Source organism: Mytilus edulis, chromosome 7 (genome assembly GCF_963676685.1).
Source record: "Mytilus edulis chromosome 7, xbMytEdul2.2, whole genome shotgun sequence".
In the NCBI taxonomy this organism is placed as follows: Eukaryota; Metazoa; Mollusca; class Bivalvia; order Mytilida; family Mytilidae; genus Mytilus; species Mytilus edulis.
The window spans coordinates 48,019,401-48,091,489 of NC_092350.1; the positions used below are offsets into that span (position 1 = coordinate 48,019,401).

A 72,089-nucleotide genomic window follows, 5' to 3' on the forward strand; every position below is an offset into this window, starting at 1 on the left:
ATTTTCCCCACACATTATTGTAGAAACTGATTTCTACAAAGTACATTCTTACTGTGCTTGTAAGAAATATTGTTTTAGGGTAAACAATAGAAATTAAGGTCAATCCCTTTAATGGATATGTTTTGCTTAAGTCATTGTGTTAGTTATCGGAATATATCACTAGATATCATCCTTCCTTTCTTCAATCTGACTCCAATTCGTTCAATTTGTGTTTCTACAGGACTTTTTTTAAATTGGTATCAAACTTAAGAATACAAACTTTTAACTATGTCTACATAGTGTCAGCACAATTACATACTTTTATTATGTATTTTTATGGCTTGCATGAAAAACCAACCAAATCGCATTTTATGTGATATTATATAAGAAATAGATCACATCTTAACACACCATTTGATTCAAACTTTCTTTCACAGCAATAAATTGGGAATGTGTCCATAAATAACTTAATGCCCCTTCCACTATGTCTGGGGCAAAAAACACTTTAACCATTGATTTTTGCAACTAATCAATTCAATTAAAATTGTATCAAAATTGAAACTGCTCCAGCGAAACTTATGTCTATCATGGTATTATATCTTCAGTTATCTTGGGGTCTTCTGATTTACTGAGTTTTATGTGTTTGTTTTTGTTGGATATAAATGCCTCATTTAACCACCTCACCATGCAAGTCTGTTTTTGTCATATACAGAAGCCAGATTACCTTGAAGAAAACCACCATCAGCGGGAAAATGGTCAATTCAGATCAGAGTCAAGCCCAACTTGCCACTTACAGGGTTCAAACCCACAAACCAAAGAGTTGAAAGGTTGACTTTAGCAACTAACAATGTTTAAAAAAGCTCTTGATAAAATTTAATTGTTTTTTCAATAAAATATGCTAATGATACTGGCAGGTTTGATGCAAAGTCAATATATATTATTATTCGAGAATGAAAACAATTCATATAAATATAAATAAATATAAATTTATACATATGCAGATGATTTAAAAAATTGTATCAAAATGGTTGAAATTGGATTTCAACTTATTGTATAATTGAAATAAATAATTATTTTTTGTAATTAGACACTCAAGATTATGGTAGTACTTCAGCACAACATCAAATAAAATAACTCAAATAAACAATACAATTGCAGAAGAGATATTCTATGCTGAATAATTTGCATAATATAACTGTTAAAACAACACAAAATCATTCATATAAAACAAACAAAACAAAACACACCTCTTTTAAGAGCTTGATACCATGCTAACTATAGAAAAATATGGTTTGTAAATGTATGTGTCATGTGATTTCAAACTCAAGGTTACAATATCAGTAGACAGATACAAAAAATAAAAGATAAACATACAAAAATAGTGGAGAACATGTTAGTTTGAGAAGTAGTTAGATGTTAGATTAGTAAGTTATGTGTTTATGCAAGATCCGTAATCCAACCCTTCAACTGTCAGATATGTCCTAGTCATAGATATAGGAAGATGTGGTATGAGTGACAATGAGACAACTCTCCATCCAAGTAACAATTTATAAAAGTAAACCATTATAGGTCAAGGTACAGTCTTCAACACAGAGCCTTAGCTCACACCAAACAGCAAGCTATAAAGGGTCCCAAAAATAACTAGTATGAACTACATAAACAGACGACAACTACTGTGCATCAGATTCCTGACTTAGAACAGTGCAAATATTTGCAGAATGCATTTACTTAAAATAATTTTTATGATAAAATTAAATTAGAGATAGATGATTTAAATTTTCATTACCTAAGGTTTTACATCCCACAAGCAAGACTGGCCTTATAAGAAGATTTTGATTGTGCCGCTCAAGATGTAATTGAAAGAAGATAGAGATGGAAAAGGGGGGAGGGGCAAATTTACAAATTGCAGTTTAATCTAAAATAAAATACTTTCTTGCCCAACTACAATTATATTTGGAACAGCCCTTAGGAAAATTCCTTCTAAATTGATTATTTATTTGGCTAAGCAGGCTTTCTTTTAGCGTGTACCTGAAAAAGATGTGTGATGCTTACAGAAATCTGTCACATAAATGAAAATAAGCAGTTCATAAATTTCATGCTTTAACAGCATTTTTCTGGATTCACCTACATCAGAAACACTCAAAACATAAATATTTGACAGGGATGTAAAAATAAGTTGCCAAATTAGAAGATTTATGACCCAAGAGACCTTAAAAGGATAGCCAAATTCATCTGAGATATACTTTGACTTAGGGATGTCTAATAAACAAATGTATGTTGTAAAACTAACTGATTCTGACAAGCAATACATTAAATAAACAAAATACAAAAAATCATTAAACACCACATTAGAAATGCTTTTAATATACAAATGCTTAAAATCAATAAAACTGCTTAAAACTACAATGATCATATATTAACTGACATTGGTTCTTCATATACATGTATTTTGTTCGATGATCAATATTTTTTTAAAAACATTTGACAATACCTTGAACATTATATATTCATCCCTTATTCTACACAAATTATAATCAAATCATCTTTCTTACTAAACATACTAACAAAATGCATGGTTCAAGCTATGTATACAAATACCTATATCATGTATGTTTACCTACCTAAATTCACTAACTACACAGTACTTTCTATGTTTATTTATTGAACTTTATCAGAAATCATGTAATAATGTTGCATTTACATACTTTTAAAAGAAATAAATAATTTATGGAAACAATTTCTAAATAGGCCGTTCGTCTTATTCAGATTCAGGAATTTTTCAGGAAATATATGTGTTATGAAATACAACCTGTCTTTGCAAAAATGTATAACAATTTGAAAATTTTGTGAATTTACCCACAGTCATGCAAGATAGAAAGAATCAATTACAAAAATCAACAATTAAATTTTACCCTATATAACACTAAAAATATATAAATACAATAATACATGTACGTTTAAATATGTTAAGTCAATGGATTTCATCCTTTTAACCAAAAGGAAATTGTCCCAAGAAATATTTTATATCTTTCTACATCATTATATATATTAAACATTCTTCAAAAACCATATATATGTCATTATATATATTAAACATTCTTCAAAAACCATGGATATGTTTTTCAGCATTACAGACATATATATATTTTTCAAAAGACTAGATTAATTTAAAAGAGACTTTAAAATACATGAACATACATATTTTGTTAATATCGTTTTGAAGTATTTTTTGTATCTCATATTCTTCATGACACACATTCAAAGTAACAAGTACATAAAACACAAGTGCAACACTCCTGTCCAAATCTTTTTCTACTATATTTAGTGTAAAATCAAATACATTTGACACATTAAAGCCCATTTTATTGAGTGTGTAGCTGAAGGTAATATCTTGAGTTAGCTTGCTTGCTAGCGAAACCGTAAAGTCATTATTAGGTTAGGAAAACTACCCTCCTTTAAGAATAGACTAGTGCAACAGAAAACCAATCTATCTGTCTGTAGGACTAGGCTACTTCGAAAGGAGGGTAGTATACCTTACATAATAATGACTTCACGATTCAGCTACCAAGCAAGCTAGCAAAAGATATTACCTTTAGCTACACACTTAATGAAATCGGCTGTAAAGCATTCAAAATCGAAATTTTGTGTAATAGAAGCTTGAGATCTTAATAAATGCATTTATTATATGAATATGTTTTTTGTAATAATAATATTCTGCACAAACTATTAACCTTGCATACATTGATCAGTTCATATTCATCATAATTTGATATATAGATAAAATTCATGCACACAAGTCAAGGGCATTGTCCCATCTTAAAACATCTGTTGAAATAACACAAATAAAATATTGCTCATGCACAGTACTTATACTATCAATCATTAATAACCATTTGATGCTTTTACAGTAATATTTTGTAAATAAATAACCCATGCCAATATGGCAAGGCTCTTGCATTAAATGTCCAATAGTCAGATACGTGATAATATCTAATTCTTCTACAACAACCATTGACATGAGCAGTATTTTCAGCTATTTATAAAATTATTTCTTTATCTTATAGTCATGACAAACCTAAAGGCAAACAAAAACATTTATTGTCTTTGACATCTGGAATATCAATCAGCGGAACCCAGTATCTCCCATACTTTTGCTGTTAGTTGCATGCTCAACAAAAAAGGGAGATTTGTTTTTTTTATTTTCCTCTATATACTATCTTTTGATTGTTAGAAGCTATTATTCAAGTTTGGTAAAAATCCTGGAAGGTTTATGAATCTAATACAAAAAATTAAGTCCATTGATTAGTAAAATATATGGAAAAACAGGTTATAATTTTTTACATTTCCTTTTTAGATACTAGTTTCTAATCATAAACAAGCTTCTGTCCAAAAATGCTGACGACAAAATGTAGGATTTCTTCGTCTCACTTTGACGACAAAAGATATGCAGGCTCGACAAAAATACATTTTTGACTTCTAATTTATACTGTTATAAAACATGAAGTAGAACAAGAAAAAAATTTAATTTTACAAATCAACTTTTTTCCTGTTTTACGTCTTATGGCAAACTAAATGGATGCTATGGACAAGAATGTGATAATGTGATATGAATATGAACCCTGCTCTAAACTAGACCAACACAGTCATACTGAGACCAATTTATTAAGTGCTAGTCCAAGAAGCAATAGTCCATAGGATGACATATATATCACCCTACAAAGACGTAGTATTTTGACTCATTGAATGATTACCATTCTTTGCCTTGTTTGCTCTTACTTCTAAATACAGTAAACATTTTGGGTCTTTTGAAAGTGAGTTTCAAGAACATTCTACATGGAATGGACCTGATGAATGAAAACAAAGCTCAATTATGTCTCTATTCATTCCAATATTTGTTTACCCAACTTTTGATTTTATCAATGCTTAGATAAATTTCAACAAATATTATATTTATAACTTTGAAGAAATAATAATAAATATAAATTTGTCAAAACAATGTACACTGATTGTCTAATGAGTTACAAGTAAATGTGAATGATAACTGCATAAAAAATTAAAATTTAGTACACAAATAATTAAATCCAAAATACCTCTGTAAATTAAAGAACCTTAGTGAGCGCGCTCACACACCCCACGTCCCCATGTTGTCATTGGAGAAATTAAATAAGTGTAAGAAAAGAAAATTATATAAGAAAAAAAAATTGAATCATAATTTCCTGTCAATATGCACATCTACATAGTGTGTCCTTATTATCTACAAAGTTTCATGAAATTCTGTTGTGTGCGATGACAAACTGTTGCAAAAGTACATTGAAGCAAATAAGTTCAAAGGAGCGTAACTCCTAGAACAAAAATTGAATCGTAATTTCCTGTCAATATACACATCTACATAGTATGTCCTTATTATCTACAAAGTTTCATGAAATTCTGTTGTATGGTTTCAGAGAAGTTGCGATGACAAACTGTTGCAGTAGTACATTAAAGCAAATAAGATCAAAGGGGCTTAAGTCCGGGAAAAAATATTTGAATCGTAATTTCCTGTCGATATGCACATCTACGTAGAATGTCCTTATTATCTACAGTGTTTCATGAAATTCTGTTGTGTGGTTTCAGAGGAGTTGCGATGATAAGAAACAGGACTGATGGACAGACGGACTGATGAACGGACGGACTGACGGATGGACAGACGGTTCAAAAACATTATACCCTTCTCAACTTCGTTGCATGGGGTATAATTAGGCTTATGTTGTGGATATTGTATTAGCAAAACACAAAGCGCTATAAAACATCTAGCATGTTAAATATATGATGATTAGTGAAAAAATATATAATATAGTACATGACTTGACTGGAATTCAACTAGAACTGGCCTCGCAGATAAATTTTTTATACTTCGTCATACTTTAAGTGTAACTATCTACGGCAACTGGATCTTTTAAAATGTAAAATAGATTATTTTGCATCTTTCTATACCTTGGTTAAAAGGAAGAAATTGTATCATCTTTAACAATGGAACTATTTGTTTTTTACTTCCTGTATTTTATAGACAGATAAAAGTGCCACATATCAGTTGCATTACAGATAATATTTATATAAAATAATATACATAAACCCTCCTTATTTTTCAATATGAAAAAGAAAGTTTTAATTTAACTCATCATGCTCATTGGTTTGATGCCAAAATTTCTTGTAGAAATTATTTTATAAAAATAGTGACCTAAGTCTGATATATAATATCTATACAGATGTGACTAGGCAGCTTTCATTGAATTGTGAGGGTCAAACAGTCTTCCTTGAATTGTCTTGATTTTTTTAAAAATATCACAGGAAAGCCCTTTCATATTCACAATATAAAAACTTATTGTAGAAATATAACTTTGCATTCACTTAAAGAACATGTATACGTCAATAACTATCGTGTGTGATATGAGAATCACCTATGACTATGAATGAATAGAAAATAATAATTTGGCATTAATGTAATACAATCATAGATACTAAAATGTGATGAACTTTAGTTATCCCTCCTTACTGTTTCAAACAGTACTGATGTATGATTAAAATAAATATATATATATATCCCACATTACATTCTTAAACTTTGTTTACAATGTTATTATTTATCAAATGATGATTTTCCACTCCATTTTTTCAACTTCACTTTCACATTTGATTTCTACTCCACAAATATAATAGAATTATTAATATAAAGTGTTATAAACTATAATAATCCCTCCTTTTCCAACTGTTTCAAAAGGTAATAATCTTGTTTGAGTTAAATAAACATCCCACATTACACACTAAAACTTTCATCCACATAGTTTTAATTTAATCTTCATTTCAAACATTCAATTTTCCCCTTTCTTTTCTTAACAGAAAGCGAAATATTACCACTTCATTTTTGGAAGTTAATTTCTCCTCCATAAATAGACATTATTAATATAACAGTGAATCCGAAAACCAATCCAACGTTCTGTAGAATAAAGATCTGCAATGAACCTATATTCTTTTTATTTTCTTCTGACTCTGCTGCACTATTCATTTCTGGCATCTGGAACAGAATAAATAAATTTGTCAGGTTGTTAATTCACAGATTTGGCATTATTGATATCTAGCAAAAAAAAAATTGTTTTGCTGAATTCTGTACAAAGGGCTGTTCTGTCTCTGCAAAAAAAAATCAGTGAAGTGCAACTAATCAAAAACACAAGCTGTAACTCATTATAGTAGATTAACAAACTAAAAACCAGATGATCCACAGGGCGCTGCTTTATACAACCGCAGAGTTAGAACCCTGAACATTGGGGCAAGTATGGACACAACATTCAAGCTTGATACAGCTCTGAATTTGGATTGTGATTAAATAGTTGACACAAGACAGGTTTCTGACACATAATGAATGTGGTCTAAGAACTTAAACTTAAAAACTTTAAATTTTAAATTGGACATTACCTATTATGGTCCAATATCCAAAATCTAAATACATGGTTAGATTCAGCATATCAAAGAACCCAAAGAATCCAATTTTTGATGAAATCAAATAAAGTTCAATTTTCGACCCTTTAGACCTCAATGTGGACCAATCTGATAACCGGGCCCAAACATCAAAAATCTAAATACATGGTTAGATTAAACATATATCAAAAAAACCCATATATACAATTTTTGTTGAAATCAAACAAAGTTTAATTTTGAACTGCAATTTTGACCAACTTGAAAACTGGGCCTATAATCAACAATCTAAATACAGGTTTAGATTCAGCATATCAAAGAACCCCAAGGATTCAATTTTTGTTGATATCAAACAAAGTTTAATTTTGGACCACGATTTGGACCAACATGAAAACTGGGTCCATAATAAAAATTATAAGTACTTTTTTAGATTCAGCATATCAAAGAACCCCAAGGATTCAATTTTTGTTGAAATCAAACAAAGTTTAATTTTTGATCACGATTTGGACCAACTTGAAAACTGGGCCAATAATAAAAAATCTAAGTACATGCTTAGATTCAGCATATCAAAGAACCCCAAGGATTCAATTTTTGTTGAAATCAAACAAAGTTTAATTTTGGACCACGATTTGGACCAACATGAAAACTGAGCCGATAATAAAAAATCTAAGTACATGTTTAGATTCAGCATATCAAAGAACCCCAAGGATTCAATTTTTGTTGATATCAAACAAAGTTTAATTTTGGACCACGATTTGGACCAACATGAAAACTGGGCCAATAATAAAAATTATAAGTACATGTTTAGATTCAGCATATCAAAGAACCCCAAGGATTCAATTTTTGTTGAAATCAAAAACAAAGTTTAATTTTGGACCACGATTTGGACCAACTTGAAAACTGGGCCAATAATAAAAAAAATCTAAGTACATGTATAGATTCAGCATATCAAAGAACCCCAAGAATTCATTTTTTGTTAAAATCAAACTTATTTTAATTTTGGACCCTTTGGACCTTAATGTAGACCAATTTGAAAATGGGACCAAAAATTAAGAATCTACATACACAGTTAGATTCAGCATATCAAAGAACCCCAAATATTTTTTTTTTTTATGAATTCAAACAATGTTTAATTTTATTCCTAAACTGTTGAGACCAAAACTCCCAAAATCAAACCCAACCTTCTTTTTATGGTCATAGACCTTGTGTTTAAATTTCATAGATTTCTATTTACTTCTACTTAGAAATGGTGCGAAACCCAAGAAAAATGCTTATTTTGGCCCCTTTTAGGCCCCAAATTCCTAAACTGTTGGGACCTCAACTCCCAAAATCAATCCCAACCTTCCTTTTGTGTTCATAAACCTTGTGTTTAAATTTCATTGATTTCTATTTACTTATTCTAAAGTTATTGTGCGAAAACCAAGAATAATGCTTATTTGTGCCCTTTTTTGGTCAATAATTCCTTAACTGTTGGGACCAAAACTTCCAAAATCAATCCCAACCTTCCTTTTGTGGTCATAAACCTTGTGTCAAAATTTCATAGATTTCTATTTACTTAAACTAAAGTTATAGTGCGAAAACTAAGAAAATACTTATTTTGGCCTATTTTGGCTCCTAATTCCCAAACTAGTGCGAAAACCAAAAGTCTTCGGACGCCATCGACGACGGACGACGAAGACGCCAACGTGATACCAATATACGACCAAAAATATTTCAATTTTTGCGGTCTTATAATTAGATCCATATATGAAGGTGATTAGAAAGAAAGACTGTATAACTGTTCGTTGCTTAATGACAGAATGACTGAATGACAGATAAGGGTAAAACTATATGGCCCCGACCATTTTGTGGCCAGGAAATAAAAAGCTAAAGTGGAAATCACACACAGAGTGACGCCTTTTATCCAACTGGAATCTACAATTAATAATGAACTGAGTACAACTAGTAATCAGAATGAAAATCTTGCTCTTGGTCATTTGATCTGGTGGAGAGTTGTCTCATTATCAATCATAACTACATCTTTTTATTTTTATATCTTCATTGGAAGTTCTCAACCTTTGACATACTTCTGAGATAAGATTGCCTTTTCGGATTTCCTGGAATAGACCTTTAATTATAGATTTAATTTAATCAATTCACTTTTAATTTTTTATTTTTTTACATAAAATTTTATTGACAGACTACAGTGTAGATAATAATGTAAAGTTAGAATTATCTCCCCTTAAATTCTTCTCAAACGAGAATGTGTCCATAGTACACAGATGCCTCACTGGCAATATCATTTTCTATGTTCATTGGACTATGCAATTGAGAGATAAAAACTCAAATTTGGCATTAAAATTAGGAAGATCATATCATAGGGAACAGATGTACTTAATTTCAAATTGATTGGACTTCAACGAATGGATGCACAGACCAGAAAACATAATGCCCATCTACTATCGTTGGTAGGACTTAAAAACCTAACATACCATGTCAACCAATGATATATACAGGAACATTCCAGCTGCTATTGCAAACACCCAGTCATGTGCTGTTGTATTCTCTCCCAGTAATATACCAACAATGAGACCAAAATAACACATACAGGCTGATAGGAAATTATACATCAGAGCCTTCTTCACAGTCATTCCTGAATTCAACAGGATTGCAAAATCACCTGAAAGTTAAAAAAAAAATAACACATTGAAGATGTTCAAATGTCTCACTTAGACACAATACACAAAATCACATACTAGATGAGCGTCTTATTTGAGCTAAACAATATTAGATTCATACAAATAAATAAGAAAATCAATTAATTCAAGATATTGTAAATGTGAACATCTTTATTAAAATTCCACCAGTCAAAATCCTAGAGTTGTGTTTGTGTTTATCTTAAGTTAGAATGGATGATATCCAACATCTTATGATACATTTAATGTAGTTATTATCTTAAGTTTGAATGGATGATATCCAACACTTATGATACATTTAATGTAGTTATTATCTTAATTTTGAATGGATGATATCCAACATCTTATGATACATTTAATGTAGTTATTATCTTAAGTTTGAATGGATGATATCCAACATCTTATGATACATTTAATGTATTTATTATCTTAAGTTTGAATGGATGATATCCAACATCTTATGATACATTTAATGTAGTTATTATCTTAAGTTTGAATGGATGATATCCAACATCTTATGATACATTTAATGTAGTTATTATCTTAAGTTTGAATGGATGATATCCAACATCTTATGATACATTTAATGTAGTTATTATCTTAAGTTTGAATGGATGATATCCAACATCTTATGATACATTTAATGTAGTTATTATCTTAAGTTTGAATGGAAGATATCCAACACTTATGATACATTTAATGTAGTTATTATCTTAATTTTGAATGGATGATATCCAACATATTATGATACATTTAATGTAGTTATTATCTTAAGTTTGAATGGATGATATCCAACATCTTATGATACATTTAATGTAGTTATTATCTTAAGTTTGAATGGATGATATCCCACATCTTATGATACATTTAATGTAGTTATTATCTTAAGTTTGAATGGATGATATCCCACATCGTATGATACATTTAATGTAGTTATTATCTTAAGTTTGAATGGATGATATCCAACATCTTATGATACATTTAATGTAGTTATTATCTTAAGTTTGAATGGATGATATCCAACATCTTATGATACATTTAATGTAGTTATTATCTTAAGTTTGAATGGATGATATCCAACATCTTATGATACATTTAATGTAGTTATTATCTTAAGTTTGAATGGATGATATCCAACATCTTATGATACATTTAATGTAGTTATTATCTTAAGTTTGAATGGATGATATCCAACACTTATGATACATTTAATGTAGTTATTATCTTAATTTTGAATGGATGATATCCAACATATTATGATACATTTAATGTAGTTATTATCTTAAGTTTGAATGGATGATATCCAACATCTTATGATACATTTAATGTAGTTATTATCTTAAGTTTGAATGGATGATATCCCACATCTTATGATACATTTAATGTAGTTATTATCTTAAGTTTGAATGGATGATATCCCACATCTTATGATACATTTAATGTAGTTATTATCTTAAGTTTGAATGGATGATATCCCACATCTTATGATACATTTAATGTAGTTATTATCTTAAGTTTGAATGGATGATATCCCACATCTTATGATACATTTAATGTAGTTATTATCTTAAGTTTGAATGGATGATATCCAACATCTTATGATACATTTAATGTAGTTATTATCTTAAGTTTGAATGGATGATATCCCACATCTTATGATACATTTAATGTAGTTATTATCTTAAGTTTGAATGGATGATATCCAACATCTTATGATACATTTAATGTAGTTATTATCTTAAGTTTGAATGGATGATATCCCACATCTTATGATACATTTAATGTAGTTATTATCTTAAGTTTGAATGGATGATATCCCACATCTTATGATACATTTAATGTAGTTATTATCTTAAGTTTGAATGGATGATATCCCACATCTTATTATACATTTAATGTCTACAAGTTACAGTTATTATCTTAAGTTAGAATGGATGATATCCAACATCTTCTGATACATTTAATGTAGTTATTATCTTAAGTTTGAATGGATGATATCCCACATCTTATGATACATTTAATGTAGTTATTATCTTAAGTTTGAATGGATGATATCCCACATCTTATTATACATTTAATGTCTACAAGTTACAGTTATTATCTTAAGTTAGAATGGATGATATCCAACATCTTCTGATACATTTAATGTAGTTATTATCTTAAGTTTGAATGGATGATATCCCACATCTTATGATACATTTAATGTAGTTATTATCTTAAGTTTGAATGGATGATATCCCACATCTTCTGATACATTTAATGTAGTTATTATCTTAAGTTTGAATGGATGATATCCCACATCTTATTATACATTTAATGTCTACAAGTTACAGTTATTATCTTAAGTTAGAATGGATGATATCCAACATCTTCTGATACATTTAATGTAGTTATTATCTTAAGTTTGAATGGATGATATCCCACATCTTATGATACATTTAATGTAGTTATTATCTTAAGTTTGAATGGATGATATCCCACATCTTATGATACATTTAATGTAGTTATTATCTTAAGTTTGAATGGATGATATCCCACATCTTATGATACATTTAATGTAGTTATTATCTTAAGTTTGAATGGATGATATCCCACATCTTATGATACATTTAATGTAGTTATTATCTTAAGTTTGAATGGATGATATCCCACATCTTATGATACATTTAATGTAGTTATTATCTTAAGTTTGAATGGATGATATCCCACATCTTATTATACATTTAATGTCTACAAGTTACAGTTATTATCTTAAGTTAGAATGGATGATATCCAACATCTTCTGATACATTTAATGTAGTTATTATCTTAAGTTTGGATGGATGATATCCCACATCTTATTATACATTTAATGTCTACAAGTTACAGTTATTATCTTAAGTTAGAATGGATGATATCCAACATCTTCTGATACATTTAATGTAGTTATTATCTTAAGTTTGAATGGATGATATCCCACATCTTATGATACATTTAATGTAGTTATTATCTTAAGTTTGAATGGATGATATCCCACATCTTATTATACATTTAATGTCTACAAGTTACAGTTATTATCTTAAGTTAGAATGGATGATATCCAACATCTTCTGATACATTTAATGTAGTTATTATCTTAAGTTTGAATGGATGATATCCCACATCTTATGATACATTTAATGTAGTTATTATCTTAAGTTTGAATGGATGATATCCCACATCTTATGATACATTTAATGTAGTTATTATCTTAAGTTTGAATGGATGATATCCCACATCTTATGATACATTTAATGTAGTTATTATCTTAAGTTTGAATGGATGATATCCCACATCTTATGATACATTTAATGTAGTTATTATCTTAAGTTTGAATGGATGATATCCCACATCTTATTATACATTTAATGTCTACAAGTTACAGTTATTATCTTAAGTTAGAATGGATGATATCCAACATCTTCTGATACATTTAATGTAGTTATTATCTTAAGTTTGAATGGATGATATCCCACATCTTATTATACATTTAATGTCTACAAGTTACAGTTATTATCTTAAGTTAGAATGGATGATATCCAACATCTTCTGATACATTTAATGTAGTTATTATCTTAAGTTTGAATGGATGATATCCCACATCTTATTATACATTTAATGTCTACAAGTTACAGTTATTATCTTAAGTTAGAATGGATGATATCCAACATCTTCTGATACATTTAATGTAGTTATTATCTTAAGTTTGAATGGATGATATCCAACATCTTATGATACATTTAATGTAGTTATTATCTTAAGTTTGAATGGATGATATCCCACATCGTATGATACATTTAATGTAGTTATTATCTTAAGTTTGAATGGATGATATCCAACATCTTCTGATACATTTAATGTAGTTATTATCTTAAGTTTGAATGGATGATATCCCACATCTTATGATACATTTAATGTAGTTATTATCTTAAGTTTGAATGGATGATATCCAACACTTATGATACATTTAATGTAGTTATTATCTTAATTTTGAATGGATGATATCCAACATATTATGATACATTTAATGTAGTTATTATCTTAAGTTTGAATGGATGATATCCAACATCTTATGATACATTTAATGTAGTTATTATCTTAAGTTTGAATGGATGATATCCCACATCTTATGATACATTTAATGTAGTTATTATCTTAAGTTTGAATGGATGATATCCCACATCTTATGATACATTTAATGTAGTTATTATCTTAAGTTTGAATGGATGATATCCCACATCTTATGATACATTTAATGTAGTTATTATCTTAAGTTTGAATGGATGATATCCCACATCTTATGATACATTTAATGTAGTTATTATCTTAAGTTTGAATGGATGATATCCAACATCTTATGATACATTTAATGTAGTTATTATCTTAAGTTTGAATGGATGATATCCCACATCTTATGATACATTTAATGTAGTTATTATCTTAAGTTTGAATGGATGATATCCAACATCTTATGATACATTTAATGTAGTTATTATCTTAAGTTTGAATGGATGATATCCCACATCTTATGATACATTTAATGTAGTTATTATCTTAAGTTTGAATGGATGATATCCCACATCTTATGATACATTTAATGTAGTTATTATCTTAAGTTTGAATGGATGATATCCCACATCTTATTATACATTTAATGTCTACAAGTTACAGTTATTATCTTAAGTTAGAATGGATGATATCCAACATCTTCTGATACATTTAATGTAGTTATTATCTTAAGTTTGAATGGATGATATCCCACATCTTATGATACATTTAATGTAGTTATTATCTTAAGTTTGAATGGATGATATCCCACATCTTATTATACATTTAATGTCTACAAGTTACAGTTATTATCTTAAGTTAGAATGGATGATATCCAACATCTTCTGATACATTTAATGTAGTTATTATCTTAAGTTTGAATGGATGATATCCCACATCTTATTATACATTTAATGTCTACAAGTTACAGTTATTATCTTAAGTTAGAATGGATGATATCCAACATCTTCTGATACATTTAATGTAGTTATTATCTTAAGTTTGAATGGATGATATCCCACATCTTATGATACATTTAATGTAGTTATTATCTTAAGTTTGAATGGATGATATCCCACATCTTATGATACATTTAATGTAGTTATTATCTTAAGTTTGAATGGATGATATCCCACATCTTATGATACATTTAATGTAGTTATTATCTTAAGTTTGAATGGATGATATCCCACATCTTATGATACATTTAATGTAGTTATTATCTTAAGTTTGAATGGATGATATCCCACATCTTATGATACATTTAATGTAGTTATTATCTTAAGTTTGAATGGATGATATCCCACATCTTATTATACATTTAATGTCTACAAGTTACAGTTATTATCTTAAGTTAGAATGGATGATATCCAACATCTTCTGATACATTTAATGTAGTTATTATCTTAAGTTTGAATGGATGATATCCCACATCTTATTATACATTTAATGTCTACAAGTTACAGTTATTATCTTAAGTTAGAATGGATGATATCCAACATCTTCTGATACATTTAATGTAGTTATTATCTTAAGTTTGAATGGATGATATCCCACATCTTATGATACATTTAATGTAGTTATTATCTTAAGTTTGAATGGATGATATCCCACATCTTATTATACATTTAATGTCTACAAGTTACAGTTATTATCTTAAGTTAGAATGGATGATATCCAACATCTTCTGATACATTTAATGTAGTTATTATCTTAAGTTTGAATGGATGATATCCCACATCTTATGATACATTTAATGTAGTTATTATCTTAAGTTTGAATGGATGATATCCCACATCTTATGATACATTTAATGTAGTTATTATCTTAAGTTTGAATGGATGATATCCCACATCTTATGATACATTTAATGTAGTTATTATCTTAAGTTTGAATGGATGATATCCCACATCTTATGATACATTTAATGTAGTTATTATCTTAAGTTTGAATGGATGATATCCCACATCTTATTATACATTTAATGTCTACAAGTTACAGTTATTATCTTAAGTTAGAATGGATGATATCCAACATCTTCTGATACATTTAATGTAGTTATTATCTTAAGTTTGAATGGATGATATCCCACATCTTATTATACATTTAATGTCTACAAGTTACAGTTATTATCTTAAGTTAGAATGGATGATATCCAACATCTTCTGATACATTTAATGTAGTTATTATCTTAAGTTTGAATGGATGATATCCCACATCTTATTATACATTTAATGTCTATATTCTGCATCACATACGCAACTATATTTACTATAAAGTTTATTGGATTGAATTTTCAGACATTCATATTTTCCGGAAATAATCTGGACTTATCCGTATTTCCACTACCGTTTACTTTCTCTTCCTCACCTGTCTATTGCAAATGGATGCCACGACAAATCTGCTCCTGTGGATATTGTGACAAATCACCGTCAAGTACGTTTCAAATCGATTATAAACTGTTAAATATATATACCGTTAATTCCGTTAACTTGAATTCCACGTTTATTCGACAAATACGAACTGTAATTGTTTATTTCTATGAATTGACCTGAGAATTCTACTTTCGTTTTTGACTTGATATTATTACTGCATTGAACACTCATATATTTCTTTCGTACATATTGTAAATATTGTATTTTTATTTCTTTCAGTTTACCAAACAATACACACTCTGTAAAAACTCCTGTACCTATTCTGGTGGAATTATAATCTACAATCTTCACACACAAGTTGTTATTCTTTATAATTTGCCGAGATTGCGATACAGTCCCATGGTTATACTAGCTGAGTCAGGCTCAGCATAGTAAATTGACGACAACCTGTCTTTACATATCCAGACAAGGAACGACAACGTAGCAACGTACATACGTACATACCTTTACACTGACAGTGGACTACATATCTTGTGTGAACTCGACAGCAACCCAACAACGTTGAGTCAACATGGATCCCAGTCATGTAGAACAACAAGAAGAGATTCAGCCCCAAGAAGGAGATGTCCCTGAACTATTAGAAAATCCGTCTAATACATCACAGTCAGATGAAACTCCCGAGGCTAGGCGAGTACGTGACCTCACGGAAAAAGGACAAGGGGCTTTCACTGAAAAACGTGACAAGTTCTGTCAGGAACTAGAGGCTCTCTGGGCAGACATTGAATCCCAGTTATTGGAAGTAACAACGCCTCCTAACGATCTCCAGCAACTCCTAACAGTCCAGGACAAACTTGTTAAAGCCTGTAATAATTATCGTAGGCTCACAGATGAATACCTAGACTTTCTGAAAAGGACCCGAACATTGGAGAGTCAAAAAGAAATTGATGCATGTAAACTCTCTTTGGATTTACATCTGTCCAAAGTGGAGCTAGTTATGGAAAAACTACACGAGCATCGCCTCGCTCTAACAAAGGCCAAATCCACTAAAACAAAGACCTCAAGGGGTAAGAAAACCTCGCACAGCGGTAGCTCTAACGTGTCAGACATGTCAAGCCTGGCACGGAGAAAGCGAGCCAAGGCAGAGGCTGCAAAGTCTAAGATAGCATTTGTCGAAAAACATGCCCTTATCCTACAACAGGAAGCAATGTTAGAAGAACAAGCCCTGTTCAGACAAAATGAAATGGAACAGGAAGCAGCACGCAAAAAAGCTGAAATGGAACAGGAAGCAGCACACAAAAAGGCTGAAATGGAACAGGAAGCCAGTCGTAAACAGGCAGAAATGGAGCAAGAAGTCGCTCAACGTAAACATGAGGCCGCACAGAGAACAGTTCAGCTAGAACAGGAGGCTGCTCACAGAAAAGTGCAATTAGAACAAGAGGCCGCTCACAGAAAAACTCAATTAGAACAAGAAGCTATGCGCAGGAAGGCTCAAATGCAACAAGAAGCCGCACGAGTAAGCCGAGAAAAGGCCGAGCTTAAAGCCAAATTTAACCTGCTTGAAGCACAAAGAGAAGCTGCAGCCGCAGAAGCCGAGGCTCGTATCCTGGAATACGATGATAGCCAAGCGTATAGCGATCTCCCTGACGAAAAGGAAGACCCGCTCCAGCGTGTGCAAGATTTCGTTAATAAACTTCCTGTATCAACTGTTGTTAAGGAAGTAACAGGACCTCAAAAGAAAAAACAAATTCCTGTTAAGATCGAGCTGAGTCACGAAGCACCAGCGTTCGTGCCATCCGTGGTATCGAACTTGCTGTCACGGACATCTGCCGTCTTGCCTTCCGATAATAAGTCACCGGAAGTTACCTTTATCCCAGATCTGGGATTAGTAACCGGCATACAAAAACTAGGTCTTTCAGATGAGAGCCCTACTGAACACCAAAAACAGGGTGTTAAAGAAGCGATCCCTGTCTTACGCACAAAACAAGACGTTATAGAAGAGATCCCTGTTTCGCACAAAAAACAAGACGTAATAGAAGAGATCCCTGTTGCACACCAGCAACAAATCAACCTTACATCAGAGATAACTAGATTCCTCTTACGCAAGGACCTGCTTTTCTCCCGATTAACAAGCTTTAACGATCGGGCAGAATCCTTTCATACTTGGAAAGCAAGCTTCAAGAACGTGACTGATGAGTTACAAGTCTCTGACTCAGAACAGATCGATTTACTGATCAAGTGGCTCGGTCCAGAGTCTGCTAAACACGCCATTAGCATAAGAGCGTCGAACGCCAATAATCCTTCAATAGGTATACAGAGACTATGGAAGAGGCTTGACGAGCGGTATGGTGCTCCAGAAATGTTGGAAGCCTCTCTCATGAGTAAACTTGCCAAATTCCCTACATTGACGAATAAGGACAACGCACGTCTCTACGAACTGTCTGACATTCTATCAGAAATAGAATATCACAAGGAAAATCCCAAGCTGGGATGTTTGCTAGCATACTTTGACTCTTCGTCCGGGATAAATCCAATTGTTGAAAAATTACCGTACGGACTCCAAGAAAAGTGGACAACGAGGGCTACAAGATACAAGTCTAAATATGAAGTTGCCTTTCCACCTTTCACAGAATTCTCTGCCTTCATCAGGGAAATAAGCAAAACAAAGAACGATCCTGGGTTCATCTTTGGGTCAAAAGTCACACCAAATACAAAAGGTGCTGCGCCAAGGTCTACGTCTTACCCTAAGACTAAAGTTGGTGCTCATAAAACAGCAGTTGAGCAGCAATCTGGTGAAGCCAGCAAACAAGGTCTTTGTATTCTGCACAATACAAAGCATTCCTTAAATGAATGTCGAGCGTTCCGAGCCAAGTCAATAGAGGAGCGCAAAGGTCTTTTAAAAGAAAACAATGTATGTTACAAGTGTTGTGATTCTACCACACACAGGAGCCGGGAATGCAATGCACGCATAAATTGTAAAGAATGTGGAAGTAAACAACACACTACCGCACTTCACATCACTAGACCACAGCAACCTGCAAGTTCTCAATCTAGCCCGTCTAAGCAAGCCTACGGCGGGGAGCCTTTAGAATCGGCTGAAACTAAGGCAACCTCAGTTAACTCTACCTGTACTGAGATCTGCAAAGATACATATAGCGGGAAATCTTGTGCTAAAATACTGCCTGTGAATGTTTATCACAAAGATAACCAGGACAAAGTTATTCGCATGTACGCCATCATTGATGACCAAAGCAACCGGTCACTAGCATCGCCCGAATTCTTTAATCTTTTCGACGTCAAAGATAAACCGGAGAACTATACTTTATCAACATGCTCCGGCAAAGTAGTCACCTCCGGGAAAAGAGGAAGAGGTTTCATCATGGAATCAATCAACTGTAATGACAAGTTTGACCTTCCTGTACTGATTGAATGTGATCATATTCCAAATAATAGGGACGAAATACCTACTCCTGAAGTAACAATGCATCACCCTCATTTAAAAGAACTTAGGGGTAGCATTCCACCTATAGAGAAAAATTGGCAAATTCTTCTCTTAATTGGCAGAGACCTTATAGAGGCACACCATGTCCTCGACCAGCGCATAGGACCACCCAGAACTCCATATGCACAACAATTGAAACTTGGTTGGGTAGTGATAGGAGAAACCTGCATTAACAAGCAGCATGTTCCTCTTGAGTTAAATGTTAAAATAACCAACATTTTACCTACAGGACAACCTTCAACCTTTCAACCATGCACAAGCAAGTTTGACATCCGGGAAAACTACACAGACCCTGTAACGAAAGATTTACAATCGCCACTCTTTGAAAAAACAAGGGACGATGATAAGCCTGGACAGTCATATGAGGACAAAATGTTCATGAAACAGATGGACAACGAATTTGTCAGAGACTCGAAAGGAAGTTGGGTAGCACCGTTACCGTTCCGAGTGCCAAGACAGCCATTGCCAAGCAACAGACCCCAGGCTCTTCACCGTGCTAACATGTTAGACGCCAGTCTGAATAGAAACCCAGTGAAGCGGGAACATTTTCTTACTTTTATGAGTAAAATCTTAGATAATAATCATGCAGAGCTCGCTCCACCATTGCACGAACATGAGGAGTGCTGGTATTTGCCATTGTTTGGTGTTTACCATCCGAAGAAACCCGATCAGATAAGAGGTGTGTTTGATTCTTCCGCCAAATGTAACGGAGTTTCACTTAACAGCGTCCTGCTCACAGGTCCAGACTTGACCAATGATCTCTTGGGAGTATTGCTGCGTTTCAGGAAAGAAATGGTCGCAGTTACTGCAGACGTTCAACATATGTTTCACTGCTTTGTTGTCAGAAAAGACCACCGTAATTATCTGAGATTTTTATGGCATAAAGACAATGACCTACAGAAGAACTTTGTCGAATACCGCATGAGAGTTCATGTTTTCGGAAATAGTCCGTCACCTGCCGTTGCTACGCTTGGACTCAGAAAAGCAGCTCAAGCATCAGAACAAGAGTTTGGCAGTCACGTGACTAGCTTTGTTACAAGAGACTTCTATGTCGACGACGGTCTAACGTCATGTCCTACTAAAGAGGAAGCTGTTAAGCTCATGAAGGATACACAGCAAGCATTAGCAAAATATGGAAACTTACGCCTTCACAAGTTTGCCTCTAATTGTGCGGAAGTTATGTCTGCATTTCATGCCAGTGATTTGGCTTCAAATCTTAAAGATCTAGACTTAGAATGCGACAGCAAACCCCTACAACGTAGTCTTGGTCTCAGCTGGGACGTAAACACTGATAACGTCTTATTTCAATTATCATCAGAAAACAAACCGATCACTCGGAGAGGAATTTTATCAACGATAAACAGTCTCTACGATCCTCTGGGATTTTTGGCTCCGGTGATTATACAAGGGAAACTCCTATTAAGGAAAATAGTATCAGAAACAGTCGATTGGGACCAACCTCTCACTGATGAGACAGCAGATGAGTGGAAATCTTGGAGAGATACTCTAATTGCTATCGAAACATTGCGCATTCCACGTACCTACGTGCCGTATCTTAGCAAAACCACCACAAAAGAGTTACATGTCTTCTCTGATGCATCAGAAAAAGCCATAGCAGCTGTTGCATATCTACGCACAACCGATAGTAGTGGTGAACCAAACATAGGTTTCATTCTTGGGAAAGCTAAAGTTGCACCAACAAGTGGTCATACTATTCCACGCCTTGAACTATCTGCTGCAGTATTAGCAGTCGAGATAACACAGACCATCATGGATAATTTAGATTTACATATAGACACCGTAAAATTCTACACAGACAGTAAAGTAGTCCTAGGCTACATCAGTAACGAGACAAGAAGGTTCTTTATCTATGTCGCCAATCGAGTAGAGAAAATAAGAAAATTTAGCTCTCCAAGTCAATGGAATTATGTATCAACTAACCGTAATCCCGCAGACTCGGGAACAAGGTCCGTACCAGCCCATGCAATTCACGGCAGCGAATGGTTACTGGGACCAAAACAACTTCTTTCCTCAGAACAGAAAAATTCTGAAGACATATACCAGCTAATAGAACCAGAAGAAGATGGAGAAATCCGTGCAACTGTTAATGTTGCAAAAACATTTTCCACACCTGAGCATAAGGGTATCGGAACTGATAGATTCAATCGATTCTCAAACTGGACATCACTTGTGCGAGCGATAGCCTTTTTGGAACGTTTCTCCCGTTTACACGGGTCAAAACAGACAGCACCAGTGACTTCTCTGGAAGGCTTTTCGAATGCCGAAAATTTCATCTTAATATCTGCTCAATATGAAGTTTACGGAGATGAAATAGATTGCATTAAACGTCAGGAACAAATTCATAAGCGGAGTCCGATAGCTAACCTTAATCCGTTTTTGGACGAACGAGGACTTTTACGAGTAGGAGGCCGTATCGCCAAATCTGACTTAAACCTCCGTGAAAAGAAACCATTGATCGTCCCTGGACGCCATCATATAGCGACATTATTAGTTCGACACTACCACAACAAGATAAAACATCAAGGTCGCCATTTCACAGATGGAGCGATTCGATCCGCAGGATTTTGGATCGTAGGAGCAAAACGCTTGATCTCATCTATTATTCACAAATGTGTGACATGCCGCAAACTCAGAGGAAAAACCGAGTATCAAATTATGTCTGATTTGCCAGAGGACCGTCTTGAACCTTCACCTCCGTTTACTAACGTTGGAATAGACACTTTTGGACCCTGGACAATTGTTTCACGTAAAACACGTGGTGGATACGCCAACTCAAAGCGTTGGGCAATTTTATTCACATGCTTAGTGACAAGAGCTATTCACATCGAATTAATCGAGGAAATGAGTTCTTCAGCCTTCATAAACGCTGTCAGGAGATTCACCGCTATAAGAGGCCAAGTTAAGATTTTCCGATCTGACCGTGGAACGAACTTTATCGGCGCAATCGACGATTTAAAGATTGACTCAATCAACGTTGAAGATGGACCCTTCAATAACTTTCTGTACAATTCTGGTACAACTTGGATCTTCAATCCGCCGCATTCGTCCCACATGGGTGGAGCCTGGGAAAGAATGATTGGTATCACTAGGAGAATTCTTGATTCTATGCTTCTTAACGCAGCCGGAAGAAGCCTAACACATGACGTGCTCAACACACTAATGGCAGAAGTTTCAGCAATAGTGAACTCTAGACCTCTGGTACCGGTATCAACAGATCCAGAGAATCCGTTAATATTAACTCCGGCTATGTTATTGACGCAGAAAACCGACTACATTTTCACTTCAGACCATCTTGGGGAATTCGACAAACGAGATCTCTGTCTTGCCGAATGGAGACGAGTACAGGCTCTAGCCAGTGTTTTCTGGTCCCGTTGGAGGAAGGAGTACCTGCCGTTACTACAACAACGACGAAAATGGACCGAAGATCGCCGTGATCTCATCGAAGGAGACGTCATTCTTCTAAAGGACAAAAACATTTGCCGTACCCAATGGCCCGTTGGAATTATAGTGAACTCATTTAAAAGTTCAGACGAACATGTCCGAAAAGCAGAAGTGCGAGTAATCGTTAATGGAAAAGCCACAACCTACACACGACCTATCGTGGACATGATTCTTCTCATAGAGAACACACATGTGTAATTATATGTATATATTTTGGATTAATATAGTGACATTCACATTTGGAATTATACTTTCTGGAATAGTGATATCAGGTAGATTTCAGACGGGGAGTATTCTGCATCACATACGCAACTATATTTACTATAAAGTTTATTGGATTGAATTTTCAGACATTCATATTTTCCGGAAATAATCTGGACTTATCCGTATTTCCACTACCGTTTACTTTCTCTTCCTCACCTGTCTATTGCAAATGGATGCCACGACAAATCTGCTCCTGTGGATATTGTGACAAATCACCGTCAAGTACGTTTCAAATCGATTATAAACTGTTAAATATATATACCGTTAATTCCGTTAACTTGAATTCCACGTTTATTCGACAAATACGAACTGTAATTGTTTATTTCTATGAATTGACCTGAGAATTCTACTTTCGTTTTTGACTTGATATTATTACTGCATTGAACACTCATATATTTCTTTCGTACATATTGTAAATATTGTATTTTTATTTCTTTCAGTTTACCAAACAATACACACTCTGTAAAAACTCCTGTACCTATTCTGGTGGAATTATAATCTACAATCTTCACACACAAGTTGTTATTCTTTATAATTTGCCGAGATTGCGATACAGTCCCATGGTTATACTAGCTGAGTCAGGCTCAGCATAGTCTACAAGTTACAGTTATTATCTTAAGTTAGAATGGATGATATCCAACATCTTCTGATACATTTAATGTAGTTATTATCTTAAGTTTGAATGGATGATATCCCACATCTTATGATACATTTAATGTAGTTATTATCTTAAGTTTGAATGGATGATATCCCACATCTTATGATACATTTAATGTAGTTATTATCTTAAGTTTGAATGGATGATATCCAACATCTTATGATACATTTAATGTAGTTATTATCTTAAGTTAGAATGGATGATATCCAACATCTTATGATACATTTAATGTAGTTATTATCTTAAGTTTGAATGGATGATATCCAACATCTTATGATACATTTAATGTAGTTATTATCTTAAGTTTGAATGGATGATATCCAACATCTTATGATACGCTTAATATAGTTATTATCTTAAGTTTGAATGGATGATATCCAACATCTCATGATACATTTAATGTAGTTATTATCTTAAGTTTGAATGGATGATATCCAACATCTCATGATACATTTAATGTAGTTATTATCTTAAGTTTGAATGGATGATATCCAACATCTTATGATACATTTAATGTAGTTATTATCTTAAGTTTGAATGGATGATATCCAACATCTTATGATACATTTAATGTAGTTATTATCTTAAGTTTGAATGGATGATATCCAACATCTTATGATACGCTTAATATAGTTATTATCTTAAGTTTGAATGGATGATATCCAACATCTTATGATACATTTAATGTAGTTATTATCTTAAGTTTGAATGGATGATATCCAACATCTTATGATACATTTAATGTAGTTATTACCTTAAGTTTGAATGGATGATATACAACATCTTATGATACATTTAATGTAGTTATTACCTTACTCTATAGTGTAAGTACTAGACATAAATACAACTAGATAAAATTTTATAAATTTGCAAACAATATATGCAGTGACATAGTTTTCTCTAACTCTATATCAAACACATAACAATAAATTTCAAAATACTCTAAAATTGAAAGTGACTTCTATTTTTTTTCAATAACAAACTTGTTTTTAACAGTGGCAATACAGACCAATGATATAAAGTTCATAAAAATCTGGTAGTATTGTTTGTGTGAAAGTGCTTACAACACCAGATGGAGAGACTGACAGACAGACGGGGGAAATCTTGAATATCTAGCTCCCCTGCTAAGCTTTGTGTGGGACAAAAAATAGTTATAAAAGGAGTCTGGCAGTTGAAAATGAAAAACAATTTTTAACAGTTGTCTTATTTTTGTCTCATGTATAGACGGGTTTATCTATAACTGACCTAGAAAACATAGGCGCATCCATTAACCTCTCACGTGACCGATCCGCCATTACAACCGTGAAAAATAACGCACGTGTATTGATCAAAACATTATTGATTTTCTGTTTACATTTGTATTTCCTTAATTTTCTTATTTATTTTACTATGAATATTGCCGAAAGTTATAACAAGGTGGAGGTATTTCTTGTGCAGTTAAAAGTTGTACAAATAATCGTAGAAAATTTCAGATGTGGAAAAACTCAATAAATAAAATATGTAACTATACAAGTTGTGCTGACTACACACAATACGTTTTAAAAAAAAAAAACAAAAAAAACTTGATACACTGGCAGACGAATGTTGACACGTCGTCAAACTTTAATTATCTATGAAAATTAGTCCGATGATTACAGTTCATCTGCCTCTGTTTGTATAGAATACCTTCACATCAGATGCGGATTCAGGATTTTGAAAAGGGGACCACGGGTCACCAAACAAGACACAATTTGTAGTAGAAGCGGTGAAAAAAAAAAATTTGATTCACCATGAAATAAGCTTCATAAGGGGGCTCGGGCACCCTCCTCAATCCGTTCCTGTACATTTCTTTAGATAATAACAATGAAACCTACACCGAGGCCACATGCAGTGTTACGTAGTTATAATCTGATACATATCAACCAAGTATGAAGAGAAGAATGTTTTTTATACATCATGATAGATGACTATCTGTGTGCTTCAAAATGGACAGTCGTTCCGACAACATAAGCTCAGACAAACATATTGCTAACAGACGAGTGAGGAGACGAGTAAGGAGCTCAAACTTTAATAAAAGGGGGAAACCAAGTTACCGTATAGACATATTACGCATCGTTCTGATGAGGTTAACACTTAGTTTGATATTTGGTTATTTGTGATGGCGCTTTCATATTTCGAAAAGAAGCGGCTTGTAAAATATTTTCATGATTCAGTGGTGTCAGTTCTTGATGAAAAACTTAGTTTTTGCAAACAGCATCCATAGACAAATCCCAAAAAAACTTACTATTAAGGGCATTATCTATAAACTTCGTCTTGATGGTCCATATATGAAGGTATGTCTGCTTAAAGTATATAGATATAGGAAGATGTGGTGTGAGTGCCAATGAGACAACTCTCCATCCAAATAACAGTTTATAAAAGTAAACCATTATAGGTCAATGTACGGCCTTTAACACGGAGCCTTGGCTCACACCGAACAACAAGCTATAAAGGGCCCCAAAATTACTAGTGTAAAACCATATATCCACTTTGTATACAGTATTTTCTGTTGAAACTTGATTTGAACTTTCCTCAGTCGATTATTATGTGCATGAATTATGAAATTTTACACGTTAGAAAAGATTTTTCAAAGGTCTTTGTGATCAAATAGATTACTAGAACCTACGGAAGCATAGCCATAATGCAACAACCAGAAATTCCGACAGTTCACTGAGAAGGATGATGGTCCAATATACATCCCTAATGTAATACTTTAATACTGTACTATATACATCGTGAATTTATAGAGGGGTATAATACCAATAGGTCTTCGACACATTGCGATAATCCCGCACCCGGAGGCGGGCTCCCGCTCGCCCGTAAAAAAAAGTTGTACTAGTTCAGTGAAATGGACGTCAAACTAAACTCCTAAGCATATAAATGAACTCACTTTAAAAAAAAATCATACAAGACTATAAACAAAGGCCTGAGGGTCCTGACTTGGACCAGGCGCAAAAATGAGGCGGGGTTAAACATGTTTAATGAGATCTCAACCCTTCCCTATACATCTAGCCAATGAAGATTAAACAAACACACAGCAATATGCAAAGTAAAACTCGGTTTAAAAGAAGTCCAGTAATTTTTCTGCAAAAGAAATCAAAATCCGGAACACTTATAATAACTATATGATAACATGGGTCGTAAAATTTCAAAACTTCTTCGGCCAAATTAAATCGCAAATTTAACATATGTCCCGACGCCATACGCAAACGTCACTCAATTTCTAGCAGTATACGTGAGTCGAACCACATGCAAAAAAAGTCGTTTCTGTGAAAAAGCTTATCATCAAACGGTACATGTCTATAGGTATATTTTTTTCAGATTATCTAAGTAACCGCGTGCCGAAGAAAAAGCATGCTGTCGAATTATAGGACCGTCGGATTAGAAGATTGTTGAATTTTAGGTCCGACCACAGACATTTATTTGAGTTCAATAAAATTGCACCTGTTTTTTTTTTCTTCTCCGGATTAATGACATTTGATCCGGCAAGACATTTTATTTTTATAAATGAATGTGTTATAATAATCAATATATTTTAATCGATTTGTAACCTGGGTATTAACATTCATATATATTTTGTCCGGGTTAAAACGTATCAAATACCGTGAGTTATATTTTAGGACACCGGACACCTGGCCTAAAACACAATTATACTTTTAATAATTTTAATCTCCATTACATATCTAATTACTTTATTATTTATTCTGTAATTTACCGAGATCAAGTACGCTACACATTCTTGTGTTTACGTTAATTGCATGCGGTCTGAGAGATAGATGTGTATCTTGTTTACATTTTTTTCACGTTTGTAATGGCGATCGCTACTACCACGACGCCTAGGAGTCGCATCACAAACTAAGGCAGATAATTGGAAAAACCTGTCTATATTTAAAAGAGAATGTTAATAAAAACTACTTTGACTAGACGATGCTTGTCAAACGTGTATACTGACTGCAAATATTCAACCTGGAAAGTATATTGTGTATCAATATAAATTCAACACTCAAAATCCTCAACAAGCACATGAAAAAACCAGAGGCAAAGAACAGTGCTTATATTGCTGTTCTTCATCTAAAAGTCACAATGAGGTTATACTTTTAAATATTTATTTTACCTAGTTCATGAGGTAACTCTTCACAGAATACAGACACACATATACTGATCCCTGCCAATATGTTATCTGTAAATGCTGCTCCAATTGTTAAACCATCTATAAAATTATGTAAACCATCTCCAAATATGATCATCCATGCTACAGTAGCCACTTGCTTTTTCTCCTTTTTTTTTGGTCTTTTGGCATCACCATTTAGAAACTAAAATTTAAAGTTTTATAAATTACATATATAAATATAACACTTTAATTATCTGGTTTGTTTTCAATTTTTTATTGAGTTACTTTGTCTATAAAGAGTTTATGGTAGGTCTAGTATCATATACTACAAGTATGGGTCACTATGGACATTTCTTGAAAAGAGCGTACAAGTTCTTGGTTATGTCCACATGTTTTTGTTATATGCAATTTTATTTGTATCCATCTGATGAGTTAAGCCTTTTCAACTGATTTTTATAGTTTGTTCTTATGTTGTACTGTTACACCACTGTCCAAAGTTAAGTGGAGGGTTGGGATCCCGCTAACATGTTTAGCCATGCCACATTCTGCCTCCATGTGCCTGTCCCAAGTGGGAACCTGTAATTTAGTGGTTGTCGTTTGTAGATGTGTTACATATTTGGTTTTTCGTAAATGTTTTGGTATATTAATTAGGCCTTTAGTTTTTCGTTTGAATTGTTCTACATTTGTGATTTAAAGGCCTTTTATAGACAACTATGCGACCGTGACGTCATCAATGTTTTTTCAAGGTTTACTCGGTTTTGTAAATGGAATTTAGAATTAAATTTAATATAAGAAATGACTGTAAAACTTTTTCTGTCTATTCGAAATAACATAACAAATGTGGTGCACACTTTAAAATTATCCACTTCGCAGGTTATTCCATGTGCACCACATTTTTTATGTTATTTCTTCATAGACAGAAAAAATATTCCAGTCATTCTTTAATTCAACACTAAGCTTACCCCACGATTATTGGAACTGCGTTCATCTGTATCAAGTTTATCTTCTAGTGTGTCAAAACTTCCCATGCTAGGAGTTTTATCCTCTAATGGCCGAGTACTGGAAAATGATGATTCTGATTTACTCATATGGAGGTGTACTGGTAAATTATTTGTGTTTTTATATTTAGCGTTGACATTAACTGGAGTATTTTGTTTAATAGTTGGATACTGGTTCTCCTCTTCATTTGGCTGAAATAATAAAAAAAATATATAAATGTTTTTTGTAACGCAAGTTTTCTTTCTTAACAAACGAGTGCAATTACATTATAGTATATTAATGATTGACTTGATTTTGTATAGGTGTGATGGAGCAAACATTGGACCTTTGAATTTGAAAATAAAAAAAGTATTATAAATCTACCAAATACAATGCTTCAAATACCGTATTTGGGCATGTATAGTCCGCACTTTTTTTCCTTAAATATGTAGTTTGTACAAGGGGTGCGGATTATACACAACTATAGATTGTTTTTGAAATTTTATAAAAAAAAAAAAAAATTTTTTTTTTTTTTTTTTTTTGCATTAATAATGTATATTGGAGACGTTTATTATATTTATTTCATTTAATTCTTATTCTTTTATTCTTTTTTAACTTTTCTCTTCAAAATTGATTATTCAAAGTAAAGGTGTTACATCCTGCAAAGGTAATCAAGAGGGGTAATTAAGGATTAAGTATGGGTGTGTAGCAATTAAATAATGATGTCAAGTTTTGAAAGGTGTTACATATTATAATCCCAGGCAAAAAACAACATGATCAATGAAAAGATTATATAAGATTAAATAGTTTTAACATTTTGATTACAGCTAATTAATTTAGAGAAATGTTTGATCTCTTTTTTCTTTTGTTCCAAAATATTCAAATTATTTTTCTTATATTATATCAGCTTGGAGATACTTAGACAAATGTTGATTTTAACAGGGATCTTTTGATTAATAACTACTTTTATAAAATTATTTAATATTAATTACCTGATGAAAACGCTCTACCATTTCATTATTTTTCATGAAATAAATAAAACAATTTTTTTTTTTATAAAATACATTGAGAATAGGTCCCATTCAATGGATTTTTACACTGAACTAGGCTTTTATAAATAAAAAAAAAAAAAAAAAAAATGTAAAAAAAATGTAAAAAAAACTTTTTTTCTCGATTTTAAGGGGATGGAGAGGGGGTGCGGACTATACATAAATGCGTACTATACACGGCCGAATACGGTATTACAAGACAAGTATATCAAATACCAGTATATTCCTCTTTTTATTTTTTAAGGAGCTATTTCTTAAAAGATTAAGTCACTTTATTACAAAAGTAAAACTTGTAAAAAAAAATTATAAAAGAATGCTCAAGTAAATAAATAAGAATATAATAATTATAATTAGCTTGGAATAATTTTGAGAAGATGTGGAAGACATACAAATCACTCAAACAACTGAAAAGAGCATTCATTTTCCCCCCTTATTTCATAAAGTTGCAAATACCACCAACTTGGAACACAATTAATGTATAATGGATGGCATATTTAACCCATCTCTTTATATATATCTATAGAATATTGCAATTTTTTACAAACTGAAAGTGCAGCAAATGATGTCTGAAAAAGGGCATTTCAAAAGTTCTATTTCTCGTAAATTCAAATTGTCCAATTTTGAAGATTAAGTCTTTTTCAATCTGCACTTTCATACAAGGAAAGGATTCTAAAATGTTAATCTTGGAACATAATAACCTTAGGTGATGTAGTATATTATATAATATAAATTGATTTCACAGGCTTTAATATAATAAAAGATGACAAACAAGAGTTATATATTGTGTGTGGTTGTTCCACAACTGACTGAAATTAATCATATTTTTTAACCAACTATATACAATTCATTTCTGCCATCTGAGTTAATAAAAATCAGGATTTATGGTTCTAACTTAGCTAATTGCTATTCATAAATTGATGATTTTATTGACTCATCTTTTCCCTAGTCAATTAAGTATTATATTTTGGTTTCTCACGTCTACAGATCTGTTACACTGTGAAATGCAGAATCAATATAGAAAAAGCAAATAAACAAAATCAATGGTATAAGTGCCTAAAAACTGCATGAACAAACATAGACCACTTCAAACAACAGGATTAAGATAAGAATAGATAGAAGCCTGACGGTCACCTTGAATGAGGGAGTTGTTTGACGATGTCCTTGTAAACATCCATATTATGCCAAACAAAAAAGTATGTGTGCTCCCTTACCTACAGTCATTTTAATCCCCTACCCTTAAATTTTTTGACCATTTTCAATTATGCACTTTTAAAATTACAATGTTGCTCTCATACTAAAGGTAAACAATTAAAAACATTCCCTCCCTACATCATGTACATACTTTATTTTTTTAGCATGTAATAGTAAACACGCATACTTTTTTGTTTGGCCTTATATTACTTATTTGTCTGTAGAAACTGTGAAAATCAATGAAAGATCCTACCTCACCTATGCCTTTACCTTTTATCCTATAAATGGAAACTAACAACAGACATTTCAAATCTGTTTATTGAAAAGCTTTTCACTTTGTGTCATTAGTATGGGCAGGTCATTTTAAAGTCATAGCAGAAGAAGCTTCAATTTTACATCCTAAATAGTAATTCAATTAACAGGGTGCTTTTAATGTCCACATTTACGATTGGAGAACCTACCATTAACTTAAATGCTGCTTTTGTTTTCAACTATCAAAAACACAGGAAACAATTTTGTTAAGAACTTTTCTCCTGCTTTAATGTCTAACAATGTACTAATAAGTCACTTATGTGATGAGAAGAGAAAATCCATTTACAAGGAACTTAACATCCCACAAATCATGCACTAACATGTGATTAATAGTATAAAACACTGGTATAAGCAACTGTTTATAAAATGATGATGTTACAAAATAACTTTACCTTAAAAGTCAAACATTTGATTTGCTTATAGCATGTATAAAGTCCTTTTAAAAGTTACTTTATTTATTCTAGTGTTTATCAAATGTTTTCACGAATTTGCCAAAATTTAGATATAATGCATATGGATGAAAATCATGCAAGGACACCAAATGAGCCCTGAACCTTAATAAAAACACGTTTATTTATCCCCACTTGCTTTGTAACTTTGATTGTAGAGCCTTGTTCCCATATATTCTGTAAATTCACAAATTATTGGAATTTTTCAAGATAGGACCAAAATGTGAGATTTATTAATGAGATATCATCATATAAGTAGAAATACCATAGACTATGTTATGGTATATGGAAAACAGGTACAATCATTCAGACCTAAAATTCAAATAGTACTGTTCAATTTTTGTCCTGTGCAAGTTTGGTTGATTTATTTAAGAATGTCAAGCTTTTTCAAGTAAGTGCAGTACAAACCACATAAGTGATCCCTAGGTGTCGCCCTAGCTGGACACTGTCATGTGATATAAACATGTGATAATACGTATAAATTACCTCGTTTGGAACTCCATAATATTCATGTCCATGACTATGTGTTGGTGTCTGTATAAAAAGTTATAAAAGTGCATTTTAACTAAAGCTATATCATGCATAATACAAAACATTGAATACATTTTGGGTTAGCAAAGGAGTCTGGGAAAAATACTGAAGGCATTGAATGTTGTCAAAAAAGTTGCAGTAATATTTTGAATTCTAAAGCATTTTCGTAACTTATTTCATAAATTCAGTTGGTATGTGGGTACATGCTAACAACCAAATTTTTTTCATTTCTTTTTTTTTAACAAATTTCTGGTCAGCTTGATAACAACAATGCAATAAGTACAATACAAATTTATAAATCTATGTGCAAGGAAAACTTAAAATACAAATAGGTATACAACTGCAATAAAAGAGCAGCCAAACACACAGGTTCACAAAAACAGACATTTAAAGATCACCATAAATGCTCTTCATAAATCATATCATCACTGGGCTTCTTAAATGTTGTATATTACAAATTTTTCAAGAAAAAAATATCTCACAAACAGGCTATGAAAAATTTGGCAAAATGCATGCTTCCAAAATGTCGTATATGAGCTTGAACATTTTTGTAAATAGCAGTGAAATAAAAACTTTGACACTTCTGGATTATCCAAGAACTTACATTATTTTCACAGAAATGAAGAAATGTACAATTATTTTTTTCCCAAAGCCATTCTACAACGATTTTCAAGTTTACAACATTTCACTGTATGCTATTTTGTGATACCAAAGATCCCCTCCCGCCCAGACCATTGGTGTCAAAAAGTACTTTTAGCCAAAAAAGTCATATACGACATTTTAGAAGCCAAGCGACGATATAGCAATACACTCAAAACTACTTTAAACATCACATCTTTTACCAATGTTTAGATGAAAACCTGTTGGATTTTCAGGTAATCCATTCCTTCTGCTGTGATGAAACCTTTGCATTATAAACCTCAATCAAAAGGTAACCACCCATATAAAGTTAATTGGTACTCAGAGATTGACCTTTATATACACGGTTGATAATTTTTATAATTAGGAAAATTTAGAGCTTTTAAAACATATTTTATGGATACTTGTCCCTGTTGTTGAAGACTTTATGTCACCCTATTAATTTCTTCTGGTTATTTCTGAAGTTGGGTTGCTGTGACATTGCTGTTTACCCCCACATCTCCATTTATTCATATTGTCGTAGTTTAAATATATATTTTATTGTTCAGAATCAAAACAACTCACTAATGTTGCCTCTTCTCCGTATATATCTCATGAAAATAAGCACAATAAGCATTTCTATTGTGTTGTTTCTTTTAAAAATAGTAAACAACATCAACAAATGTCACAGAAAATATCCAAAATTGTCTTGATTGTGCATATATAGTGTGCCAAAATATATGGCAAAGAAGTAACAAATTTTTAAATTCTTTACTAAGTAAACTGTTCTAAACTTTCTTTCTCCAGATTCAATTATTCAATACAAGCAATGGTAGTACAACTATCACATTTAAGGGGGGATTAATTACAAGGTAGTATATAAAGTATTAATTGATGTAAAAATAAGAAGAGTGAAAATAGAACTGCAGTTTATAATATTCCAGGTTTTCAATATAAGCTACTGAGACTAGTGACTTCCTCTTCCCTAGCAATCATATAAGAACAGTCTTTTTTGAGTGAAAATAACTTTATGAAATTACTATGGTACAGTTTCAATTGAAAAAAAAATTTAGCTGAATGATAATGTGTTAATGAAACAAGTTCAAGCTCAAATAGGTTTGTTGTGTAAGACATATAGGTGTCATGAACTTCAAATCTGCTAAGTACAATACTTTCCTGAGGAAAATTTTTACCATAGAACATATTTTATATTGTTTTCAAAAAATTAAAATTTTTCTTTAAGATAAAATGATTTAAAATAAGATTGTTGTTTAAATATTCAAAACTCATCCAATAAATTACATACAGATTTTGTGTTAAAACTGCATTTCTACTACCCCTCATATGAACTTTATTAGTCGAAAAGTCATATTCAAAAATAATTTTAAACACCAATTCCTTTTAAAGCTCTAAACAATACATTAAATTCATGCAATGTTAGGGATATACTTATATACATATACTAATATACATGTGCATGGTATTACCTGTTTAATTTTCAGAAATATTTTCAAAAATCTTTCAATGAGGAAAAACAAATAAACTCCAGCAATTACAGTAGCAGTTTTGACTATATAGTTGTCTCTGATCTCGTGGTCCTCTGTATACATAAGTCCTAATGCCTACAATGTGAAGTCAAAATATGTTAGGAAATTGTAAATAATTGATTGTTGATGTTTTATCGCCACCTTTAAGCGCCACTTTTGGGCTATTTTGTGGCAGCCAGTTTTTAATGGTGGAGAAAGCCAGAGTGCCTTGATAAAATCATCGACCTTCGATAGGAAAACTGACAATCTTAGTCAATTAAGATTGGAGTCAAGTGCACCAGCACAGGCGGGGTTTGAACTCAGTGTTGACTGGTAGTAGAACTACTTATAACTCTTGGCCAGCGAGGCCCCGAAACCATAAGTGATAATCCTCCTTTATCTTGGCCAGCGAGGCCCCAAAACCATAAGTGATAATCCTCCTTTAAAGTTTTATGTTGCTGCATTCAGTTTGTATATCAATAATGTCAGGAATATCATTGCAACCTTCTTGGAAATAATTGCAAAGTTTTTTCATTAAAGGGCAATAACTCCAATAAGGAGTTGAATGAAAATATTTGCTATGTTGATTTTTGTAGATCTTGTATTGCTCGTCATTTTTGCTATTTCAAGTGTGTCGACCTTTTATAATTTTCAAGATAATATGCAAAAAATACATACATTATAAAATTGAGAATGGAAATGGGGAATGTGTCAAAGAGACAACAACCCGACCAAATAAAAAAAACAGCAGAGGGTCACCAACAGGTCTTCAATGTAGCGAGAAATTCCCGCACCCGGAGGCGTCCTTCAGCTGGCCCCTAAACAAATATATACTAGTCCAGTGATAATGAACGCCATACTAATTTCCAAATTGTACACAAGAAACTAAAATTAAAATAATACAAGGCTAACAAAGGCCAGAGGCTCCTGACTTGGGACAGGCGCAAAAGTGCATAACAATACGCACATTAAAATTCAGTTCAAGAGAAGTCCGAGTCTGATGTCAGAAGATGTAACCAAAGAAAATAAACAAAATGACAATAATACATAAATAACAACAGACTACTAGCAGTTAACTGACATGCCAGCTCCAGACTTCAATTAAACTGACTGAAAGATTATGATTTCATCATATGAACATCAGGCACAATCCTTCCCATTAGGGGTTTAGTATCATACCATCATAACATATATGAGAAGAACATAACCTGTGTCATGCCAACAACTGTTTTTAGAATAAATGTGTTTAGTTCCGATGCAAAGACCTTATCAGTGACTCAATATTAACGCCAAAATATGCAATCTTTAATGACTTGACAACAGTATCATAATTATATCCCTTCTCAATAAGTCTATTCAAAGGTTTTGTAAGTTTCTGAGGTGAATACTGACACCTTTGTGCTTTATAAAGAATATTTCCGTAAAAAATTGGATGTGAAATACCTGAGCGTATTAGAAGTCTGCATGTTGAGCTATATTTACAAATGATGTCTTTATACCGATGATAAAATTTAGTAAATGTTTTGACTAGTTTGTGATATCGAAAACCCTGGTGTAATAATTTTTCAGTAATACATAAATTTCTCTCATTAAAATCTAAAACATTGTTACATACACGAGCGAATCGTACAAGTTGAGATATATAAACACCGTAAGATGGTGACAAGGGAACGTCACCATCTAAAAACGGATAATTAACAATAGGAAATGAAAAATCATCCCTTTTATCATAAATTTTAGTATTCAGCTTTCCATTAGTGATATAGATATCAAGATCGAGAAAAGGGCAGTGGTCATTGTTAGTATTAGCTTTATTTAAAGTAAGTTCAACAGGATAAATTTCATTAATATACATACTGAAGTCGTCATTATTGAGAGCCAAAATATCATCCAAATATCTAAAAGTATTATTAAATTTGTTTATCAGATGTTGTTTCGATGGGTCTTTGTATATGCCAAATTTGTTATATAATTTTTTCATTGATTTAGTATACCAGTAGGTAAGAGTAATAAACAAAATATTACAGACAAATGAATGGAACAGTAAACAGATGGACACAACGTTACAATATTCCTTAGTTCACTAAACTTTGTATTTTTGAAATGAAAAATGTTCATTGTATATGCTGTTGACACAAGGCAAACATGTCTATAAATTTTAAAGAAACACATGTTAGCAATATTTCATTTATATATTAAATGTTATATCTTTTTAAATTATAACAGCTGTGGTCTACAAAAACATTTAAGTGTCATTAAGCCAACAGTATAAATGAATTATAATTTGTGATTACATATGCCATGCTTGTGGTCTTGTATGATTTGTAAAACATTTATCTATAGTATCCTAAAATAGACATAAAAGATTATAATATTGGTTTCACATACAAGACAAAAAAAATGTGATTGGTAGCTTTTATAAAGCTCAGTGATATCCTTTTGTTGGTGACTTATTTTTAAAATATCATTCCATATACTTTGTTGAATATATATATATATTACATTAACTAACAAATCAAAAATAAATTGGCATCCTTTGAATGATAATGACTCCATATCATCACTATTTTACCAAATTGTCGTTTAATCTTGCTGACTGATAATTTCCTTTCTCAGCCGAGTCAAGTGATATGAAAAATTGTCACTAGAAACTAAGGGGGCATGTGGCTTTGCTAATGAAATCACCATGCCATAGGTAAAATAGCCATAAACAGATTAACTTTGGCCATCTCAAATGAATAGCTTTTCTCACTTTCGCCGTACTGGCTCAGGCGAGAAAATTTATCTCATAGAGATAAAAGTGATAATCTATAAATACGTAAGATAATTGAAATTATGGATTTCCAAGTCCTTCATTTTTTCGAAATTAAAATTTGGTAAACACTTATTGCAGCACAATCTGTTAATCTATTATGTAAAGAATGTAGAATGCTGGAGCACATGAGATGTCCACCATTTCTGTGGGGTTCATGTTGCTTAGTCTTTAATTTTCTATGTGGTGTATTGAAGACTGTTGTTTGTTCATTTTTCTCTTTTCTTTTTCAACAATTTTATTATCTGGTTTTCTTTGAGATGTGATTTTTGATTTTTTGGTCTACTCTTCCTCATATTTAATTTCTGTAAATTCAACAAAATTTAATCATCTTGATAATCTTAGCATTTATTTGTTCATAAGTATGTCTTGTTTTACTTAAACCATCAATTTCAATTTCTGATACTGCATATTTTTCTCTATTTGACTTCATCTCCAACATCCACCTTGTAAGTATGTCGAGTACCTACCTCAGGTATTAAGACCAAAAGTGCATTGGCAGCCAAACTCCCTACAGCTAAGCCCACCATGAAAATAAGTACTTTCTGGTAAAATGTCTTCTTCATACATGGTAATACAACAGCTCCAGATAACGAGCATATATTTATAATGGTCACAAACAGGAACCCAAATCCCCAAACTGCAAGATAAAAATACAAATTGTTATTTTATCATAATATAACTAATGGTAACTAATGGTAATTACACAACTGCAAAACAAAATAATTCTATTTTACAATAAACTGTTTCCAATAGCAACAAATTTCAATATCTAGTATTTTGATTGATTAAGTATAATATGTTTAAGATCAGAGGTTTATTTTTTAAAACAAATGATCTGAAATCAGATTTTAGTATCATTTCTATAATTCCTAATAAACATTTCCACTGGACATCACAAGGGCAATCAATCAAACTTATCAACAGCTAGCTACAAAAATATATAAGAATAATTAGCATGATGAGATGAGGTATGATTGCAAATAAGACAGCTAGCCACCAAAGTGACTTTTCCCCCCTCAGAAATGGTTAAGTAAAAATTTAGCTACTAGCACTTAAGTAGAAATATTTGTTGACCATAAAGTCTATACTTGTAAATTTGTGTTATTACATTGCCTCAAAGACTTTTTTTTAACCTAAAATCCCCTTTTTAATCATAGATAGATACAGTTATATCTGAACTTCATTCCAAGTAATTGGTGGTACTTGGAAGATATAACCCTCTGATCTATGAACCTGTCATGTTGTACACAAGAGATATTTCTAAATGTTTTCTTGCGATCTTAGGCCATTAATTAACTTTAAGTACAACAGGTACATTTACCTCTAAATATTCCTATAATTCAATGTATTGGCCTGTGGGTGCTACAAACAGTTTCATATAGAGAAATAGTGAGATCTCTTTTAGCGAGAAGAGACTGTATGGCTGTAAAACCCTTTTTATTAACATAAATGGTGAAAAAGTATCATGTTTTAAGTTTTATCTCTCATCACTCCTGTTTTCTGATATGTCATGTGGGAGATCTAACGAAACCCGCTTTGGGGTCACATGTGAGTGAACTGAAGTTCAGAATTTAGATTGAGGTTCAAGCTGCCTCAAATGAATGAATTTGAATAAGTTTAGAAAACTTCAAACAGTATGATGCATTTTGATTTAAGTAAACATCAAGCATGTCAAGAAACATGAATAACGGTCCTCAACATCACAAAACCTGAAGGAATTGATACAGGTAAACAACAATCTGATTTATGACAAATAACAAGTTAACTGAAAAACTTATATGACAAATTGTAATTAATGACACCGCTGAACTGCAGGCTTCTGGCGTAGTACAGGGTGCAATCAACAGTTTGTATATCATATGAAGTTATAAAAGGACATAACTGAAAATTGGCAAAAGTGATGCTAGAAATGAAAGCTGAGCCTGAACCCACTGAAGTGTTCACTCCAGAAACTGTCAATAATTTAGATAACCTTAACGTAGAAGAGAAAATAATTGTCTGTTGTCCACTTGCATCACTTATGAACGACCAAGTAAAGCGTCTAGAAACTGTACCTGGATTGAAGTCTGCCTTTAAAGGTATTATAACATATGCTACATGTACATGTATCAAGTTTTAATATTAACTCACTGAAAAAGTTTTATCAATCGGATTCTACATCAAGCGTCTCTTGTTTCCCCAAAAGCCTGGTTTAGTTTTCGCAATCTATCAGTATTACTAAGTTGTAAAATGTGGATTATGGCAAATAAATGAAACTTCAGTAAATCAACAGCGCCTAAAACTAAAAAGCCAGAGTTGGGAACTACAATCATGACAATGTAACCATACAGATACAGATATGGCTAGTAATAGTATAGACTAGATGTTCATGTATAGACAAACCGAAGATGTGGTATGATTGCCAATGAGACAATTCTCCACAAGACTATCAACAGACCAAACGACACAGAAATTAACAACTATTGGTTACGCTTCAACTTACCATCTATATAGGGCCTTCAACCATGTCTATGACCAAAGCCCATATATATACCATAGTCAACTATAAAAGGCCCAAAATGGCAAGTGTAAAACGATTACAAACAGAAAAACTAACAACCTAATTTATGTACAAACATGACAAATAAATGAACAAAAACAAATATGTAATGATAATTATATTAGACATGTAACCCAGCTGATGTAAGTGGGATCCCAACCCAATGATCTGAGAGTACTCGCAGTAACTGACAGTTCAAAGCCACTTAAAACTATAGTTCATATAAGAAATAAGATGAGCTATATGTTATTATGTAGTATGATTGCCAGATCAGTGAGACAACTCTCCACCAAAAACCAAATGACATGCAAGTTAACAATGATCGACAACACACCTTCAATAATGATCAAAACCAATAGGCAATACTACCATGACTACATTGCTACATGTAGCTTTAAAGTCCCTGAAATTAAATGTACATTTTAACAAGTGAAAAAGAATTCAAATTCAGAAAAACTTATCGTGTGATTACATGTACATGTACATTGTACAAAAGAAATAAACAAAAAACGAATGATTATATTCATCACACAAATGTTTAAATGATTACGCCATGTCATGCTCATGATGTTTAAATATAGATTTCTTGTGTGGATTTTATATATTTCTTTTGTGGGAAATTAAAAAGAATTCAAAAATAGTTTTTCCTTTCTCAATTTTGCAGGCAACTCTGAAGAAGGTGATCAACAGATAAAAAACGGATCAATTGACGTCATATTTGCATCTCCTGAGACACTGGTTGGCAATCCTTATTGGAGGTCACAACTCCAACAGCTTTCAGTAGGGTTGATAGTTCTAGATGAATTTCATACCATAACAACATGGTAATTGTTATATGTCATTTGCTACAAAACCTTATTCTCAAACAGTGGGGGGAGGGGGGGATACTTCCTATATACTGCTGGAATAGGTAACCTTTCAAGCTTCAAAATAGGTCTAGGCAAATATTGGTAATATATATATGACTAGGTTAATAAAGTTTCCATAACTTCTTGGTCTTCTTATTCATCATGAAAAGCAACAAGAGCTAAATAATACAATGCATATGCACATGTAGACCATGGCTTCCAAAACCGTCATATATATATCGGACATTTACATTTTTTACCCGACATTGTCCGCTTGCATGGGATAAGCATGATAAGCATGGAGTACTGGATATCTTCTTTTTAGTGTTCAAGGCTTTCCTAAGAGACAGTCATTTTAACATAATTTGCAATGTTTTTGACCCAACCTATTGCCTTTAACAGCCACACATTTCGGTTCTCAAAATATTGAAACAGATTAAAATTTTCCTATTCTAACATTTTCATCTATTAACACAATAATTGACTAGAAAAATTGCATAATCTAAAAATTAGTGCATTGATACCGTTTAATAAATTCAATTACGTATACAAAGTGATATTGCTATTAAATTTTGTCATTGGTTTCATTGAGACAACTTTGATCATGTTGTTCAAAGAATGTGGGAAAAAAGGGTTGTCAATTAATCTGTTACCATAGGATGATAGGTTCAAGCAATCTAATTAAAAACTGATCTCTCATCTCTCCTGTTTTCTGATTCAATGATACATATATTTTAAAATATTTTCATAATCTTCATTTGCTCACCTTGTCCTGATGGGGCCTCAACTTTATGAACCTGTTCTGCTTTCTTATGCAACACCCCCTGACATGACGTCTTGTGGAACAACAAAGCAGGAGCAATGTTGTTGACATCTTCCAATGTTAATGGTTTGTTCAAAGGAATGGAGTGAAGTTTTAATACTTCTTCTATGGAAACACACTGTAAAATACACAAAATTATTTCCTATACGAATAATTTCATATCACTGATACATTATAGTAACACTAATTTTACACACATATATGTGTATAAAGAAGTTTTACCTGAGCATTGATGAGATCAAAAGGATAGTATAAAATATTCAATAAAAGTTTTTATTATTTTTGGAGACAAATGTCATGAATGTCAGGATTCTAAAGGATTTTTTTAGAATGGGCACAAATTAAAGAGCAGTAAAAAAAAAGTCTTGTAAGCAATAACAACCAGATGCTCCGCAGGGCACAGCTTTATACGACCGCAGAGGTTGAACCCTGAACGGTTGGGGCAAGTATGGACACAACATTCAAGCTGGATACAGCTCTAAATTTGGAATGTGATTAAATAGTTGACACAGCATAGGTTTCTGACACAGAATGAATGTGGTCTAATGAACTTAAAATATTTTATTTGCCTTTGAGCAATTCACTATGCTGTTGAATATTAATCCTCTCAAAAAAATGTTTGAAGAAATTTTTTTTTTATTTATGAAATCTGAAATGAGAAAAATTTAACCCCCCCCCCCCCCCCATTTTTTTTCACATCCCCCTTTCCCTTTTTCCAAAACTGATCTCAATTTAAATTTCTAATGGAGTTTGCAACAATAACTACTCATTTAAATACATCATAAAATATTAAAATGTAACAAAAGGTGCTTGTTATCACTGAATGGTAAAGATTGTTTTAATTTATCAGTTGGTAGTAAAAGTGAATATACATTGTATATTGTATAAAACAATGATTTAAGTTGACTCAACTACTATTCTGGACAAAGAAAGATAACTCCAATCAATTGAAAATGTCTTGCTATTGCACAATATTGTTCCATTAGATATTTCTGGCTATTGCGCAATACTGTGCAATTGAAAATATTTGCTATTGCACAATACTGTGCAATTGAAGATTTCTTTCTATTGCGCAATACTGAGCAATTGAAAATTTCTTGCTATTGCACAATACTGTACAATTGAAGATTTCTTGCTTTTGCTGAATACTGTGCAATTGAAAATTTCTTGCTATTGCACAATACTTAATATAATAATTTTGGATCCTGATTTGAACCAACTTGAAAACTGGGCCCATAAACAAAAATCTAAGTACATGTTTAGATTCAGCATATCAAAAAAGCCCAAGAATTCAATTTTTGTTTAAATCATATTTAGCTTAATTTTGGACCCTTTGGACTTTAATGTAGACCAATTTGAAAACGGGACCAAAAATTAAGAATCTACATACATAGTTAGATTTGGCATATCAAAGAACCCCAATTATTCAATTTTTGATGAAATCAAACAAAGTTCAATTTTGGACCCTTTGGGCCCCTTATTCCTAAACTGTTGGGACCAAAACTCCCAAAATCAAACCCAACCTTCCTTTTATGGTCATAAACCTTGTGTTTAAATTTCATAGATTTCTATTTACTTATACTTAAGTTATGGTGTGAAAACCAAGAATAATGCTTATTAGGCCCCTTTTTGGCCCCTAATTCCTAAACTGTTGGAACCAAAACTCCCAAAATCAATCCCAACCTTCATTTTGTGGTCATAAACCTTGTGTCAAAATTTCATTGATTTCTATTCACTTTTACTTAAGTTAGAGTGCGAAAACTGAAAGTATTCGGACAATGACGACGACGTCAACGTGATAGCAATATACGACGAAAAATTAAAATTTTTGCGGTCGTATAAAAACAGCTGTGTAAATTTAAACTGTTAATATTCATAACAGTCATTCCTAAGGTTGATCAGACATACATGGTTTTGGTCCAGTAAAATGTCGTCAATTACTGGACCAAAAGACCTGCAATGAAGTAAAAAAAATATTGAAAAGATCCTATATATAAATCAACATAAAACAAGAGGCTGTCACAACGACAGCAAACCGGATTTATTAACATTTATTTGTGTCCTGGCAATATCACAAGAACCATTACTGATGAATGGTGAAAGTGAAAATCGTCAATATCAAATTTGACCTCCATTTTGTCATCAGTATCAACATATTAAAATTTGAAAAGCTTAGATTGAAAGGTTCATGAGTAAATGCAACAACGTGAATGGAAACGCCATTTTACGATCTTTCAAGAACCATAACTCCTGAACGGTAAAAGCCAAAATTGTCATTATTGAACTTGACCTCTATTTTGTCATCAGTAACATCATATTAAAATTTCAAAAGCTTTGGTTCAATGGTTCATGAGAAAATGCACGGACACGACGGGAAACACCATTTTTCAATCTTTCAAGAACCATAACTGCTTAACGGTAAAAGTCAAAATCGTCATTATTGAACTTGACCTCCATTTTGTCATCAGTAACAACATATTAAAATTTGGGAAGCTTTGATAGAACTGTTCATGCGTAAATGCACAAACACGACTGGAAACTCCATTTTTCAATCTTTCAAGAACCATAACTCCTGAACGGTAAAAGTCAAAATCGCCATTATTGAACTTGACCTCCATATAGTTGTCAGTAATAACATATTAAAATTTTAAAAGCTTTGGTTGAACGGTTCATGAGTTAATGCACGGACAACATTTGATTATCGCCCGCCCACCCGCCCGACCGCCCGCCGTACATCCCCAAATCAATAACCGACATTTTTGTCACAAAAATCCGGTTAATGAGCCATGTTGGTTATTGTTTGAACCCTTTAATTATGGCATTTGTTCTCAATATGTACCTTAAGGATTACATAACACTGGGTAATAACTATCATAATTCATTATTCTCTCTTAATTAATACCATCAGTTCATAGAATTATGATGCAATTTAATAGGATTTTAATAACCATGATAACATGTATTACAAATTATCAAAAGTACTGCCTGCATTGTTTTATAGTACATGTACATTGTAGTAGAAGCATAGTTGATGTGCATGCAGTATTATTAGCATAGATTTTTTAGACAATATTTACCATATGATATGGTCCTAAAAGAAAAATACATCCTAAATACTGACAATAAAGTTCTAACTTACTATGTAAAAAAAAAACAAACATGAAGAAGCATTTAATAATATGAAATTGGTATTTATTATTGGCTGTTTATATAGTTAAATGTCATTCCGTTATCAGTCGCCCATGCCTTGTTAGACTTTAAGATGGAAGGGATTCTCAAGGGAGCTAATTATAACTTAAGTCTAAGCTCAAAGACATCTTTTTAGGATTGTTAACTTAAAACTGGTTGATAATAGCACTAATATGTCTAAAACACTTTATTGGTGTAAAGTGCATATAGTGAAATATTTTTTTATAAACCTACTTAATGTCTTAAATATAGATAGTGAAACATAATTTACATCTATTTGTCCAGAATAAGTTTGAAATATTTGCCACTGAACAACTTTGGTCTTAACTTCATGCTTTACCAAATTTCTAAATTATACATATTAGTCATATACTTTTTATGTAAAATCTCTAACTCTGTTATAAGACTGATATACACATGATATATGACATGTATTACTGAATAGGAAGTAACATCATGAACATTGTTTGAAATTGAGGATAATTACTAAGACAATAATCTATGATTGGTACCAATAGAAAAAACACAAGACATTAAAAAATATCACAAATACCACAAAAAGAAAAAAAAACAATAACAACATAAACCCCTTTAAACTAAGGTTAGATCAACAGACACTTCACACATATAATAAACATGCTTTAAACATACATGTGTTGTACATGTGTATGTACAAGTGTACCATAACCTCTCTTTAGAGTGAAAGGGGGGTATACATATGATGCAATGATAAATTTAATGATCTCCTTTTTGTTTATTTCAGAAAATACCTAACATGCCTAAGGTGAACGAAAACAAACACTGACAAAAAACAATTTTCTTGTGTGTAATAAATACTATTCAAAAACAATGTCGGCCAAAAACAAATTGATAAAATCTTGTTGAACACAGATTTTTCATATATCCCTTCAGCTTTATCAGCAAGGGATAATGTATCAATAACATCCTTTTGGAGTTTCAGTTACATGTACTTAGCAGGAAGAACCGTTGAACTCAATATACATTTTGTACATGAAGTATTCACTTTACAAACAATAGGATAACTATAAACAAATGTATGTTTTACATGGATATATAAGAAAATGTGGTATGAGTGACAATGAGACAACTCTCCATCCAAGTCACACTTAGTAAAAGTAAACCGTTATAAGTGAAAATACTGTCTTCAACACCTATCAGCAAGCTATAAGGGTCCCAAAAAATGACTAGTGTAAAACCATTTAAATGTGAAAATCAATTGTTTAATCTATAAAAAAAAAAACATGAGAAACAAGAAACACTTATGAACCACATCAACAACTGACTACCACTGAACATCAGGTTGCTTACTTATGACATATATGCAAACAAATGCAGCATATTCATGATATTCAAATGTTTTAATGGGTACCAACCTTCAACCTTTCAAACAAATTAAAAAAAAGTAATATATCATAACATAGATGTTTTGTAGAAAGAAACACTATAAAATATCAATTGAAATGGCTCAACTGAATCAAATATGGCATACAAATGTATCAACACAAATGAATGTCTACATGTCCGGGTGTACATGGTTTAGGAGTTTCTCACTGCATTGAAGACCCATTTGGTGGCTTTTGGCTGTTGTCTGCTCTTGTGTCAGGTTGTTGTCTCTTTGACACCTTCCCCAGTTCCATTTTCAATTTTAATTTTACATATACATGTAGGTTTATTTATGCTTAATTAACTTTTAATGATTTCAGCAGGTTTTTTATATTTTTATATATCTTATACATGAATGATGATACATGTACAAATGGGATGAGAAGCTACTCCTCATTAAGGTTCAATACACATATTTGTTTATTGGTTTCTGTGATAAGTGACTGAGGGATAAAAGTTCTAAATCTACTGACTACTGTACATGTACTTATACATACATGTAGTACAAATGTATAGACTATCAGGAGAAGCCATGCACTTAATGGGTTACTTAATTTGACAGTTTGCACAGGTAGCTGAACTTCCTGTTCATGGAAGAATTATGAATTTACCAGTATTTCAAAGGCAGAAATTGCTGTTTTTTTCGCGATTAAAACAGCAGGGCGTCTAAGGGATGACAGAAAAAAGGCACGGGCATCAATAAAATAGGGGGCGCTGTGCCCGGTTAAAACTTTGTAGCTAGAACACTGTCATTCACTGACAGAGTTTTGTCGAATGAATTGTACATTTGATGAATACATAAATATGCATGTACAAATGTATACTGTATTTTATGAAAAAGAAGGTAGTGTAAATGGTAGTGTATTGTCAATGATTGTACACTGTAAACAAACTTATTTTTGGGGATACTTTATTTCAAGATTAGCCCTTTCTATTCCTTCTACAAAAATGTAGCTGCAAATGACTTAATTTCACGATTTTCAAATTAACTCAAAGTAGTTGAATACATGGAATAAGGAATAATCTAAGTGTTACATATTCACGACAAGTTATATTCATATTTATTTTCAAAAAGGCAATAGTTATATTTTGAAAGATTTATGCTACAGAATAATTCCACTAAGTTAAGGCTTTCCCTGAGTCCTCTTTTGTTTTCTTTCTAAACAAAATGTGTCAGCTATATCATGTATAAATTGTAAAGATGATCAATAACTCCAACTAAATCAATTTGTGAAAAATGTCTTCACAAAGAAAATGTAAACAGTGGAAAGTAAAAAATATGTTAAACAGATATATAATGTTAAGGAGGGGTAATTGCGAAAAATACCAGTCGAGAGAATGTTTAATTTCAAGAGCCTTAAGGCAAGGGAGTGAAATTCATTCTCAAGATGCAAACAATAACTTTAAGTCTGAAACATTTTTACTTATTTCCTGTTTATTCTGTTGGTACAATGTACATATACATTCATGTATATATAATGATGTGAAAGTACATGAATACTTAAGCTTGTGTAAGCATTTGTAAATGTTGTACTCATCACAATGTAAATGACGTATTTAAAGTTTTATATTTGAATTTATTCTTATCTGAAGCTTAATTTTCATTTAAAGTAAAGAAAAGCAGCATAATTTGAAAAATATTTAAAAACAAGAATGTGTCCATAGATGCCCCACTCGCACTATCACTGACTATTATTTTCTTTGTTCAGTGGACCCTGAAATTGGGGTCAAAACTCAAATTTGGCATTAAAATTTGAAAGATCATATCCTCATCATGTGTACTTAGTTTCAAGTTGATTTGACTTTGATCAACTATATTGAAAACTACCTTGACCAAAAACTTTAATCTGAAGCACAGGACAGACGGACGAAAGGTGGGATGAACAAACAGACCTACAGACCGGAAAACATAATGCCCCTCTACTATCATAGGTGGGGCATAGAAGCTACATGCAATCTCAAAGGCAGGGCTAGATTTGTAAGTATGCTATTACCCCGGTATGTACACTGTGTACAAACCAAAAAATGCAGTGATTCCATAGAAATTGAACATGTTGAAAGGGATAATCATATATAGATGGCCTCTTTTGGTTTTTTTTTAGGTCTCTGTTTTGAGTATATATTTCGATCTTAAATAATGTAATACAATGTAATACCTGAATACATTTATCTAGCATTGTCTATTGGTAACATGCCCTATTTTTAGCAAAATATTTGTAATGAAACCTCTGACAAGAAATGGAAAGTACATGTATATGTCTAATTTACAACCAGTTTTCTGTAGTTTAACATTTTTTTTCAGGTACATGTATATAATTGTGCTATCCATTTTACACAAGATTCCTGAGCAGATTAACAAAAATGGAAATGATTAAACATTGTAAAATAAAGTTAAATTGAATTGAAAATGTAAAAATGTAAAAGAAAGATACATTTTGTAATACATGTACTTGTACATTTATTCAATTCATGAGATATTAACAGTAAAAATGTTACCCTTAGTGTTATTTCTAAATTCTATACATGTACTTCATTGTACTTATTCACAGTATTATAAAATTTCACCTGTTTTTAATATTTTAATGTTACAAAATAATATTGCTTGTGGCGCCGGTTGTCAATGATCGTTCAGCCCCAGTAAGCCTGGGATGATTATGAATGTTAAAGAGAACAATGTACTTGATCAATTGATAATCTTATTATCTACCAAAGGAAACAGTTCAAGGTCAGGTTATTTCATACAATGATCAAAATGTAGAGGTTTAGGTGTATTATTACTAATTTGCCTACTACATGCATCATTTGCCATTACACGTACATGTACATTTATACCACACAGTTGATAAACTACAAACATGACAAAATGTACCCTTGATTTCTTTGACTGTCAAACATCCAAGCAACTACATCATGTACATGTATGACAAAGTTTAAATAAATTAATTAGCCAATTAACAATGATTAAAAAAAAACATAACTGAAAGAGTTGAATTGAATTCTTGAGTTTCAGTTGAATCCTTGAGTAACGGTCATACATTTGTACATTTGTGTACATGTACTGCTAGTATGAAGTCACACAAATGTACTTACAAAAGAGTAATTTTTGCCATGGATTTTTCTCGTTACATGTTTTATATAATGAGGGAAAAGAAAATGACGCTAAGACATGTAAGAAACAAATGGCAAAATCATTTATATTACTGATAAAAATGAATGTACATGTATTTATTGTGTTTATGGGGGCATGCAAATGCAAATGAATTCCAGAAGAATATTTGTAAAATGATGATTATTAAACATTGTTAATTAAAAACATTACAAAAATTAACTTTCCATCTGTTCATATGGAACAAGAAATTATAGTTATTATAAAAACTAGAGGCTCTCAAGAGCCTGTATCGCTCACCTGATTCTACTTGGGTTTTTGAAATCATATATAAAAATATAAAATTTGGCTAAAAGTGACAACACAACCTCATTTATCAAGGAAAGGAACATGTTTAATTTCATTCAAAAGTCCCCCACTGGCGGCCATCTTGGATGACGGATCGGCTACAAAGTAACAACACTTGGTCAGCACCTCATAAGGAACATTCATGCCATGTTTGGTTTTATTCCATTCAGTGGTTCTCTAAAAGAAGTCATTTGTATGCATTTCCCATAGGGTCCTATGTTAAACTAAGTCCCCTGCTGGCGGCCATCTTGGATGATGGATCGGCTACAAAGTAACAACACTTGGTCAGCACCTCATAAGGAACATTCATGCAATGTTTGGTTTTATTCCATTCAGTAGTTCTCTAAAAGAAGTCATTTGTATGCATTTCCCATAGGGTCCTATGTAAAACTAAGTCCCCGCTGGCGGCCATCTTGGATAATGGATCGGCTACAAAGTAACAACACTTGGTCAGCACTCCATAAGGAACATTCATGCTATGTTTGGTTTCATTCCATTCAGTGGTTCTCTAAAAGAAGTCATTTGTATGCATTTCCCATAGGGACCTATGTTAAACTAAGTCCCCTGCTGGCGGCCATCTTGGATGATGGATCGGCTACAAAGTAACAACACTTGGTCAGCACCTCATAAGGAACATTCATGCAATGTTTGGTTTTATTCCATTCAGTGGTTCTCTAAAAGAAGTCATTTGTATGCATTTCCCTTAGGGTCCTATGTTAAACTAAGTCCCCCGCTGGCGGCAATCTTGGATAATGGATCGGCTACAAAGTAACAACTCTTGGTCAGCACCACATTAGGAACATTCATACCATGTTTGATTTCATTCCATTCAGTGGTTCTCTAAAAGAAGTCATTTGTATGCATTTCCCATAGGGTCCTATGTTAAACTAAGTCCCACGCTGGTGGCCATCTTGGATGCTGGATCAGCTACAAAGTAACAACACTTGGTCAGCACCACATAAGGAACATTCATGCCATGTTTGGTTTCATTCCATTCAGTGGTTCACTAGAAGAAGTGATTTGTATGCATTTCCAATAGGGTCCTATGTTAAACTAAGTCCCGCGCTGGCGGCCATCTTGGATAATGGATCAGCTACAAAGTAACAACACTTGGTCAGCACTCCATAAGGAACATTCATGCTATGTTTGGTTTCATTCCATTTAGTTGTTCTCTAGAAAAAGTCATTTGTATGCATTTCCCATAGGGTCCTATGTTAAACTAAGTCCCCCGCTGGCGGCCATCTTGGATGATGGATCGGCTACAAAGTAACAACACTTGGTCAGCACCCCATAAGGAACATTCATGCTATGTTTGGTTTTATTCCATTCAGTGGTTCTCTAAAAGAAGTCATTTGTATGCATTTCCCATAGGGTCCTACGTTAAACTAAGTCCCCGGCTGGTCGCCATCTTGGATGATGGATCAGCAACAAAGTAACAACACTTTGTCAGCACCTCATAAGGAACATTCATGCCATGTTTGGTTTCATTCCATTCAGTGGTTCTCTAAAAGAAGTCATTTGTATGCATTTCCCATAGGGTCCTATGTTAATCTAAGTCCCCCGCTGGCGGCCATCTTGGATGATGGATCGGCTACAAAGTAACAAAACTTGGTCAGCACCCCATAAGGAACATTCATGCTATGTTTAGTTTTATTCCATTCAGTGGTTCTCTAAAAGAAGTCATTTGTATGCATTTCCCATAGGGTCCTATGTTAAACTAAGTCCCCTGCTGGCGGCCATCTTTGATGATGGATCGGCTACAAAGTAACAACACTTGGTCAGCACATCATAAGGAACATTCATGCCATGTTTGGTTTCATTCCATTCAGTGGTTCACTAGAAGAAGTCATTTGTATGCATTTCCAATAGGGTCCTATGTTAAACTAAGTCCCCGCTGGCGGCCATCTTGGATAATGGATCGGCTACAAAGTAACAACACTTGGTCAGCACTCCATAAGGAACATTCATGCTATGTTTGGTTTCATTCCATTCAGTGGTTCTCTAGAAGAAGTCATTTGTATGCATTTCCCATAGGGTCCTATGTTAAACTAAGTCCCCAGCTGGGGGCCATCTTAAATGATGGATCGGCTACAAAGTAACAACACTTGGTCAGCTCCCCATAAGGATAATTCATGCTATGTTTGGTTTTATTCCATTCAGTGGTTCTCTAAAAGAAGTCATTTGTATGCATTTCCCAAAGGGTCCTATGTTAAACTAAGTCCCCGGCTGGCGGCCATCTTGGATGATGGATCGGCAACAAAGTAACAACACTTGGTCAGCACCTCATAAGGAACATTCATGCCATGTTTGGTTTCATTCCATTCAGTGGTTCTCTAAAAGAAGTCATTTGTATGCATTTCCCATAGCGTCCTATGTTAAACTAAGTCCCCTGCTGGCGGCCATCTTGGATGATGGATCGGCTACAAAGTAACAACACTTGGTCAGCACCTCATAAGGAACATTCATGCCATGTTTGGTTCCATTCCATTCAGTGGTTCTCTAGAAGAAGTTCAAAATGTAAATTGTTAACGACGACGACGACGGACGCCAAGTGGTGAGAAAAGCTCACTTGGCCCTTTGGGCCAGGTGAGCTAAAAATGAAAAAAGATAGTTGTTCTTATTAGTCCGAGCTCAGACATACATAGTACATGTATATATATTGTAACGTGTTCGCAAACCGGTGAGAACCTTTCTAACCAACCAAACCAACTACCAGACCAGACAGACACCAACAACGAACCAAAAGAATTTACGGGAAATATGAAGGCTCAGAATACATGAAATAATTACTAATACTGCTACTGTATACTGCATATCACACAAATATAGTTTCTAGGTCAGCGCCAAGTCTTTTATGTGTGTGTAAGTCGGATGGATTTTTATATGTAATGTAATCAAGTATCAGCTCAGTCTTTAGTTTGATGTTCTGAATGGAAACACAAAATAGTTTCAAGTGTATAATAACTTTTATTCACCAGACAATAATATTAAAAACAACTGGAACATGGATTAACAGCAATAAATCTCTTAAAACAACAATCAACAATTAACAATAGTCCGTATAGATTAAACGAACATAAGATAATACTATAAAACAGCTACACCAAAAATCAACATTCAGGTAACACAGATTATATCAGCAACTCTCCATATAAATACATGTACAATACTACACAAATAAATAAGCCCCTATTTCGTAACTCTCTTTTTATATTATAAAAAGATATATAAACACTGCCACCCTACTATTCGAAACAAACGGTCACTTTTGCCGAGTAAACGCACCTTTCCTATTTAAAGTTAAAATTCGTTATTAAACTTTATTCTCAAAACTTAGAATCTTTAGAAAACAAGAACGCTATTTAAATTCTGCCTCCGTTTAAAACTGGAAACTGAAACGATTATATATGAACTGCATAAATAGTTATATTGCATATATAGTGCAATATACAGGAACTAAACTGCTGCTTTAGAAAAACTGTACCTTGAAAGTTAAGAGACACGTAAATAAAGCTGCTAGCCGGCGGTAGGGACAAGCTGGAACTGACGTAAAATACTATGAATCTTACGCTAGTGTTGTTGTTTCGCGTGAGAGAAATTCCAAATATGGGTGAAACCAATGACCAAATAAGGAAACTTCCTTATAAGGTACATATCTTTGCACTAAACGTCTGATCAAATGACGTCATGACAGCCCAATTGCTGTGAAAAGATGCGCAACGTCGGTGCAAAAATAGTTCATAAGAACTTATTACAATAATCAGAATAAAACTCTCTTCTACATAAACCTTACATAAAATACTCTAACATTAATCCCTATTTTGAAAAACATACAAAAATATAACTAAAACATGTCCCGAACAGTCTACAAATTATTCGATTTCTATTGTCACTATATTTATAATAATACTCGTGACTTCTGGTAAAAGCGAAAGTGAAAGTAACGTAAAATTAATCAAAAGCTGCCGGTAAGAAAACACGTTTTCTGTCATTCTGGAACATACAATATTAAAACGATCAAACCATGAATAGGTAATAATGAAATAAAATACACACATTTACTGCTTTAATAAAATAATACAAAGTAGGGTTGGAAGAACTATAGCCAAAACTATGTAGACAATATCAATAAAAATTTAGGCACAGTTATTTGTCAAAAACGTCACATTATATATACAGAACATTGTATATAAGACAAGTCTGTTTTTTTTGTTTCTGACTTAGAAGTTAAATCAAGCATTTGTGTTTACCATTATTTTAGAAAAAAAGTCACACAAATGTGTTTTCATGGTGTTTTAAGAAGCATAAAATGACATGAACAGATGAATGACTTTTTGTAAATTATTAAATCTTCCTTTTTCAAAACAAACTTCCTTTCAAACAGTCAACGCATTATATAGCTTCATATGTAGTTATGTACAAATATATATGTTAAGAAGAGAGACACAAGAGACCAAATGAACATAGAAACTCATAATTCGATACTATTAAACATGCTGACAATGCCATGGCTAAAAAAAGAAGAAGACAAACACAACATACAAATGTAGAACATGTAGAAAACTGAGCAACATAGTGAACATACATCATCATGAAAACCCAACCAAACACTGAGGGTGATCTCAGGTGCTCTGGAAGGGTAGGCAGATCCTGCTCCAATTGTGTTGCTCATGTAGATACAAACCCAGTGATACATTTACATCTAATTTGGTACATTATTGGTTACATCTGGAGGGTAAGGACTAGATTGTAGCTACAACAATTTGAACATATTCCTTGTCATCCTTGAAACAGATCAACCAACTCATGATGTAATCTGTCACCCAACTCTTCTTTTAATATATAAAATACAATACAACATGAAGAAAAAGTCAGAACAAAATGACTTACATTTGTACAATGATACATTTTTTACTTTAAAATTGTAATCAATTACACTGTAACAGCTGATTAATGATAACAATTACCCCAAGTCTGCTTTGGCCATACTGGTAACAAGGTTGGGCGGTAAATACCACCCCCGGTATTTACCAGTGGTATTTGCCGGTATTTACCGCCCCGGACAATACTCCCCAAGTGGTCAATACTGGCAAATACTGGTCGATTCAAATTTCCATGGTTGTTTTTACTATTAATTGAAGTAAAAACTTGATAAAAAGTCAATTATACTTAAACTTTAATCTTTATGAATGTGTCAGCTTATAAAAGTAATGAATTTGATATGTTTTATTCATTTATAACACTTATTCCTACTGATTTAAAATTTAGTTATCATGAATTTGATATTGTACATGCTTAAGATATACATAAAATTTTACATATTATTTCAACATTTATAAATCAATAAATTTTTTATTCAAAATGTAGGATTTTACAGGTAATTAAAATTTAAGGTAAATGAAGTTACATGTGTCTTTTTACCTATCACCTGGCATTGCTAGGTGTGAAAATTTAATTACTAAAACAACAGCCACCAATAAAAGTTGACAGTACATGGGTTGAAAGTAATAAAAGTGATATATGAAGACTCCCTTAAACAATAAATTATTTCCTGTCTATTTAACTGTGTGACAAAACCTTCTTTATGCTGGAAATAGAAATTTTGAAGCAGGGACAAAAAGTTTTGATCTTTTACTATGATATTATGTACACATTAATCAATATAGATCCCTGTTTGAATTTACAATAGAAATAGATTTGAAAGCATTAAAAATTATTTGAACACTTCCTATATTTAATTATTTATAGTAATTATAATTGAGTAAAGAGCAGTTTTTATAGTAATGACAACTCAAAATTTCAATCGACCACTATTTGCCAGTATTTGCCAGTATTTCCCGGTACATACCGGTATTTACCACTGGCATGGTCAATACTAGTATTGACCGCTTTTTTGCCAACCTTGACTGGTAATGTGGCAGAAACGGTAGCAACTAAATAGCCAACTCTCAACAGGTTCTGTGGCCTACTGTTAATTAGTCCAATAATATATATATATACCTTTGCATATATTCCCTATTTAATGTTTTCATGCTGATATTTTCATTTTTATTTTTTTTGTCTATCGGTGGCACATTGTCAATGATAATAAAAAAGAAAAAGATAAATAGCAGAATCAGTAAATAGAAATAGAAAATAATGCCCCTGAGTTCATATATTATAGGACTAACTGTAAATGTCTCATAAAGCACAAAATTACTTCAATGTGTATCTACAAAAATGTATTGAGTGTTACACATTTTACAATTACATGTCTATATGATACATTGTATCATGTATATCTTCCCTGCTTTTGCATGTGCATGCATAGAAGTAGTCCAACATAATTATGTCTTGCAAGGCTATTTTTTTTCTTTCTGGGACACCTTTTGTAGACAGCATAATTATTGAGATTAGTATAAAAGTATAACTTTACTTGACTCACCTGCATTTATGACATTTCTTTTTTGTTTCAGAAATGTGAAAAATATTTTTCAAAAAGATTACATAAATTTCAACTTACATGTTTTAAAACACATTCTTTTCTCTCGTCATTGTTAGTCAAACTGGTACATGATGTAAAATTGTTGGTGTTATTTGTGGTTGATAGTAAACTTGTGTTATATAAAACAGTTTGTAATTTATTTAACGTGACAGTTTCCTTCCCACTTATATTGTACATAAAGTCTGACAAAAATATCCGTGATGTGTTTGAAATACACTGTCCATTCAAACATAAAACGTTGAATACTATCAATGTAAATAGTAAACAACATAAGCCTGACAAGGTGAACGAGTTCGTCATCACGTACTATTATTTCCTATTATCCAATAAGTTGTAAAAACAAAAACTTCGTCTATAATGTTAATAATTAGAGCAGTGTTTACTGAATAGAATTTAACCTTCCTTCCTTTGTTTTATATTAGTTTTAAGCTTCTTCGTTTTATTTCATTTTTCTGAAGCGTGTCCTTCTCTTAACAATCAATGTCATCAACAAACTTGAAACCAATCCATGATTCAGTGATCGTAAGCGCATGTCTAACCCAGAATTGAATTATAAATAAAAATGTTCCTGAAAGAAAAATCCGGAATGAGGCTCCATACGGGTGTAATTTTTCAGTCAAAGTATATATGTGCAGGAAATTTTCTGTATTTAGTTTTATTTGTAATGACGAAAGCAATAACTTTTTTTTAACTTACAAATTTTAAAGGAGACGATGAAAAGGAGGAGGAATTAGATTTTTTTTTAAAATGATTGTGAAACGGATAAATCGTTATGCTCCTTTTTTGCTTTAATGTTTTCTGCCATACATTGTCTGTTTTATACATTATGTAGTATGTTCACAAGGTCTTGTCTTATCAGAGATTTAAAAAGGCTCCTACAAAAAGAAATATCCACATGTTGGCAAAACCAAGGATTCTTATATAATATATCTTTGGTATAACAAGAGACATATATATAATGTCTCTAGCCAAACTGACATAAAATGGAACAAAATTTGTATAGTAATAGGCTTTACAAATCCTTTCATGGAACAGACATGTAAATAACATTACCGCTGCAGCCACACAAAATTAAGCTATACTTTATTTTGAAAGATAAATTTGTGGTAAATACAAAAACAGTGAGAGAAAACGCACAAATAGCACTTGTAAGAAAGAATTAAACTATATAATTCATACAGCACCCACATACCAAAATCACAAACAAATCAACTTGAGATGACCAAGCGCAGACCAGCTAGGTAAATATGCAACATGTACCACAACCTCAGCACAGTCACTGAAATGCTGTACTTTGAATATTTTGAATTAAACAATTAACGCTTGAGAAAAGGGGAATATAAACATGCACGCATCATTTTCTTCTACAAAATCATACACCATTTAACCGACATATCTCACTTCAAGACCAAGGCAAAATTCACACATTTTATTCTTTCATATCTATACTTCAGTACCACTAAAGATACAAATATTCATTGTACATGAAGAACATTATTACAATGGAACCTTCTTTATATTTCAATAAGCAATTAATTTCCCCATAGGCGACACTATATACAATGTATATATATATTATAGCTAGCCTTTTTCGAAATACCGACTTTAGAAAGTTGATTCTTTTTACGAAACCTTGCTAGAATTAAAGAAATATTATTCTGACAGTATTTTTTGGTCCCGTTACTTTTCTCAACGTAACAACATTAAACAACATTTGTAAGAGAAGTTTCTTTTTCTCTTCTTTTGTTTTGTTTTCAAATACCGGTACATCTATGAAATCATAACAAACAAAAAAGCTCAATTGTATTTTACTTGTATTTTACAGCTAGTGTTCCTTATCATGTATGTACCAACTAGTTATTGACGCTAGCTGTTCAAGCATGCATTCACAGTAACAGGCCTATAACTTGATACCATGTCCGGATCTGACTGTGAAACAACAACTATAAAGTAATTATGTGGAAACAGAAGAGATGTTTAAGTTACACTTGAGTGCATTATATATTGCCATTTATAAACTTCGTCCAAATGGATTCCCGTACGCACTTATATACTAATAATTTCATTGTTGACCCAACAGCTTCGTTGGCTTATGTCAAACCTCTGGCTGAAATATTGGAAGAAATGCAAATTTCAAAACATACACAAGTGGTCCATTGAGACTTGGCGGTGACTAATTAAAAATGGCATGACTCTTTTATGTATGTTGTTACAGTTATTCCACTCTTTATTGAGAAATCAAATATCCATGTTGGAAAAATACGTTTTTAATACGTTTCATTGTCAGTATGTCTTTAAACTTCCACAGCTGTTTCTTTTTCCGAAAGTCCGTTTTTTGAGACAAAAGAAGCTGTGAAATGTCTGTCATCTATTCACAATAAGTATGTTGTTGCTCCTGCGGGCAAAGCTTCAAATAATATTGTCTTGTATGTATCGAACTTCCGCGAGTGTCGTGTAAAAATAGGAGTAAATTTGCACTCAGGAAATACAACATACAAAAGAATACCTTTTGACATGGGCGAATCAAACGTTCTTCATGGCTTCAATGAACATTACATTGAATAGAAAATCGGAGGACTTAACTTATTTGCATTGGATACTTAGGCTTCACAAAATTCCGTACTAATAACGGTACATTGCCGGCTTATCTGAATGATCGACAAAGCATAAGTGGATTCTAAGAAACTTCTCAGGATAATTATAATTATCGCTATTTTGTGCATTTTTCCTTTGATCTTTTTATGTGATAATTTTCATATCATGCTACTCGCTTGAGATGGAAAATTATCGCTAGAAACTAAGCATGCATGTGGCGTTGCTAACGAAATTTACATGAAATTGACAACGTCGTCATAGGTAAAATAGCGATAAAAAATTATCATTGTTCATCTCAACTCGATTGCCTTTCTCGCTTTCGCCGTCCCGGCTCAAGCGAGAAAACCAATCTCGTTGAGATGATCACCGATAATCTATAAATCTCGATCTTTGTCTGAAATTACTTTTGCTTTTTCAACCTTGTATACCACCATTCCCCATGTGAAATTGAAAAATCGCATTAAGAAACAAATCTACAATGCTTTCCAACACAAAAAGTGCTAGCATATGCCATAGATTGATAACTTGGGGATGCAATACGGCATATTTTGTTAGAAGTGAACAAAAAGTTAAACATGCTTCACAGCGGAATAAGTGATCAATATGCTGGAGTTTCGTATATTGACAAAATATTTGTTGATTTTGGAGGTATACTATTTCAACAAATTCTCGTCATTCCTATGGCAATGAACTGTGTGCCTCCATTTGCCGACCTCTTCTTATTTTCTTCAAGTTCCAGACTCCTTCCGACACTTAAAAAAAACCAAGAAGAGCAACGAAGCCAGATGATTCATTTTCACATGATGAATTGATGATGTTCTTTCCATTAACCATTCAAACTTTTAATTTTTGATAGAGTTCCAATAATAGATCACCCAGAAATAGGAATAAATGAAATAAATTGCTTCTTCGAGCGCAGCTGGATACGACCGCAGAGGTCCAATCCTGAACAGTTGGGGCAAAAATGGACACAATACTCGCACTTGATACTGGTCTGAATTTGTAATTAAATATTTGACACATACTAGTAATATGTTTCTGACACAGAATAACTGTAGTCAAAGTTACAGTTTTGCCCCAAAAAAATTATTTGAAGAAATTTTCCTTTTAATTTCTGAAATCTTGAGAACAAATTGTCTCAACTCCCACCCAAATTTTGTTTAACCTTTTCTTAAAAAAAATATTTCCCTCAAGATATGGTCATAATCTCAATTCAAATTTCCAATGGAGTTTGCAACCATTATAACCCATTTAAATACATTATAAAAGTCTTAAAATTGAAAATTACATACATAATCATGGCCAAAATTAAATTACCATTTATCAGAATTTAAAAAAAAGCAACTTCTAAAAATAAATTGACAGCTAATGCCCTCAAGACAATACAACATTTCTTTATACAAAATTTAATAGCAGTGTAAGGGAGGTACTTCAAAATTTATAAAATTTCAAAAGGTGTTTGAATTACCTCCATTACAATGCTTTTAAATTATGTTTTGTACTCAAGTAATGGTCCATTAACCAGGACACCCTTGTTTCCCCCCCTTTTCCCCTTAATTCCTGAACGGTTTGAGTCATAATCCCCAAAATCCAGTTCTTACCATCCCTTTGTGGTATGGAAACTTGTGGTATAATTTCAGAGAGATCGATACACCATTCCAAAAGTTATTGTCTGGAAACCAGAAAAATGCTTATTTGGGCCTCTTTTTGGCCCCCACTTCCTAAACTGTTGGGACCATAACCCCAAAAGTCACTCCCAACCTTCCTTTTGTGTTCACAAACCTTGTCTTTCAATTTCATAGATTTCTTATGTTTTTGTACGAAAACCAAAGATCTTCGGACGACGACAGCGACGACTACGTGATACCAATATACGACCGCAATTTTTTTTGCGATCGCATAAAGAACGACACTACTTCTTTTGTCTCATTTTAAGACTTATACCTCGAATATGACATCAGCAGTTATCTAAGGATCATGAAACGATTTTAATTTTGAAATTATTTTCCACCTTAATAAAAGAGGGACGAAAGATACCATAAAACAGTCAAACTATAAATCGAAAATAAACTGACAACGCCATATGGCTAAAAATGAAAAAGACAAACAAACAATAGTACACATGACACAACATAGAAAACTAAAGAATAAACAACACGAACCCCACCAAAAACTAGCCTCACTAAGGTGTGATATCAGGTGCTCCGGAAGGGTAAGCAGATCCTGCTCCACATGGTGCACCCGTCGTGTTGCTATGTGATAACAAATCCGGTAAATAGTCTTAATTCGGTAGGTCACATTCATGAAAGGGAAGGGGATTGTAGTTACGACGTAAGGAACATATCCGATATTTTTTGTGAAACGGTAATTCCATAACGGTCAACCAACTCGTGATGGCGTCCGTAAAATTTACGAAGGGATGATTTCAACTTCACCATTTGGAACTAATAGCTTCCTTGTGAGCAGCAACCCTCTATCAAGAAAATCCTGATAGGAAATGCAAGCACGGAAATATCGTATCAATTGGGAGATATATACCCCGTATACAGGTGCTGCTGGAATGTTGCTTCTTAGAAATGGAAAGTTCACAATTGGAAAGCTGAAATAATCTCTTTTGTCGTAAAGTTATGTTTTCAACCGACCCTCATTGACAATTTCTAGATGTAAGTCAAGATATGAGGCCGACTTAACTGTATCTGTAGCATCCTTTATCTCTAGTTAGATGGGATATATGCGTTGCACATAGTCACCAAATTTTGAATCTTTAGTGAAAGAACATCATCTATATAGCGGAAAGTAGAGCTACAGGATATAGCTAACTTCTTATCTTTCTTCCTACGAAGTTCCTGCATGAAGTCAGCCTCATAATAATAAAGAAACAAGTCTGCAAGTAGAGGGGCACAATTTGTTCCCATTGGAATGCCGACAGTCTGTTGAAAAACACTTCCTCCAAACGAAACAAATATGTCGTCAATCAAGAAATCAACCATCTTGATAATATCAGTTTCAGAGAATTTTTTGTTTGAATCAGAGTGATCCTTTACAAAGTAGGATTTATCCCTCCCTAAGACAAGATACCTTTATCTACGTTGGCCATTCTTTTTTATGAAGCAAAGTAATACCAACTCTTTCAATTTGTCTTTTAGTTTGGAATGTGGAATACTTGTGTAAAGAGTAGAAAAGTCAAATGTTTTAATACTATAACAAGATGAAAGAGAGTTAGATTGTATGTACTCTAAAAGATCTTTGGAATTTTTAAGTATCCACATCTGATTCACGCCACTTCTAGAATAGGCAGTTTCACAATAAATTTGAAGCCCGTCTTTGATTGCTGATAAAATAGATGATAATAATTTAGAAAGAGGTTTCGTGGAGCACTTGGAAGACCCGGCAATATACCGTTGTTTGTAAGGACACTTATGTATTTTAGGTATCCAATACAGTGATTGTAGATCCAGTCCTTCATCTTTGGTTGAAATTCCAAAGGAACATAGAACAGACCGATGATTATCCAGGATTTACTCTTTGGTAAGTGGTGAGGGTCTATGTTGAGTTTCCAAGTGAATTGTCAATACCTAATTCGTTTATCAAGCAGTTAATGTAATGAGTTTACACACAAAAACGATGGTGTTTGGGGCTTTATCTGTAGGAACAACAACATATTTGTCATGGAGGTAGGATAAGTGTTTTGCAACATTTGGGTCTTTAAAGTAGCGATATACCAACTTTACCTGCATATTCATTGGCGGATCCAGGGGGGTCCGGGGTTGGACCCCCTTTTTTGGCCGATCAATGCATTTGAATGGGGACATATAGTTGGAACCCCCCTTTGTCCTGGGTTGGGAACCCCCCCTTGTTTAAATGGCTGGATCTGCCCTGATATTGGATATACATTTCCAAAATCATACGGTAAATAAGAGCTTGCAGCTTCTACTCAGACTTTTTAAAACGTCATAAGCATCTGAGCAGAAAGTTAATGAATCAGGGTTATGTTAGGAACGTATCGTGCTTTTTATAAAAAAAAGTTCATCGGAATATACCAAGACCTTGTTGATAAATATTCCGTATCACTTCAAATAAAATAATACACGATGGTCATGAGGTATACATTTTAGGTACTGACGCCATTTATCGTCTAAATAACGTGTTATAGTGTTTTTAAATTATTACTTTTACTGTTAGACTATTTGTAAATATATCCAGTTGACTAGGCTAATAACTTATACATCCCATCATTGTGTTATTGGTCTGTGGTCATTTTTGTATCCTTGTCTTTTTTTTTCCCTATGTACTTTGTCTATATGCCTTTTTGTTTGTCTTTGATAGTCTTTGTTCTAAACGTGGTTAGGATATTAACACAATGTTGACTGATGTACCCCTATTTATGACATTTTTACCTATTCTTTCAGTTTGTTTTGTTTCTACATTGTTGTCAATATAATGGAATTTTAGGCGACTTTCATACAAGTGAGAAGTTAAGCTAGCTATAAAACCAGTTTTAATCCTTTTATACATAAGAAAATGCCTCTACCAAGTCAGGAATATGACAGTTGTTTAATGAGATTGATCTTTTGAGTTTGCTATTAGATTACATAGGGACTTTCCGTTTTGAATTTTATTCTGAATTCGGTAGTTTTGTTATTACACTTTTTACAATGTCGACAAATCTGTCTCGCTCATTATGGAGTTAATCCGATTTCCTCTGTTTTTGTTTGTTACCTTGGGTTATCTATTTTTTTATATAGATGAGACTGTTGATTTTCTCGTTTGAATGATTTTACACTAGTACTTTGTTGGGCCCTTTATACTTGCTGTTCGGTATGAGCCTAGGCTCCGTGTTGAAGACCGTACATTGACCTATAATGGATTACTTTTATTAATTGTTAATTGGATTGAGAGTTGTCTCATTGGACTTACAGCACATCTCCCAATATTTATATACCCCTCATACAGCCCGCTAACATAAATGAGGTATAAAAGTAGCTGGTGAAAATTTGTACACAAATTTAATATACAAACAATTTAATCATGTAAACCTAGAAACCACATGTATCAACAATTACATGTTTTAAATAATGTTTTTAGATAATAACAATAGCACTTTTTAACAGAGATGAAAATACAGGAACAAACAAAGGTCTTTGTCCTTGTTTTTGATACATAAATAAACCCAACATAGATAACAGGATTGAGATTTTGTATCTGCGCCAGACGAGCACATAAACAACTGAAAACTTGGTGGGATATTAATATCTATAGATTTTTCTCTACATTAATAATTGGTACCTTTTTTCTATAAAAATAAGAAAAATTAACAAGGATCTTAAGATTTGAAGAAATATGCTGTGAAACTTCATGTATCAAAATTATGAAAGAGAAAGGAAGGTGAGAGCGGGCAAACGTTTTAATGGCACTAGTTGGATAAAACCATATCACTACACAGATAAAACCGCATAGCTATATGTTCATGTATAAATCCAGAGGATTCCGATTAAAAAGTAAATGTAAAAACACAAGAGCAGCGAATATTCTTAATTACAAACTTTGGTAATCAAGGATATCTATTATGACATAATAACTTAATAGCTTTATATACAATATGTTTATGAATAATTGGTTAATTGACGACAAAAAAATCGTACAAAACGTTTTGAAATAAAAATCTGAAGATTATATTTTATATGTTGTATACAATACCCGTGATAAACAGCTGTTCATATGAGATATAAAATAATATGTCCAACAAGAGATTCAAAGGTGAACTATTCAAAAAGTTATTATATCATGTTCTTTTTATAAATATAGAATGACTATTGGAATTTGAATATTTGTATCTCACTAGCACTCAAATGAGACAAGAACACAATCTGTTATTGAAGGTCTAGTAAATGCAACTATTTTGAAAATGCTGACATGGTAAGTTACTTGAATATAAAGCACATACATTCTTAAACTAAAACTATCAATATATAAAAGACCAACTACTAGTATACAGCAAAACCTGATGTTATACATTTAAAGATCAGTAGTTTGACAGTGGCAGATCTAGAAATTTTCATAAGTGGGGGTCCACTGACTGCCTAAGAGGGGGACCGCTCCAGTCGTGCTTCAGTGATTCCCTATATAAGCAACTAAATTTTTTCCGAAAAAGAGGGGACCCGGGCCCCCTGCCCTCCCCCTAAATCCGCCTTTGTTTGGTATCTCTCTATAAGGAATTTATCGAGTTGAATACTAAAAGTTCACTAAGTTTAACCATCGATGCCCCATTTCTAATGGCACCTGCTAATTTAGAGTCCCTGTATAGTAATGGAAATAATAGGTGTTACGTTGTGTGTTTTTGAACATTTGATACTGTAACATCAACTCGTATACCAAACTAACAGTATTCCTAAAATAACCCTTATAAAATATATCAAATAACATTTCTATATGGAAACACTGTTAAAATAATAATCTTACTGCAGGTAAAAGTGTAAATGCAATGTACGTTGGACCTAAGTAAAATTATCAAAAAGGTTTTGGGCAGCAAACATGTTTCTTCGAATCCATTTAAACATGTATAGTTACTAATCAATTGTTTTGCAATATAGCTTAAAATTTATAACTGGTACCATGCATACAAAGATATTAAGAAAAATACATTGTATATAGTTAACATATAAAAATATAAACACACCGCATGGTTAATTTAAATAAAAAATATAACATACAAAAATATTTCAAAGTTGGAAAAATATACACGTCATAAAAAGACTAATAACTAAAATGTTCTGTTGTAAAATAAATTAAAAAAACAATTGCATTTAAGGCTTAATATACATTGCTAGCAAACCATGTGTCAATTTCTATGTGAAACATATCAATCACTCGATCACAAAAACACTTTTGAAAATAGTCTTATAGTCTTGGTAATCATCCAAATCATACTTCTTTTGTCATGATAACTAATTGCTGAATTCAATCATACAACCTGAAAGGAAACAATATGATATCATTAATAACAAGTACATAGATTACTTTTACCATCCTGTTTGTGAAATAAAATGTTTGGGATTGAGCATTCATGTTGAAAATAAATTCAGAAAAACACCTGGAACACACTTACATGTAATTGTTAAGTTATTTTCAATTTTTAATGGAATATATGAGTCACAGATTGTCATGGTTAAAACACATCTTCTTCCATGCATTATTTATGACTTTATAATAAACATTCTACTCTGACATTGCCTACCTCCTATACATTTGGCATTTTGACAATTGAACACAAACAATTCAATTTCACAACAGTACAATAGGATATTCTTAGCAGAAAAAAAACCCAGATTATATTAATGTTTACATGAGTATGAAGCAACTTCAGATATTCAGAGGTGGTGTTCAATATACATGTACCAACATTTTAACTACAAGGGGCTTTTAAACGAGAATTTACAAAACATAAAATGGGGGAAATGGAGTTAGGTGTGTGTAAAATTTTTGTAGGAAAACCACAATATTTACAAAATAGATTTTTATCAGGGAAAGATGTCATTACATTTGTCATATGAAATTTGCGAGAAGAAAAAGTTTAATAGCTGCATGATAAGTCATGGATACATTTGTAGCAAAAGTACAGAGAACTTGAACAAACCTTACAGGACGAAAATATAAATGTATGTTTACGATTATTTGGAGAAATAAAGGGTTTGATTAGCAACTCTTATAATGTTAAGCCAAGGGAAAGTCCGAATGCTTCAAACCAATAAATTTTGAAAACGGCCATGTGCTTTAAAAATTGTCTCAATAATGATATAGGCTAAAGAGGCTTGACATTTTGATTAATTTTACATGTAAAGCATATCCAGTGTTAAACTTTGTTAAAGTCTTGTTATAAATTATGTTGATTTTCTTACTAGGTAATAGTCACTGTTTGCAATTTATTTTTTGGCAACGTTTCATGCCTCTTATGTTATGCTATTGTTTCAGAAAAAGGGAGAAGGTTTGGATCCATTAAAACGTTTAATCCCGCTGCAAATGTTTGCACCTGTCCTAAGTCAGGAATCTGATGTACAGTAGTTGTCGTTTGTTTATGTAATATATACGTGTTTCTCGTTTCTCGTTTTGTTTATATAGATTACACCGTTGGTTTTCCCGTTTGAATGGTTTTACACTAGTAATTTTGGGGCCCTTTATAGCTTGTTGTTCGGTGTGAGCCAAGGCTCCGTGTTGAAGGCCGTACTTTAACCTATAATGGTTTACTTTTTAAATTGTTATTTGTATGGAGAGTTGTCTCATTGGCACTCACACCACATCTTCCTATATCTCTTATACCTTAAGGTTATACTATTCTGGTCAATTATCAACATTCAAGGACACATAAAATCAACATATGTTGTTTATTAGTTTTCTGTTTGTTTTGCTTAATTTTAATATATCTTAATTATAAGCAACATGACAGTCATTACGATAAAAATGTACGGGCATAATATAACAATAAGGACATGAGGTCTGGTTGCAATTGATACAACTATCAACCAAAGTTCAAATCAAATAAACTGGAAGTGAACAATTAAAAGCAACGTACAGTAGTAAACTGCATAAGTTATATATTCTATATTCATGCATATATTATCACTCATGCATTATATATATTTCCATTAAAAGTCTACACAAATGGATTTACTAGTATGAGACACATTGATGATGCGTATAGTGTTTATGTTACGATCACAAAAAGTTTATTGACAATCAGAAAGTGATGCGACCAAGTAATGAAAGTAAAAGTAAGCGTACATGCAGATCTGATAAAACAGTTTTACCTCATGCTAAGCGGTCGAAGGGTCCGTTAATGCTTCTTGTAGCTGAAATTAAACGAATGATGCATCTAAACAACTGACATGCATTGTACCTTCATACAAAGTAATGTTAATTATTTAGTAGACATGGTAGAGGATGAATAAACATAAATAAACAAATGCATTTAGTAAGACGTTAGATGAAATTATCTGTAGTTAATTTACACCAGAGTATAAACATATACATTCAACGTACTATTTTGAGAAGTATTTAACTTTAACTGTTACAATACAAAACCCCGGTCTAAGTTTGATCAGCAAATGTGGCAAATGTATACAAGTTTACAAAAAAAATGCAGTTCTTATCTTAGTTTTAAATTTTTATAAGGGAAATAATGTTGTCGTGTTGCCCAAGCATGCAAAGGATTGAGGAATTTGAATATTTCAGTTAATTTTTTCGATGTCAATTTAGAATATATAAACTGATAGCAATGCGCAAAAAAAATGCAAATGAAAAATTTTGTTGCGCAAAAATGCAGAACAATCTAAAATGATAAGTAATGCAGTTCCTATAATCGTTTTGAAAAGGATTAAGGAAATTAACTTTGTTATGCAGAATTTACAACATTACTAAAACTAACCAACCATGCAACTATATTTATGATTTATATTTTCTAACCAGAGTATTACTAACTGATGTCTGTGTCATTTTGGTCTTTTGTGGATAGTTGTCTCATTGGCAATCATACCACATCTTCTTTTTTTATATTACCGGATGTATTTCATGCTTGTTAAAAGAAATTTTTGGTAAAAAAAAACAAACAATGCAGTCAAAAATGTCATACAATATATATCATGAAAAAGTACTATCTTCAGTAGGATTTCTAACAAAAGCAAAACTTGGCTGTCAATTTATTATCTTTCAGCATGAAGTGCACATGCTGTACCAATGAATTCGAACTCTAATGGAAACCAAATATTATCTTATGTACGTATATATTTGTATAACTCTGTATTTTTCGTGGGATCGTTTGAAATCACAATGAAAAATACATCAAAACATACAAACAAAGTTAACATTAATGAGAGGAAATCGAACAAATACTCCGACCGAAAATTTATTACATTTGTCAAATACTTGAACCAGAAAGTAAAGAAAACAAAAGAGACTCTCTATTTTGGTCCTTAACTATAAATTTCCATATTGATTTTCCTCGGAGTTCAGTATTTGTGTGATTTTACTTTTTTCTCTATATGTTTCTTTTAATCATAGGTTTCTGGCGTATTTTTATAGTGATAAAGATTATAACACAATGTTGACTGATGTATCTCTTTTTTTGACATTTTTACCTATCATGCTTGTTTGTTTTGTTAACACACATCGTTTTTCAGTATAATGAAGTTGCCTGGTATTGTCATATACATGTGAGAGGTTTAGCTATCTATAAAACCAGGTTTAATACAGTTAAGCTATCTATAAAACCAGGTTTAATCCAGTAATGCTATCTATAAAACCAGGTTTAACCCAACATATTCTACATATAAGTAAATGCCTATACAAAGTGAGGAATATGAAAGTTGTCATTCATTTCTTTTTATGTGTTTGAGCTTTTGATTTTGACTTTTGATTAGAGACTTTCCGTTTTGAATTTTCCTCAGAGCTCGTTTTTTTTTTTGTTATTTTACTTTTCTCTAAAATAAAATGTAATATGATTATTGTATGTTGTTCTATTCAATTTATAAACCAACAACCTAACTCAAGTTAAAATACTTGTTTACAAAATGTCCTGTACCAAGTCAGGAAAATGGCTTGTGATATTATTAGTGTTGTCAAATCGTACACTTTTGTCTAACCGGTTACTCGTATAATCGTTCGACCGACTAACCGGTAAACCGGTACTTGAAGTTAATGTTTGAAGGCCTTATCAATAGTTAGTACCCTACACATAGATATAAGACCATGTGGTATGAGTGTCAATGTGACTACATTCCATGCAAGTCATACATTTAAAGTTTGGCCTTTGGTTTTATAAGGCTTGTTTGTGAAGATTCTTGGCGGAGTTTGACTATTGATAATCAAATACACGGTTTCAACTATGGCGTTTGCACTAACTTCAAATTGAAAAATGAAAAAAAAATCTTGAGCTCGTAGAATTGAATATGTATGAAATCGATGATTCATCCATTTTGTCTTGTTGTCTCCAAAAATAATGTGAGGTGTATCAACTAAAATTGATTAATTCTGATATTCGTACGTATTAGTTATACACCGAGGGAAAGGTGTGTCTGGATAAGAAACCCCGTCGGCTGGAGGCTGGGCCGTATCCCGAGGTGTATAACTAAGTTACACTCCATTCTAAGCTCTATATTGTTAACATTGATTATTAAATAAAAAAAAAAGATTTTTTTGTATTGAAAATAGATGCTTATTTTTTTTGCGGTACATGTATTGGAATTTCCGAAAATGTTTTTTTTTTTTAAATATCTTGAAATATTTTGTAGTGAACAATATTAGTAATTTCTTATGCTCATGCTATTTAAAGAATAATCAATTTCTATTGTTATGAATAACAATGGCATTTGTTTGCGGGATGTAGAAGCAGGGGTTTCCAGAAACCCCGCTTGTTACAGACAATTGTAAAAATCCATTGTTATTCGTAACAATAGATCTATTCAATTTACACGTGTTTCAAAAATAGAAACTATGTTGTATAACAATAGAACTGGGGTGTAACATCAAGTATACATTGATTACATTCCCGTTGGTTTGCTTTTTATAGTTTTTGAGTTAGCATTTAGTTTAAAGTATGACAAACACTTGCACGACGGAAATTGCACATTCAGATGTAGGTCTACATAATATAAGATCAAAAATGAAATAATGAAGTAAATCGTAAAATTTAATCGTATTGCTGATTAAAAATTACTGTTAAAAAAATTTGAAACTAATTATGTTTCCTTAAGATCTTTCCCCGAGCTGAGAGACAAGTTCTAATCAATTTTATATTTTTGGATTAACAATAACAATCAATATACTGGACAATTGATCCGTCAAATTAATTACCCCGACGACAATTTTTAAAGAAAACACAACTATTTAATAATGTCAATACAAATTTATATCAAATCTATTAAAATTGAAAAAAAGTCCGTTTAACCGGTTAGCGTTTTTGGTATTCGGTATTCGGTCGTTCGAACGCTTAACCGGTTAACCGGTTAACCGTTGACAACACTAGATATTATAGTTAGTTGTTTCTGGGTGTGTTACATTTCAATGTTGTGTTTCTGTTGTGTCGTAATTTTCCTCTTATATTTGATGCGTTTCCCTCAGTATTAATTTATAACCCGGATTTGTTTTTTCAGTCGATTTATGAATTTCGAACAGCGGTATACTACTGTTGCCTTTACTTACAGCATCATCCCTTTGTCTCATTAATGACCATATACCACTTTTTTGTTGTTGTAATGACTTCATTCCCATATGCTATATCTTAACGATGCCTCTAATGTTAATTTCGAATTTATGGTATGCAATCAAAAACATGGTTGTATTTGCATTCAGGTTTCGCAGATCAAATTTATTTGTTCATAGTGTGTTAATTTACATTTTTTTTTTAATTTAGTTAAGCATTCCAATTGATATGTAATCGTGTGGTTTTCTATATTGTGGTGTTATACTATTGTTTCATAAAAGGAAGAAGGTTTGGTACGTACCATCAAAACGTTTAATCCCGCTGCAAATGTTTGCACCTGTCCTTAGTCAGAAATCTGATGTTCAGTAGTTGTCGTTTGTTAATGTAATTTATAAGTATTTGACCAATTTTTTGGAATTTTGGATCCTCAATGGTCTTCAACTTTGTACTTGTTTGGCTTTATAAATATTTTGATATGAGCGTCACTGATGAGTCTTATGTAGACGAAACGCGCGTCTGACGTACTAAATTATAATCCT

General features: G+C 32.5%; 3 protein-coding genes across 11 annotated transcripts in view; 1 reads left to right on the forward strand and 2 right to left on the reverse strand.

The window, feature by feature from the left end:
• Positions 1 to 6,839: 6,839 nt before the first annotated feature.
• LOC139481672 (metal cation symporter ZIP14-like) lies at positions 6,840 to 57,301 on the reverse strand. 2 transcript variants are annotated; one of them, XM_071265128.1, is made up of 9 exons: positions 56,784 to 57,295; positions 42,178 to 42,352; positions 38,492 to 38,661; positions 35,171 to 35,305; positions 33,021 to 33,068; positions 29,518 to 29,745; positions 28,559 to 28,757; positions 9,900 to 10,087; positions 6,840 to 7,030 (listed from the first exon to the last, which is right to left on the reverse strand). In XM_071265128.1, exons 1-9 carry the CDS (start codon positions 57,063 to 57,065, stop codon positions 6,875 to 6,877), a joined length of 1,581 nt encoding a protein of 526 aa, XP_071121229.1. In that variant the 5' UTR covers positions 57,066 to 57,295; the 3' UTR covers positions 6,840 to 6,874. The 2 variants fall into 2 exon arrangements, with proteins under 2 accessions (XP_071121229.1, XP_071121230.1); XM_071265129.1 differs by lacking the exon at positions 33,021 to 33,068 and having other exon boundaries at positions 56,784 to 57,301.
• Positions 20,958 to 24,360, forward strand: LOC139481663 (uncharacterized). Its single transcript, XM_071265116.1, has 2 exons — positions 20,958 to 23,990; positions 24,209 to 24,360. The coding sequence occupies exon 1, from the start codon at positions 20,964 to 20,966 to the stop codon at positions 23,700 to 23,702; it is 2,739 nt and encodes a 912-aa protein (XP_071121217.1). The 5' UTR covers positions 20,958 to 20,963; the 3' UTR covers positions 23,703 to 23,990; positions 24,209 to 24,360.
• Positions 57,302 to 64,947: 7,646 nt separating the features above from the next.
• Positions 64,948 to 72,089, reverse strand: part of LOC139481673 (DNA damage-regulated autophagy modulator protein 1-like) — a 20,421-nt gene continuing 13,279 nt past the window's right edge. For 4 of the 8 annotated variants that reach the window (XM_071265131.1, XM_071265132.1, XM_071265133.1 and 1 more), the window contains exons 9-10: positions 68,162 to 68,203; positions 64,948 to 66,330 (exon numbers count right to left, since the gene is read on the reverse strand). In XM_071265131.1, coding sequence (XP_071121232.1) covers positions 68,168 to 68,203 — 36 coding nt within the window. In that variant the 3' untranslated portion in view covers positions 64,948 to 66,330; positions 68,162 to 68,167. The remainder of the gene's footprint in view (positions 66,331 to 68,161; positions 68,204 to 72,089) is intronic. The other 4 variants (XM_071265136.1, XM_071265135.1, XM_071265137.1 and 1 more) reach the window with 1 other exon arrangement.

Excerpts from the sequence above, each read along its gene's own strand:
- LOC139481672 (XM_071265128.1), bottom strand. The coding sequence starts at position 57,065 with ATGACGAACTCGTTCACCTTGTCAGGCTTATGTTGTTTACTATTTACA. Across the intron at positions 33,069-35,170 it reads TATTTCTGAAAATTAAACAG|ACACCAACACATAGTCATGG; the intron begins GTAATACCATGC and ends CTTTTTATACAG. Across the intron at positions 7,031-9,899 it reads ATATATCATTGGTTGACATG|ATGCCAGAAATGAATAGTGC; the intron begins GTATGTTAGGTT and ends ATTCTGTTCCAG.
- LOC139481663 (XM_071265116.1), top strand. The coding sequence starts at position 20,964 with ATGAGAGTTCATGTTTTCGGAAATAGTCCGTCACCTGCCGTTGCTACG.